Source organism: Convolutriloba macropyga, chromosome 7 (assembly GCF_964194025.1).
Source record: "Convolutriloba macropyga chromosome 7, txConMacr16.3, whole genome shotgun sequence".
In the NCBI taxonomy this organism is placed as follows: Eukaryota; Metazoa; Xenacoelomorpha; order Acoela; family Convolutidae; genus Convolutriloba; species Convolutriloba macropyga.
In genome coordinates, this window is record NC_134474.1 from 71,875,763 (window position 1) to 71,947,851 (window position 72,089).

General features: G+C 36.3%; 1 protein-coding gene across 5 annotated transcripts; it reads right to left on the minus strand.

The window, feature by feature from the left end:
* Positions 1 to 6,390: 6,390 nt before the first annotated feature.
* On the minus strand, positions 6,391 to 51,957 carry LOC142343301 (glutamine synthetase-like). 5 transcript variants are annotated; one of them, XM_075395124.1, is made up of 4 exons: positions 51,785 to 51,957; positions 51,283 to 51,420; positions 24,555 to 24,918; positions 6,391 to 7,750 (listed from the first exon to the last, which is right to left on the minus strand). In XM_075395124.1, the coding sequence occupies exons 3-4, from the start codon at positions 24,799 to 24,801 to the stop codon at positions 6,888 to 6,890; spliced, it is 1,110 nt and encodes a 369-aa protein (XP_075251239.1). In that variant the 5' UTR covers positions 24,802 to 24,918; positions 51,283 to 51,420; positions 51,785 to 51,957; the 3' UTR covers positions 6,391 to 6,887. The 5 variants fall into 5 exon arrangements, with proteins under 5 accessions (XP_075251239.1, XP_075251238.1, XP_075251240.1 ...); XM_075395123.1 differs by lacking the exon at positions 51,283 to 51,420; XM_075395125.1 differs by lacking the exons at positions 51,283 to 51,420; positions 51,785 to 51,957 and adding an exon at positions 51,459 to 51,728.
* Between the last annotated feature and the right edge of the window lie 20,132 nt (positions 51,958 to 72,089).

A 72,089-nucleotide genomic window follows, 5' to 3' on the forward strand; every position in this document is an offset into this window, starting at 1 on the left:
TAATCCCCACGGAAATAAACCCCCATGGAAATAAACCCCCATTTTAAAATTGAATTTTAGTTCTGATAGTTTGTTCGGTTGTGATAGTTTCACATCAAGTCCCATGGGCCGCTGAGTCATGGCCATGGCCCGCAAGGCATGGCCAAAGGCGCTAAATGTTCAGTTCTTTAATAGTAAAGTGGGGGTTTATTTCCGTGGGGGTTTATTTCCGTGGGGGTTTTTTTCCGTGGGGGTTTCTCTCCGCAACCGCTTTTTAATTACATTTTTACCTTGCAAATGAATTCAAAATTGAAAAAACACCGAGCTATGTATTAGTACAATATACGCAAAACGAAAAAAAAACCAAAAGCAAAATGAGTTTGGTCCACAGTAGGAGCGCCTCTTTGCTGCCAGAACAAACTTCAATTTGCGATTAATTATCGAGTCAAATTTAAAGAGCCTTAATTTTATCTCCAAAAAGTTATGAATTATCAATAAGACACGGTTGTTATCACCATCGAGATATTATCGAACAGCGAAGAAAAGCCGAGTTGTTGAACAACTTCGAGATTTCAAAAATAACCACATTGTGGCAATGTTTTTAATCAACCCTCGTTGCGATTGAACTGTTTCATAAATTTATTACACGGTTATCGTGATTAGACTACGAGTTTATCACAAAATTTTATCGAACAGCGGTTTATTTAGAACAGCGGTGAAAGAAGAGTGTGATTAGCTGGTGTATTGACGAAGCAAATTTCCTAGTGTCCATCGGGAGTAAACATGTCATTTCGACATTTCTCAATTTTTTTCTGTTATCGCAGAGGTTAGATTTTAAAACTTAGACAAAAACGCTCAAACTATTCCTACACGCCGATGATTGGTTGATGAATGCCTTTTCACAGATGATATTCATCGAGGAATTTTTATCGAAAGTTGATATATCCTCTTCGCGGAACATAGAGAGATTATAAGGTAACGTGGAACATCCCGAAAACATAGACCTACTGAACATAAAAGGTCTCTTTTCAATGTTTCGAACCTTTGTCATCAGCAAAACATTGCGTCCAAAAAGATTAAGTTTAAATCTAGAATCAAGTATTAAGATAATATCTGCAACTATTGTGATCAGTCAAAAGGGTGTATAGTGTCTTTGCAACAAAAGCGTACAGTCGCACTTATCAAATAAAATTCTGACAGGAAAGTTCAAATGAGATTTTTTTTGTTTTTCAGATTTGCAATTTTGATGCGAATTCTACATCAGAGCTATCAACCGTTCAATTCCAACCTCTCAATTACTAAAGAAAACTAGAGTTAAAAACTAAACTGTAGCTAGCAAGGTGAGAACTGTCACTTATCATAAGAACCGTAAGGTATGATTAAAATCACAAACAGCTCGGACAAAAATTAATTGCATGAAAGTTTGAGTGATTAAATGTTGACACTGTCAAATACAAATAAGGTCAACAAGGTCACAAGGTCAAATAAGTTGTCTTTTGTACCTGTCACAGTTCCCTTCAGATAGAAAAAGTGGTTTACAGTACGTAGTCCATTCAGTTACAGAAACGATATGAACTCAGTATGATCGATAGCTGCTCGGGCTGTCATCTAGAATAGTATGTTTACTGATAATCATAATTAGTGATGTTAATTCAAGAATTGAATTATGATGAAATCCTGAGAAATTTTACAATCGGTGCATTGCTACGTGATTGCTACTAACAAACAGGGGTTGGCTACATTTTAAAGTGCAATGCGGTTGGAACTAACCTCAAATTCTTGTTCCCACACAATCCGTTGTCGAGTTTGATCGATTTTGAATTAGCTGTTGTTTTTTTATTTTTTAACCCCTGATCTGACCGTCCTTTATAACTTAGACCTCTAATTTGAGCTTTTCTAGACTTTCACAATTGATCTGGCCATTACTCTGCAGCCACGATTTCACCATATAGATTATGTTCTGATAAATGCTGAAATTTTTTGTTAATCATAACAGCTGAAACGGAAAAACAGTCCTAGAATTAAAATCCAAGAATGAAACTGTTTAAATTCGAATTAGCTGTTTTAACCCTCTGATCTAAGCATTTACTGTACTTTTTCAATTGTTCTGGTAATTAGTCTGCAGCCAAAATTTCTCCAGACATGAATTAGTTTCTCATTATTTAGGTTATGTTCTGATATTTGCTGAAATTGCTATATGTTAATCATAATCGCTGACTTTCGTAATTTTCCCAGGATCTTGGAAGTCCTGGGTGGGGTTGCACTCTGGGAGCGGAAAAACAGTCCTAAAAAACACTATGACAGGTAAAATTCTCGTATCTTGCTCGTGCCATTCCAGTCGTTTGCCACATCGTTACACTTATTGCTTTTGCGCGGACAATTTCATTCCGCAATTTCCTGTGCGCATCCGGTGACACAGTTCTGTCGCACCAACTCGTGGAAGTTTATCGTGAAAGATCTTTTAAATTTCTCCTTAAATTGTCGTATAAGATCAGTAATGAGCCAGATGTACCAGATAAATGAGCCGAACGAAATGTTTTTAAAATTTATCGAAATTTTTGAAAATATACTGAGTTGTCATGCACCCTTGAAGTTGGTAGAAAGTAGTACCAAAAAACAAAAAAAAGCAATGGTTGACAAAAGAATTACGTGGTCTCATAAATGAAAAACACCGTCTCTTTAATGCGTGGAAGAAAAACCCAAAATCAGAGATTTATAACATTTACAAATCTTTACGTAATTCAGTGAATAGAAAACTGAAAAAAGCTGCAGATGATTACACAAAGAATTTTTTCCAGCAGCTACCAACTTCAAGAGAACAATGAAAATTCATCAAAAACAGGATCAATTCCAACAGCCAAATAGAAAAAAATTGACAAAATAAGGGAAGATAGTCATTTTGTTGAGGATGACAGAGAGATTGCCAATGTTCTTAATAATTGTTTTGCGAGACTAGGATTATACAAAGGCAAAGACGTTGCTCCAAATTGTTCTTCCATAACATTTGATGGACCGGAATTTAGCTTCCGACCAGTCACCAGAAAAGAATTGTATAATGTTATTGATAATCTACCTAAGCATAAATCTCCCGGACCGGGCTATATACCAGCATGGGCGCTAAAAGATAGTAAACTGTCTATTGGAACTCATTTACAATTTGTCGTCAATGAATGTATAAACAAAAACACGTTTCCTAATATTTTGAAAACAGCGCATGTTACACCTGTCTATAAGAAGGGAAACCGACTAGAACCAGAAAACTATCGACCCATATCAGTCACACCAACTCTAGCAAAAATTTTTGAGCGATTACTACTTGAACAACTAACTCACCACCTAACTCTTAATGGTCTGATTAACAAGAATCAATTCGGCTTTCAAAAGCAAAAGTCCTGTCTCGATACTATCATTTCATTAACTGAAAAGATAAACCAATGCGTTGACGAAAACGAAATTGTTGTCACACTCTTTTTAGACTTAGCAAAGGTTTTCAACTCAATATCTATAGATGTCTTTATGAACAAAATAAAAAGGTATGGAATTGGAGAAAATGCAAGAATCTTATTAAACTCTTTCCTTTGTGATAGAAAACTGTGTGTAAAAAATGGGATAGCAAAATCAGATTGGGTTGTCATAAATCACGGTGTTCCTCAGGGAACTGTCTTAGGGCCTCTAATTTTTATACTTTATGTCAACGATTTCAGTGAAGCTGTATCAACGAATTGTGACGTATTACAGTTTGCCGATGATACAGCAATTCTATGTCATGCAAAGAATGAAGCAAATTTGCAGCTAATAGCTGAAGATACATTAAACAAGACAGATCAATATATGAAACAAAACAGGTTAACTTTGAATGAGAAAAAAACGGAGTTAATGGTGTTCAGGAATAAAAAATTGCCGATCATTGAAACTGTCGATTTCAAGGGACACCGATTGGAAGCATCTGAAAAATGTAGATATTTAGGTGTAATAATTGATAGGGAACTGAGATACCAAAATCAACTAAATAAGGTTATCGATAAAATGGCTTCAGCAATTACATCATTATATTTGGTTCGTTATCAGGTACCGCTACAAACAAGAATAAATCTTTTTAAATCACTAGTTTTGTCTCATTTAGATTTTAGCGCAATTTTTTTTCAAAATTTACCATCTTACTCTATTGACAGAATTAACAAATAGATAAACTGGGGAATAAAAGTTTGCTTTATGAAAACCAAATACGATACTGCCAGAGATCTACTTCTGGAGACTAAAATTCTTCCAGCAGAGCTCCAAATAACACGGGTGTCTTTAAATAGGTTTTTCAATATTCTCCAACAAACAAGAAATCGCTCTAATAAACATTTCAGATTTTTAGAAAACGTGCCTATTATTGTAAACAAACGAACCCATAACCTTTTCTTAGAACAAAAATGTAAGTCAAAATGGAGTAATGGTTCAATTATTCGTAACTTTATTCGAAAATGGAACACTTCCAATTACCATTAGAAAAGAAACGTCGAAGACCAAATTTAAACAAAAAGTTACAGCGGAAATGCTTAAACGACACGAAAGAGTTCCAATAGACAGAAGGGTTGCAGGATTTAAACATATTTTTTATTAAATTATTTTACGAAAACCGAACCTTAGTTTGTTATAAATTAGAAAAAAATAATGTTTGATTATTAAATTTCTAACATGTAACATTAACCAAGTGGTTAGTTTAATTTACATGTTTGCAGATTTTAAAAAAAATAATAATGTGAAGCATTTTGTAATCAGCTATGATACAATAAAATTTTCCACGATAAAATTTTGTTATTTCGGATTCTGCAGTCAGAATTTTGGTCTCATCAGAGCTAACAGAATAAACATGCATACTTTTTCGATTGTATATAATTAACATTCCGTTTTCTCAGATCATACAAGATAGATTCTTCATACAAGAAACTTCATTAGTTAACGCTTAAAATTCTCAAAATACAATTTGATATTCAAGAGCTCATTCGATTACGAAATCTGTTTTCTGCTAAGGTCTTTGAGAAAAATGGAAATCTTGATTGGGGATGTACGTCGTATAAGTGATTAGGATTCAAAAATCAATTTTTATATCGATGAAAGAATTTTTATACCGGTAACAGAATTTATAGACAAAGTTTTTCCGATTCCGTCAAAAGCACGTTTCTACTAAAATATGCACCTGTCCATTACGTCGCCAATCCTACAAATTCAGCGGAGTCCGCGTTTGCGAACACAAAGGACAATATTTTGTCACCCCAAACCTCGCGTGGGATAAAATTGGTTAAATTGAGAACGACAGTCTTTTTCAAGCACCTGAATAGATGATGCCAGAAAATATAAATTTCTCTAATGAGAATAATGAGAAATTGTCTTATCAGATCCAAGTAAAAAATCTGATGAAAGGAGTTTTTTATTGTGTTTTTTTGAGTAGTCGGCGTGTCATGTTGGTCAAGATGAAAATTCCCCTTGTAATAATTGTGTAATATCTTACAGTGGGAGTTTTTTTGTGTTGGATTATCTGATCTTATGCAATAAATTTCTTCAAGCTTTTTAGGTTTGTGTCCCCAACTTGGTGGGTGGATTTTTTGCAACCCCCAGACACTCGCGTCATATTTTACATAGTGATTTTCTATGTAATGGCACGTTCTCTGTAACTGGAGGACGCATACCTTACTGAGGGGAGGGGCACAAACAGAAAAGCTCCTCTTTTTATTTGAACAATGTGATTAAAGCCCTCACTCACTTTGTCTGCGGTGAAGATCTCAAATGAACCGCAGCCCTTTACGGGTTTGGGGCATTTTGTTTACTTGTTTATTTTACTCTTCTTCTAAATGGGTTCTTGGTTTCACTGTATGCTTTAAAATAATGCAAGTATTGTTCCACTTCCCTAGTCCAAAACTAATGCCAACTAATGCTCCATGACAAGTTTGTAAATAACTGCAAACTAACTCTTCATAAGGCCAAATTTGCAAAATTTTGCAAAATGTTAATTTTACGGTCAAAATATGCAAACGGTTGGAAGTGTTCGTTCCGGTCGAGTTCTTCTTAATTTAGCAATGTGGGTGATTGCGTAATTCGCTGTTTTAAAAAGTGTAAAATTCACCTTGCAAGATGTATATGTGATAAAGATCACCATAGAGTGTCAACTTCTAACGATAATGTATAAAAATTCACGCAGTTGATCGCAATTATTTGTAAAACTAATGCATTATTTAACAATGTTAGCAAATTTATTTTAAATAACCAACTTCGACATTGCTTAAACTAGGGTAAAAATATCCATCTTTGGCGATCATGCATGGAACTCATTTAGGTCTACGTGATTTCTTGCGGTGCGTGAAATCTTAGTGCTAATGGAATACAACAGCAACTTCCCGAATTCCACATACTCAACTGTAAAACAGATTCTACTAAAAATCAACTGTAAAATTAAATTGTACCAATGACCAAATTTGAACTAATCAATTGGTTTCAAACAAAGGAATATACAACGCAAGGAATACAGAAACTATTAGTATACAAAAAGTCGCCAACCTAAAAACTTTTAAAGTAAACAATTTTAAAACAGTTCATAGGTTACATATTGCAAAGATAGGCTCTTTAAGTACTCGTTCCTTTAAATACATCTACAAAAAGGAGTATAGAATAGTTGAGAATTTTTAATCCCACAAAAATGCAATCCTCGACTCATGAAAAGACCATGCTCGACCTATTAGAAGACTTTAATTTGTTACGAGAAGACCTTATCTTGATCTATGAAAAGAATTTACCTTGACTTTAACTAGGAGCTGGACCCTACCTTTATAGTCAATATTGTCTAGAATTTTAAAGTCTTTTCATAAGTCGAGGTCTAAACCTGGGTTCCCACGATGATGAAACCGGGTGCCAGTAGTCTAAATAACCTAAATGGCTTCCGAGTCTCCGGTTTCGTTCAGAATCGTGGTTCTGACAATGATTTCAGCAACTGCGTATGGATCACAATTGGCAGCAGGTCTTCTGTCTTCTAAGTATCCACAACCTTCACTTTGGCAGTGTCTTGGGATCCGAATGCTAGCACCTCGATCGGCAACTCCTGATGAAAACTCTTTATAAGAGGCAGTCTCGTATGCTCCCACTAACCGACGTTTGTTGTCTTCACCCAAGTTCGCATCGTATGCTTTTAAGTGAACATTCGGACGTTTTCCTAATTTCTCAATTGCGGCGTTGATCTCACTTATTCCGTGGTTTGAATCACGCATTGCATGGGTTGAGAAGTTAGTATGACATCCGGCTCCGTTCCAAGCACCCTTGACTGGCTTAGGGTCAAAAGTGATGCTATAATTGTGTTCTTCAGCTACCATTTTGAGAATGTATCTTGCCATCCACAAATGGTCCCCAATTTCTATACCTTCGCAGATGCCAACCTGGAACTCCCACTGGGATGGCATCACTTCTGCATTCGTTCCACACACTTTCACACCAGCATAAAGACACCGATGCAAATGCGTCTCTACTATTTCCCTACCAATCGCTTTTCCAGCCCCCACCCCACAGTAGTAGGGACCCTGGGGTCGAAGGAATCCCCCCTTTGGCCACCCAAGTGGCTGATCCGCAGATTCTAAGATCGAGTATTCCTGTTCGATACCGAACCATGGCTTAGCCTCTTGCACTGCTGTTTGCAGCATCACTTTGGCACATGAGTCCCTGTTGTTGCCAATGGCAGGAGTCCAGTCATAGTTGTACACATCGCACATGAGCAACACGTGTGGCTCAAGTCGGAATGGATCTGAAGCGAAAGAATCCTATGGTTACGCCATGGGACAACTCGCCGTATGGATACAAAAAACACCAGTGGGGGCTCAATTTTGAAAATTTAAGTAGTTCAGCACCCTAGTTTTAATATTAGTAAAGTGTTGCACAGAGATATAGCAGAGGTTTCTTTTCAGAAAAATCTGCTGGAAAATCGACAGTAGAAATTTGGCTCTCAACAAGACTATAAAACTTATCTTTACCAAAACTATATATTACAGATTATCACCTCTACAAAATTGGACGGAATATTCGGGCTATTTTACCCATCGTTTTCCACAAAGTGTATCTAAAATAGGATAAATTGGATTAAAATGTAAAATATGGCCACAAAAAATTCTTTAGAAACTGCATCAGTTTTTTTACCAAAATTTACAAAATTACAATTTTGGCCATTTTGGGGGTTTTTGTGACAAAATTTTTCCCTCGGATTTCGTACTTCAATGCGGTATTCCACAGTTTGTGGTATTCAATTTCAACAGGCTACGTCCCTTAGAATTAATAATTAAGCAAGTAATCATCAAACAAATAATGTTCGTTCAACGTTCAAGTAGCTACTAAACTGATTTCGAGGACCCTTTGTAACATTGTGAGCCGACAGTGCCGGAAAATTCAAACTATATAGTGCATTGGCCTTTGATCCCATAAATTCAGCGAGTGGGATTTCAACTGCGTCAGAGGGACCCGAGAAATGAACAATGCTGTAGATAAGATGCATTTAGTCCTGACAACTAAGATGACAATAATTACTATGGCCCCACAAAACATCCAGGTGTCTGGATCAAATGAATAATATCCGACCACCTGGACGTCATGCAGTAGTCAAATAGTAAGATTTAATCAAATAGCACCGTAATCCAGTAATCAATGATTAGAAGCATTGTTTTTTACAATTTTGACCTTGAGTTGCCCTTTTCCAAATAAAGCACCTGAAGCTACGCGAAAAAAAAATCATAAAACTGCCTCCCGTATACTAATATCTTACACAATCTATAAACTATCAATCATTATAACTTCATAAAATCAAGCAGTAACTATGCTGAAGCGGTAATTATTGGCAGATAATGAATTGTGTAAGATGTTCGTATACGAGATGCAGTTTTATGCTTTTTTCGCGTAGCCTCAGGTCGTTTATTTAAATAAGGGCAACTCAAGGTCAAAAAAACAATGCGTGTAATCATTGATTACTGGATTACGTTGCTATTTGATTAAATCTCACTATCTGACTACTGCATATCATCCAAGTGTTCGGATATTATCCACTTGATCCAAAAAGCTGGATGTTTTGTAGGGCCGTTATAATTATTGTCATCTTAGTTGTCAGGACTAATCTGCAGCATTGTTCATTTCTCGGGTCCCTCTGACGCAGTTGAAATCACGAAAATCATGGGATTAATGCCCAATACACTATGTAATTTGAATTTTTTGGGACTGTCGGCTCACGTTTTAAAGGGTCCTTTGTTGGGTTATGGACTTTCGCAAGCGGAATAAAAAGCGTTTTTAACTAAGTAAAAGAATTAATTTCTCAAAAATGAGAGAATAACAAAATGATATTTTACAGTAGAATTTAGAGATTTACAGGAGAGATCTGATTATTAGATCAAGATGGTGATTTGAATTTGGGGATGAAAAAGGACTCAAAAATCAGCTGTATATATACCCATTATCAGTGTGAAAAAGTCAAGATACAAAACTAATCTTAGCACCGTGATTTATATTGGGGGTCGCAAAGGTTACCCAATATGGTTTGCTTCTGCAAATCAGTCGCAAAGGGAACCATAAATGGAATGCATTTGCACTTTTCTGAGAATTCATTCACACTTCCGGAGATATCATCATCATTTAATACATGCTGGGAAGATTTTACATCAATTAATCTAACTCTAATAATAGTTATCTAGATTCACCAATTTGAACCGAATATTGATTCTCAGCACCATTTCTTGACGATTCATTTATATAATTTCTTTGATCAAAATCATATTGCTTGTCTTTCTAATCTGGTAAGTCAAACTTTCTTTCTAATTCTCACTAAGTTTAAGACTATAGTTTGATCGAAATTCTAACACCCCCACTCAGACTTGAGCTGATTGCGTAGAGTCTGTTCCCATCAAAACTGCTCTGAATGTTTCCACTTTCGAAACGGGTAAGGACTTTGTGAAGATGTCCGCTGCCATTTTGTCTGTAGGAACGTAATGAAATGAAATAGTCCCATCCTCAGTTTTGTCCCGGATGAAGTGAAACTTTGTTTCGATGTGCTTGCTCCTTTTGTGCATGACTGGGTTTTGGCAGAGTCTGATACAACTTTGGTTGTCTTCTCCAATTGCTATTGGACGTTTCTGTTGGATGCCAAAATCTTCTAGAAGTTGTTTCAGGTAGAGTGCTTCCTGAACTGCTGCTGCCATGCCCTGATATTCTGCTTCTGATGAAGAAAGAGCAACTGTGGCCTGCTTCTTGACACCCCAGCTGAGTGCTGCGCCACGTCCGTTGAGCTTGAAGTAATAGCCCGTTGATTTTCTGTCGTTCACGTCTTCAGACCAGTCTGCATCACTTTCCCCCACTAAATCATAACTAGCCTCTTTTGTGTAAGTAAGTTTTAAATCTTTTGAACCTTGAAGATATCGCAGAAGTCGTTTTCCGCACATCCAGTGTTGATTGGTAGGTGCATTCATGTGTCTGGACAGAATGTTGACTGTGAACATGATGTCTGGCCTCGTCTGTTTGGCCAGATACAGAAGTGATCCAACCAAGCTTCTGTAGATCCTCTGGTCCACTTCTTCGTCTCCGTTCTGTGCTGTCTGAAGTTTCAAATTCAAATCAGCTGGAGTTCTTGAGGGTTTGCATTGATCCATTTGAAACCGCTCAAGCATTGTTTCTATGTAGCGTTCTTGGTCGACTGTGACTTTGCCCTCTTCTCGTCTGATTCTTAGACCCAGAAACCAGTGTAGTCTCCCTCTGTCTTCCATGTGAAAGGTTGCTTCTAGTGCCTTCTTGACTTCAGAGACCACTGTCATAGTTCTTGATGCTACTATGATGTCGTCAACCCAGACCAAGATGAAGGTGTGATCCTCTGCTTCTGATCTTGCGAACAAGCAGTGATCGTTCCTGCTTCTGGTGAACCCCTGTCTCAGTAGGAAGTTTGCCAGCTCTTTTTACCAGTTGTTAGCAGCCTGTTTCAAACCATAAATTGATTTATTTAGTCGACATACTAACTTCTCCCCATCTGATCCGCGTTTTACAAACTCCTGTGGCTGTTCCAGATACACTTCTTCTTCGATTGGTGAGTGCAGGAAAGCAGTCTTGACATCAAATTGGTGCATCACATGGCCTTGCTTCGCTGATAGCTGAAGTAGAATCCTGAATGTCTCTGGCTTACAGGTAGGAGCAAAAGTCTCAAAGTAGTCCAGTCCTTCCACTTGTTTGAAGCCTTTCGCCACATAGCGCGCTTTGTATTTGTCCACTTGACTACTGGGTCCCAATTTCACTTTGTAAACCCATTTGCCCGGTATGACGTCCCTGTCTGTGGGTGGTCTCACTAGGTTCCAAGTCTCGTTGTCTTGGAGTGCCTTGACCTCGTCCTTCATTGCTCGGTGCCACTGGTCCCAATCGTCACCTTGCTTGGCTTCGTAGACTGTTTTGGGTTCCACATAGTCGCCCTCAGTCACAGCAAGATGGGTCCTGACTTCTCCAAAAAATTGCGGAACATTCCTTGCTCGTGTCCCTCGTCTGGGCTCCGCTCTGTCCGCGTGTTCCAGTGCATCTTCATTGAAGCCAACTGTCTCTAACTGTGAGAAGTCTTCTGTGTCACTGTCTTCCAGTGAATCTGAGTCTCTGTGACTCCCTCTTGTTGCAGTAGATTCTTCATCTAGTGCTGTTTCTCCAACATCCGAGGCCTCTTGTCTCAGTGTTGTTTCTTGAGTATTCACGCTCCCTGCGTCATGCCACTCCTCCTTTATTGCAGTAGGTGTGTCCTGTCGTTCTCTGTTGTCATCGTCTTGATGACCATCATCTGGGTGGCAGATTCCCAGTTCCGACCCATCATCTAGTAGGTCCGCCGTTTCTTTGTTGTCAGAGATTGAGCCCACTTCAGACTCCTTGATGATCACATCTCGAACTGCCATCACCTTGCGTGTGTTGGGTATGTACACCAGGTATCCGTTTTCTCCTTCAGTGTAACCCACAAACTTTCCCTCCAGTGCCTTGGGTTCAAGTTTGCTGACTTCTCTGTCCCTCTTCCTCATGAAGACTGTGCAACCAAAAATAGATAATTTACTAATTGGAAGCTTAGGTTTTATACCTCTCATCAGCTCTGCTGGGCATTTTTCTTCTCCTCGTCTCACAACCAAGTTTCTGATCCTTGCTGCGTGAAGAATTGCTGCTCCCCACATCATCTTTGGAAGTCCTGAGTCAATGAGCAAACATCTTGCCATCTCCAGCAGTGTCCTGTTGCACCTCTCAATTAACCCATTCTGTTGTGGCGTCTCCGGTATGGTCTTCTCCTGTAGAATGCCTGCATCTAAGCAGTACGTCTCGAACTGCTCTGAGAGAAACTCCTTCGCATTGTCTTGCCTCAGCTTCTTGGGCGTCGTCCCCACACTGAGAACAAATTTCTTCAGGCTGGCCAGTGCTTCACTTTTTGCCTTAAGCAAGTCCACAAACACAAACTTCGTGTATTGGTCTGCAAACACTATGCAGAACCGGAACCCTGACAGTGACTCTACTCTGAAAGGTCCCATCACGTCTGTGAACACCCTCTCCAGCTTCTCTTCTGCTTGGGTCTCTGCCACTCTTGGTACTGGAGTCTTTGTGATCTTGGCCAATGCACACACATTGCAAACATCATCGAGTTCCCCCACTGTCTCTGGTGCATTCCTGACCACATCCGCTTGATTCAAATGACCCAATCGTCTGTGCCACTTCCTTGCACTGTCAAGTTTCACGCTGTTGGAACTCATCTTGAATTCTAGAACGCTGCAGGGTAAGTAAAACAAATTATTTTCTTGTGTTAGTTTTACCCGAGTTCCCTTCTGGAGTTTCATGCAGCTGTTTCCTCTCTCGAAAGTGAAGCTATGTCCCCACTCCGTGCATCTTGAGACTGATAGGAGGTTTGAAGAATAGTCCGGCACACACAGAACATTTTTGAGTTCGCATTGGAATTCCCCTTTGTTTGAGGGTATGCTGATCCTCATACAGCCTCTGCCCACCACTCTGGAAGCCTCTCCGTTGGGATTTCTGACCACTGATTGAATGGGCACAAAGTCCAGAAACGCATCGATGTTCGTCACTATGTGATCTGTACAACCACTGTCCACTAGCATGCCTGCTGTCTTCCACTGGGTAAGAGCTGCCCAGCATTCCTCGTCTGGTGTAGCCAATGTTGGACCCATTGCCACTGACTCATGTTTGCCTCCATCTCTTTGTCTCTTGCATGCCCTGTCTAGGTGACCCTTCTCACCACACTTGCTGCATTGTGCTGTCTCCCCACACTTGCTGCATTGTGCTGTCTCCTTCTTCCTGCAGTCCTTGGCAAAGTGTCCAGGGATCCCACACACAAAGCAGTTTCCTTTCTTGGGTCCCTTCTTGAAGTCACGCTTCACTGCCAGTGCCACTGAACCACTTTGTCCCTTGTGTCTCTGCACCGTGCTCTCATGAAAGTTCTGCAGCCTTTTTCTCAACTCTGTGAAGTTCGTTGCCGGGTTGAAGCTTTCCTGTATTACAAAACTTTCATACCTCATTGGCAGACCATTGAGGACCAAGGCGTTGAAGAGGGTCTCTGAGACTGCTTCCCCTGCTTCTTGTAGCCTTGTGAGCAACTCCTGTCCTCTGATGAAGAAGCTGTCCAAATCCTCAGAATCCTCGAGCTGCAGTCGAGCAAGCTGTGCCACTAAAGTCACCACTGTCGGCGTCTCCACACTCTGAAATCTCTCTTGCAAAAGCTTCCAAGCCTTTGCTCCATCTCCAATGCCGTCATCTCCCACACAGTCATGTCTCATCAGCATGAGGGTTGTTGCATCTAGAGTCAGTGCCAGATGGCACCACACATTGTTCCGTTTCTCCTTGATGTCTGCAACTTCCTTCTCATATGCATCCTTCAGCACCTTGTGGTTCTTCTTTTCATCATTGGTTGCCCCATTGGCCAGTGGCGCAGGCTCATTGGGTTGCTCCTCTGTCCCCAGTAGTGATTTGTAGAGTCCCTTCGTCTGCATCATCGCCACAAATCTTGTGCTCCAGATTGGAAAGTCCTGTGCCTTTCCTGTGTAGGTCAGCAGCTTCACTGTCTGTTGATCCATTGAAGTTTGAGCAGGCAAAACAGTTGTGAAAAGAAAAGGTACTAAGCAGAAAAGGATTATGACTGTCAACAACAAATTAGTTTTGTTTTGGAAATTAATTTTATGACTTAAAAAATTGCTGGGCCCATAACCTGTTGGGTTATGGACTTTCGCAAGCGGAATAAAAAGCGTTTTTAACTAAGTAAAAGAATTAATTTCTCAAAAATGAGAGAATAACAAAATGATATTTTACAGTAGAATTTAGAGATTTACAGGAGAGATCTGATTATTAGATCAAGATGGTGATTTGAATTTGGGGATGAAAAAGGACTCAAAAATCAGCTGTATATATACCCATTATCAGTGTGAAAAAGTCAAGATACAAAACTAATCTTAGCACCGTGATTTATAGTGGGGGTCGCAAAGGTTACCCAATATGGTTTGCTTCTGCAAATCAGTCGCAAAGGGAACCATAAATGGAATGCATTTGCACTTTTCTGAGAATTCATTCACACTTCCGGAGATATCATCATCATTTAATACATGCTGGGAAGATTTTACATCAATTAATCTAACTCTAATAATAGTTATCTAGATTCACCAATTTGAACCGAATATTGATTCTCAGCACCATTTCTTGACGATTCATTTATATAATTTCTTTGATCAAAATCATATTGCTTGTCTTTCTAATCTGGTAAGTCAAACTTTCTTTCTAATTCTCACTAAGTTTAAGACTATAGTTTGATCGAAATTCTAACATCCTTGAAGTCAGATTATTAGCTACCTCAACAAACATTATTTATTCACAAGAGTCGTAGCTTGTGGAAATTCCAAGTGACGTAGCGTGCAGAAATTGAACACCACAAACTGTGGAATACCTTATTGGAGTACGGAATCCGAGGGACAAATTTTGTCACCAAATTCCACAAAAAGGCTAAAATGGTAATTTTGTGATTTTTGGTGAAAATACTGAGGCAGTTTCTAAAGAATTTTTTGGTGGCCGTATTTTTCAAATTAAGCCAATTTTTCATTTTTTTTAGATAAATTTTGTGGAAAACGATGGGTGAAATGGCCCGAAGATTATTTCCAATTTTGTAGAGGTGATAATCTGTAATATATAGTTTTGGTAAAGATAAGTTTTATAGTCTTCTTGGGAGCCAAATTTTTACTGCCGTTTTTCCAGCAGATTTTTCTGAAAAAAACCTCTGCTATATCTCTGTGCAACCCTTGACTAATATTAACACTAGGGTGCTGAACTACTTAAATTTTTAATATTAAGCCCCCACTGATGTTTTTTGTATCAAAACATTGCTACAGATATGATTTTCTCTATTAGTTCCTACCGAAGATGAGTTGCGCGACCAAAGCCAGGTCTGATTTGAGACCGACTAGGATAACGCAGGGTGTGAACTGCAAGACTCCATGATTATCTACCACCTGAAAGGTCTGATCGGAGCCCAGTGCATGGGTGGTCTGATCATAGCGCTTTTCCGGATGTGAAATGTTTCGTGGTATGATATGGACAGTCTGAACAGCTTTTTCTAGGGTCTTTACGGTCAGATCGGACACTCTTTGAACTGATTATTAAAGAACACTTCCCAATTCTTCTTGACGAACATCAATGATCACGCTAAAGATTAACTTTTGTTAATTGCTGTTGGGCTGAAAATTTGCCAGGAGATGTTATTTTGTTTAAGAATTCAAATGTAGCAGTAGAAATACTGAATGTACACCTTCAACCAATCAGAGACTGAGAAGAAACTATTCTCTTTTATATAGAGAGAACTGAACTAACTGTAGTCAGTCTTTTAGTTAGATACACCATGTGTATACCATTGACTCCGGTGCTATACTTCTTAACCACCGTAATAATAGAAGTTTACTCTCAGTGTTTTACAGAGTCGGTTAGTCTTAGAGATATGGGTAAGTCTACTTCGCGCGCAGAAATAAGGCAGACCCGCGCAGTCGGGTCTGCCTTACAAACACCATAAGAAAAAATGACAGTACTAAACCAATGATAACTCCTGTTTCATTGGTTAAAAGTGTCAGTTGGTGTATCCCAAGTGGTGTGCGCGTCCCAAGCAACGCTGGCACCTCGAGCGCGACCCAAGTACGTCTGGTGACCCAGTGCAAGACCCGAGTCGAGTGTGCGACTCAAGTTGGTCTCATCAGAGTCAGTTTTAGTCTGGAGGGTCTGGACTACACTACAGAATAATCATATCATGCAACTTATCAGATATTAGCTTAAATATAGACCCTAGAGACTTCAATAAAAATCTCTATTTAACAAGCCAACAAGAAAATAGCTAAATAGACAAATTGAAAATTAGTACAGACCGCTAATCAGTAAAAAAACACACTCGACGTGGAGAATAGCTATTAAATTCACTGATTACTGATTTTATCGCAAATTATGCCAAATTGAAACTCGAAGAATTCCCATTGATGTTGCTGCACTACATACTTGTGCTTCATTTATAAAGATCTCAGGAAAACCATAAAAATTGATATCAGGAGAATAAAGCTTTTTCATTGTTATGTATAGGACGTATAAACTCCAAGATGAGAGCAATGTGAATCGTAAAAGTTAAAGGCGAGAGCAAACGGATATTAAACGGCAAATCCAGCAACATTTTTTGACAGGTCTTAGTCTAAGATCGGTCACCAATACGTTTTTGAAACAAAAAATGATAAACCTATAACGAGCGCAAATTTTTCAGTGTATTAGTAAGCTCAACGAATATTATATTTGCACTTTTTCTAAACTTTCTATGTAAAATACATCGGATTTAAGGCGTATTAATTTAAACCTTTAAAAAATGACGCAGAAAAATTCCTGCTGTGCACAATGATAGTTCACATGGATTTATTTAACGCACTGCTCATTTAATTGCTAATGTCCTCCGCTCGAAAGGTATTCGAGGATCGTTACAAGCTCAACGAGTGGACGGACGACGTGCGCCATAAGGCGCAGCCTGCGATCCTTTCGAAACCGTATAGCAGTACTTCTATCCGAACGGTGGATTAGCAAACACTAGGGAAGGTTGCTTACCTTAACCATTCGAAATAGGCCGACGAGAATGGGGGGCTGCTCGGCAGACCGCTGCTACTTAGCTCTATGGTTCAGACCAAGTATTTGATCTTTGAGTCAACGCAACCAAATTAATTTGCGAACGACTGTGTCCGAGGTTACTACTTGGAATGATCAAAATCGGTCTACACAAACTATTGACTGCAATCCGGTTACTTGATTCAGCAGAAAACAATGGGGTGTTCTTGCACCTTAGTCGGACGAGTTGGTGCTTACGTTTGTGTATGGACCGGCGTTCAGTGCGTATTCTACCACACAAAAAGTAGTACTCAAAACTTCATCTCTTAGTCGACATGTAAAAATGATGGCATACAGTACTCTAAGACTGACTAACAACTCACATATGCCAGCTTTTTTCCGATCAGATCATGGCAGGAGTACCTCGACGGAGACAAACATCTCTATTCCCATTTCATTTGAATTGGTGTCCATAGAGGGGACGATTTCCACATGGACAGCACGAGTAGTCAAAGTTAAGAGGAATCCTCTGCTCTTCTCGGTAGTTCCACTAACGATGACGTAACGTGGGTCAAAGTAGTCGAGCCCGGTGTTAGTAAAGTGAAGAGATTGGTATGCTAGTTTTTCTACTTGAAGGTCAGACATGGTGGGTTGCGCGGAACAGCCTGCACAAAAACGGTTCGATTTAATAAAACGTAGTGAGGAACGTAGTTTAAGAATGGCATGGCGTTACTTCAATTTTGCACAAAGTAATTGACGCCCTGATGTTTTTAAGTGAGTTCACCGCAATAACAGTTAAACAAAATTGTGATGCGCATCCAGCAAATTTTGCTAAGAGTCGAAATTCACTTCAACTAGCCGTAAGACTCCACCAGATGGGCGGATGAGCCCAATAAACTGCAAAAACTAAGCAATGCCGCTGCCCTTCTCGACGGTTTCAAGGGAATAATAGAGCTCAGCTAAGTCGAGCTCCGTAGAATCCGTGACCATTTTCAATTTGGTTCAAACAAGAGCTTCGAGAGATCCCTAATTAAGATAAATTTTTCTGTCTCTTTTGGAGCTCACACGTTTAATGTATAGGATTAACTCTCGGTTTTTCTTTCACGGTTTTTATTATCTCACGGTTTTTCTTTCATTAGACAATCCATAGCAGTTTCTATCTAGCACTTTTTATTTGAATAAATTCATCCACTGGGAATAGGGGTCTCTCTGTCTTATTAATATTCTGGTTCTGATAATCACAAGTGTTGTTTGGCAAACTATTGGTAAAATCAAATTCTCATATTTCCAACGACATAGTTTTTGTTCAACTTGAATTTGCGCAGAAGTTTTCAACGTTTTAGGGCAATTTTTAGTTTTAATTGCGTTTTTCAAATTTAAATTTATTGATTTGAATCCTATTTTGATTCCGTTGAATGAAGTTCTCGATCAACAAGAGGCCTAATTGTTAAACTAAATTTGAAAGCGTTTTGAAATAACGGGGAACATTCAACAGAAGATAAGAGCTGAATACTTCCTTTTCTTAAATTATACTTTTTATTTTTTAGTCGCAAGTATCCAAAAAGCGGTTAGTTGTTGTTTTTTAGTCAGTTTCTGGGTTAACTGTGGATTTGGGGTTTAAGGTTAGTGTTATTGATCAGAGAATTCAAACATGGGAACAAAAAATCATCTTGATCCTTCTTATTTCAAAAGATCTAAAAATATCTACTGTTTCTCTTGAAGTAAAAACCTATTTTCAGTCTTTTTGTCAAACAATTGTCCTTCGGAATCTAGCGCCTACATTGAAATGCAAATACGTTTTTCTCTTTTTCCTTTTCTAAAAATAATTTTTCCTATCAATGACTCCCTTTGAGTTTATGGTTGATTCAAATGGGTGAAATTGCTGAGAAGCTGAGAAATCAACGTAAAAAAATCAAAACCTTTCTAGAATTTGTGACATGGGGTAGAAATCTTTGGTGTTAGAACGACCTCGAGAAAAAATGTTTGCATTTTTCTTTTCGTCTTTCCGTAATTTTAAAATTTTCTAATTTTTTATTACTCAACATAGTTACCGATAATTTAATAAAACAGCTAAAAATCCGCACCCTCATCCGACCATGCCACTCACCAACCCACCAAACGATTCTCCTTTTCCCGTGTTGTCAATGTTCATATTTCAGATTTCAAAATTCTCTCCTTTCTAGGCCTGCAATTAAATTTGTAATTTTAAAAATAATAATAATAATAATTTCGGTTCCTGCTTAATCGCAGCGGAACAACATTAGGCCCACAGTAGCCTGTTCTCAGCTGCCCTTTTTCTTATTATTCCCCACATTTCAGACTATTCTTTCTATGAGTAGCATTGCTCTTTTTTGGTGACTATGGCCACTTTTTTTTGCGTCTGAAACTTTCACGTGGTACCATCATTGCAGCCAACATTGTTCAGGCCATGGTCAACCTGAAGCTATGGTTAAGTAAGAGCTCATCCTTACACAGACAGCTTCACGGAGTCAGGGGATTGAACTCTCAATCATTGACGTGTGAATCACACACCTTACCTCTCGGCTATCACGCCATTTTACTCTCGGCTATTACGCAATAAATGAATTTCAAAAGGTTAAGTGCTGCAAAAGGATATTTCGTAATTCTTCTTGTGGCAAAATATCTTCATTTTTGGAATAATAGGGTTCTAATTACTTTGTTTTTCGAGCCAAAAGTCTCCTCTTTAAATGAGTTGTTTCTCTCCAACCAGACTTTTCAGCTAATCTCAGAGACTTGCACAAATGCAATAGTTTGCTTATTTGCAAGAATCGTATCCATAGTTGAGCAGCCAATAATAAGTGGAAATTTTTAGTATTGAGAAGTTTACGGAAAAATGACGACACAATTTTTTGTCAATACTGCTCTGTGTCGTTATCCTTCCGTAAACTTGGAAGTAAAAAACAATTTAACAATGAGAGCATACTTCCGCTAAATTATCAGAAATGCAAATAGCTCATGCAAATATTTAACACTTCAGCTCCCCTCACCGATTAATTCGTCGTCTATACTATGTTCCTTAATTTTTATAGTAAAATAATAATAATAAACTGATTTCATCAGTCAATAAGTAGCTTCACAATTACCTTTACAAATACAATCACATATTTGACTGTGGGAGAGCACTATTGTGCCGATGGCCCGTTCTCAAGTGTCTCATTCAGTTTATCTGGATGAAAATGATTCAAACTGAAAATAAAGAGGAAGCACTGTTTGTCAAGGTACCATTAAACCTAGCACTAAAATCATTATTGTGGTTTTGGAGCGTCTTCGAGTTGTGATACTAAATCTCATACAACAGTCTGACTATGGCTTTATTACCCAAAATATAATTATCTAGAAATTGATGAGAAATTTTTGTTTCGGCATTGGACATGTTTTCAATCGTTTCGATTACTTCATCATCGTAACTTAGAAGCGTTTTTAAGACCCGCCTTATCCTAACTATTTTTGAAATGAAATTGATTTTTACCTAGAGTTATTTTGTTTTTAATCAACCGCTTGCTTTTTTTAAGACAGTTTTGCATTGAGAAACTCTTTGAAATTGGTGAAATAGTACTTTGTCACTTCTGTTTTTTTGGCGTTTGCTTCATTACCTCATAGGCATGTAACTCTGATGTAAATAGATCCTCTTTCAAACTTTTTCGAAAAATTAGCCGCACGATACGTTTGACAACTTTGCCTATTTCCCTAATTGTTGTGATTGTTGTTGGCCCGTATATCAGGACTCCGTATTGTACTATTGGTTGTATGTATAATCCAAATGCTTTTATCATCTGTGATTCTCTCAAAACTATTCTCAGTTTATAAAAGATAGAACAATTCGACAAAAGTTTTGTTACCAAAAGCTTTGAGTGCTTTGAGAAACTTAGTTCATTATCTATCGTGATGCCCAGGTATTTGATACTTTGTTTTTCCTCAATTTCAGTGTTTTTAATGTTCAGCGTTAGTTTGTTTTTTATGAGCCAATAATTGACGTTGTCTAGTGCTTTGTGATCGTCGTCAATTTTCGATGCAGAACTTCTGCTCTTCACAACAGTGTCATCGGCGTATAACAATACATTTGATTTTTTCTGGGACGAGCTCAAGTCATTCATGTAGATAATAAACAAAAATGGGCCAAGAATAGAACCCTGTGTCACGCCTAAATCTATAGGCTTCAGTTTGGACTTTTTATATACAATTAAGGTATATTGCACTCCTTTGAACAAATATGATTTTTAAATGTTAGTATATTGGACCAGATAGACCATATCTATAATATTTTTTTGTAGAATGTTTTGATCGACAGTATCAAAAGCTTTCTTTAAGTATAGAAAGGTGCATTTGGTTTTTTCGCTGTTGTTGTGAAGATTTGATCTTATTTCCTCTATTAGGGTTGCAATAGCATCAACTGTGCTCTTTCAGTGCCTGAAGCCAAATTCTGAATCAGAGAATTTCAAAAACGTTTAGGTAGTTTTGAATTTGATCAAATATAATCCGCTCAAAGACTTTCCCTATAATTGGTAGCAACGAAATGGGCCTGAAATTTGATGGGTAATCTTTATTTCCATTTTTGAAGAACGGTATAACTTTTGCTATTTTCAAACTCACTGGGCGCTGTCCAAGTTCTATGCATCTGTTGAACAATAGTTGTAAAGCAGCTGTTAAACAGTCAAAAACTTTTTTAATGAAAAAAGAGAGCAAGTTATAGTAGCAATCAAGGCTAAATTTGTTTTTAATGTTGTTGATAGAGTACTTTACGTCATTTTCAGATATCGATTTTAGAAACATACTTTGACTCTGGTTTTCTATCGTGACGGCACTTCATGCTAAAAACTCAAAATTTAATTTTTTCCAACTGTTTAAGAACTCGTTGAATTCTTTTACTTTATTTTGTGGGCAAAAAACTTTAAAGGACTCTGAATTGCCAGATAAAGAACTATAAAGCTGAAGAACTGTTTTTCTGTTTTTTACCGAATCGGTTTCAAGTAGCTTTTGATAAACAGTTTGTTTTTTAGATCTGGTGAGCGATTTAAGATTGAAAATTTTTGATAATTTGCGGACTGCCATTTGCATCTGCCAGTTTCTTAAGACTACGTTTTTGCGTCGCTAAGTTTTTGACCTCATTTTCAATCCAATTTTTCTTTTTTTGTGCACGATAGATTTCAGGGAGGTGACTGTTTAATACTTCAGTGAACGTTTCGCGAAATTTTTTGGAAGGCGTTGTCTATTGGTAGGAGTTCTAACCTACTTCTGTGGACCCCAAAATGATAACTCAGATCCTTTTCGAGTCTTTCTCTTGTATTTGGATTATCTAGATTATGCCAATTGCAACTTTTTTGAGCTTTATGATACTTTTCTGGACTGCCATCGAGGTCAAAAGAGCCATCTACCCTGTGATGATCTGTTATACAGGTTGATTTAATTTTTGTTTCTATAAAAAAGTTAGAAAATATTGCGTCAATGAGCGTACATCTGCCACTTGATACCCTCGTTTGCTCATTATTGTTTGATATACCGAGACTGTTTCCAGCTAAAAGGTTTTTTAAACTTTCGGCTTTTTGCTGTTTAAAAAAATTAACTTTAAAATCACCACAATGTACGTGTTTTGTTTCTGGGTCAACCATTAGGCTGTCGTGATACCTTTCAACCGTTAAGAAATTGGCTTCAGAGCAATTTGGTGGCATGTAAATACACGAAAACCAGATCTTTTATGGTTTTGATGGCAACTGTATTAGTTAAATGGAATTTGTTTCTATTTTTTAACTATTTGACAATTTTTGTTATTTTTCAAGAAGAATGCAACACCTCCACCTATTTTTTTACAATTGGTAGATATATTTGTTTGATAACCATTCAAAGAAAAACAGCTATTGTTCTAGCTAGGCTTTAACCAAGTCTCAGTAAGGCAAACTACATCGGTTTTCTGAGACATGCTATTAATAAAAACTTTGAACTCGTCTAAGTTCTTGGATACGGATCGAATGTTTTGAAGAACAAATTGGAACCCTCTCGGATGACAGATTCTTTTATTTGTCATTGTTGACGTAGAAATACTTTTCGTTATCAATTCCCTGCCGTTACAGTCTGGTTTTTTTATTTTTTTTCTTGTATAAAACTACCAAATATTTTGATAAAACAATGCTAAATTATTTTTATTTGTTGATTGCGGAAATCACCAACAACAAATAAAAATTTTGTTTCTTTAATCTCCTGCGCCCTGTCTACATAGTTGCAGAAAAAAATTAATAAATATCATCAAAACCTTTTGAAAAAGCTGGCGAAAAGTTTCTACCCTAAATCTTGTAGTTGTGCTCATATTATGCATATTAAAGAAACCAAACAAAAATAATTGAGTTATGTTTATCTTATTATTACAGTTACTGAGTTCGTGAGATGTCATTTGTTCTATTCCTTTTGAATATTAACTTGTTTGTATGCAGGTGAATTGATATCGTTGTCAGTAGAAGATATTTCGAAATGATTTTTTTCTTTTAGCATTGACTGAGTCCAAATCTTCTATCTCGTTAATTTTACGAATTTTGCCTTTTCTCTACTATTTTCAACTAAAACCGAGACTGCACAATTGTGTGTTGCAGTGATCATGTTTCGTTTCTTTGCTTCGTTTTTGATCTTAGCTTCACATTCTGGAAGGGGCTCGTTTAGACAGATAGATGAATTTGTTGTTTATCATGTTTTTATTTTTTCGTTTTTTTTTCATAGACACTTTCCTTGTCGGCAAAACAAATAAATTTGCAAATTACTGTTGGCAGTTGAAACTCTTTTCCGGAATTGGGAATAATGTGACACGCTTTGATGCTGTCCTCAGTAATTTCGACCCAAGAATTTCTCGTCAAAAAAGTTTTGTGCGTTACATTACAAACTTGTCGAGCATCGAAGGGCGGATTAACAATTAGCAACGAGTCCTTGCGCGTGTTTCTCTTTTGCGCTCTTAGGCGATCATTAATGTTTTTTTGCTTTGCCTTTAGTTCCCTAATTTATTCGTCCTGTAAGTTATTTTTGCTTTCAAGAGCTCGATTTCTTTTTTCAATACACTTACTTCTGTGTCTTGAATAGTACTCACGACAACCTCTGAAGCTATGGGTGTTGACGTTGATGATGTAGCCTCCATCTTCATTGCCGAGTGATAACAATTGAAAAAAAAATAAAGTAAACAGCAAATTGAATCAAAGATAACACTCAAATTGGAATCTTGTGCGATAAGACTGCAACAGCAAAGAAAGATTGTTCTTTTCCAGCAAACATTTAGAGTTTTAAGTTTTCTCACAGCGTTTCACTCAAGGTGAATCGACTGTTCTTCAGCAAAGAGAAATTAAGTAAATTGACACAATTTACTATAAAACTAAGGCCCCAGTTAAGCCCGTGTCATTTCCTAAATCAAAAATAATAACCTAATCAAATTTTGCTCTAATCATTTACGCGTAATGAAAACATAATACCTTTGAAAAGTGCCGCTGGTTTGATCCAGCAGTCGCTGTTCCGCCCGGTAGCCTGATCTGTGGAAGATCCGTCGAAATTCCAAATGGGAGCATCTTGGGGTGTGAGCACTTTGTGCTGCAGAACCCTCGATTTGCTCCTGACCTCCTGGTGTGCGTCTATCCACACATAAGTTGCGATCACACAGTTGTCCGCTAAACCCACTCCCGATTTGAATGCATGAAAAGTGTCCTTCCTACCATGTGACATAGCTGTTACGTAATCAGTCGTTTAAGTTAGGATTATGTAATGTTGAAATGATTTCACGTGGTTGTTACTACAGTAATTGGGCTGCAATTTTGTTCACGCGTTTGGGTTTGTTGCTTCCTGGGAAAACAGCAATTCAGTTCAAGTCAGACGAGGGGAAAATTGTGCTGAAGCGTGTCAATAATTAAATGGAAAGCAAAATGGCCTAACACAATTCGCAGGAGTACTCTTAATCTAACCGATTCCAAGGTTTTGCACCTACCGGCAGGTGAATAACTGTATTATGTGGGAATAGAGGGGCCCCTTCGTTGGTTATTTGGGTTCTTTTCAAACAGCCCAATTGAAATAAACGCTCAACGTCCGCTGCTGAGTTTAATATATTGAGACGTTGAAAGAAATTTCGGGTATAGTCTGTCCCTCAAAGTTGGAATAAGCGAACGTTTCAAAAGCAAGTAGACAGATTGCAAAGGTCAAAGTTCAAAATTAAAACATGTAAAAAAAATTAATGAATAGAAGCTAATTGGAAAAAAACGCAGACATTCAAATGACCACTTTGATGCTCAATTGCCCGTTTTTGGCGTTTTTCGAACGTTTGCTTATTTCAACTTTATGGAACACGCTTTATAGTCAGTCCCATAAAGTTGCAACGCTATCGAACGTTGAAAGGTCAAAGTTCAAATTTAAAACATGCAGATATCTAGCAAGACACTGCCCATTTGCATGCCCCGAGCATTTCGAACGTTCGCTTGCGTTGCAACTTTATGGGACTTACTATATAGACCATCAATTTTTGAAACCTTCAGAAACAAGCAATGACCTTTCTGTAAACTGTTAATTACCATGGAGACAATAAAAAATACAACGAAATCGCAATGTTTCATAGCTACGAAACCGAGTTCAAAGGTCAAAGTTCTTCGAACGCTCGCTTGAAATTCAACTTTTCGCTTGAAACTGTCGACCTTTTCAATGCTCAAATAAAAAACGTGCAGAGTCTCTTTTCATTGCGCATTTGCACGTCGGGCGTTCTTCGAACATTCGCTTGCGTTGCAACTCAAAAAGTTGAAAATAGCAGACGTTCCGAAAACTTTGAACTTTCGAACTATTTTAATGCCGACACATTTTACCCTTTATATAGCGTGTCCCTTAACGTTGAAGTGAGAAATTGTTTCAATATTTTTCATTATTTAGACAAGGGTCACCAGTCGTTCAGACGGTAAAATCCTCTTTTAAGGGAATGGCAATGAATTGACTACATTGATGCTCAATTGCATGTTTTCGAAACTTTGATCTTTTGAGTATTTCAGCCTTATGGGACCGGCTATAGTCTGTCCTAAAAAGTTGCATAGTCTGTCCTATAGTCAGTCCCATAAAGTTGCAACGCTATCGAACGTTTCAAAGGTCAAAGTTCACATTTAAAACATGCGGAGATTAGGATTTCGTTGTTCATTTGCATGTCGAGAGTTTTTCGAACGTTCGATTGCGTTGCAACTTTATGGGACTTACTATATAAAGTTGCAAACACACACGAAATTTCAAGTGCCAAATTTCAAAACTAAAACGAGAACTCAATATTTTTGAACATGATCAAGCCTGAATATTTTCGAACGTTCGCGTGATCAGAAAATGTATGAGATTGTCTAGTCTGTCTTATTCAGCTGAAATAATCGAACGCTCGAAAGACGACAAAACAGCAATTATTTGTAGTCATTTGAACGCCACCGCATTTTTTACTAGCTTCCGTTTCTGCTTTTTATTTGAATCCATAGCGTGTCCCATAAAGTTAAAATAAGCGAACGTTTCAAAAGCCACAGATTAGAATTCAAAGGTCAAAGTTCAAATTAAAAACATGTAGAAAAAAATGATGAATTAAAACGTCATGGAGAAAACGTTAGCATTCAAATGGGCACATTGATGCTCAATTGCACGTTTTTGGCGTTTTTCGAACGTTCGCTTATTTCAACTTTATGGGACAGACTATATGTATAAAAATTCAAACTCAAGCGAACGTTCGTGAAACTTTAGGCATGCATATGAACATCAATAAGCCACGCATGTTTTAAATATGAACTTTGACCTTTGAAACCTTGTTCAAAATTTAGTCATTCAAGTTGCATGGTTCGGCGTTTTTTGAGCGTTTGCAACAACCACGTATATACCCAAGTTGAGGTCCCAGACGGAAAGTCGATATGTCCAGACCCAGATGAACGACGACTGGGTTGTTGTGGGGTGTCATTTGAATTTTGACCTTTGAAACGTTCGATAGCGTTTATAATTTATGAAACTCGTTGCGTTTCGTAGTTCGAAATTAAAATTTTGACCATTCAGATAGCCGACATTTAAATGTTTATTTGCGCATCAGATTTCTTTGAACGCCTGAAAATTGTGGCTCTACTTTAGATAAATGGACGTATGGACGCAAACTGTGAACCATATTTTAAAGTTGCACTGCACGCGAACGTTCTAAAAGGACTTGGCGTAAAAAAAGAAAAACAGCATGTACGTGTCAGTAGTAATAGGGTGAGCAAGTCTCCCGGGGGGGGGGGGGTAGACCCCATGTATTAAGATAGGGTATAGGAGTAATTTTTGAGAGAGGGTCTACACTAATGTATTAAGATAGGGTATAGGCGTACATGTATTAAGATAGCGGCTGCCACGTATTAAGATTAGCGGCCGCCACGTATTAAGATTAGTTATAGCGGCCGCCACGTATTAAGATTAGGAATAGCCGCCGCAACGTATTAAGATTAGTTATAGCGGCCGCCACGTATTAAGATTAGGAATAGCCGCCGCAACGTATTAAGATTAGGAATAGCCGCCGCAACGTATTAAGATTAGGAATAGCCGCCGCAACGTATTAAGATTAGGAATAGCCGCCGCAACGTATTAAGATTAGGAATAGCCGCCGCAACGTATTAAGATTAAGTATAGGGACCAGGGTATTATTAGTATAGTGTGAGTAGATCAGCCGCATTTTTGGGAGCCAGTCATTGGCCTTTCCGCGCAGGGAATTGTACAGGCGGGGAATTGTACAGGCAGCGCGCACGGGAATTGTACAGGCGGGAAATTGTACAGGTGCCGGGAATTAACGGATAATTCCCCTCGGAGTAAATTTCAACATGTTTATTGGTATAACCAGCGCAATGTATTAAGATTAGGTATAGCCGCCGCAATGTATTAAGATTAGGTATAGCCGCCGCAATGTATTAAGATTAGGTATAGCCGCCGCAATGTATTAAGATTAGGTATAGCCGCCGCAATGTATTAAGATTAGGTATAGCCGCCGCAATGTATTAAGATTAGGTATAGCCGCCGCAATGTATTAAGATTAGGTATAGCCGACCCTAAATAGCAAGATGGCGCAGCGGAAGCGTGCTGGGCTCATAACCCAGAGGTCGGTAGATCGAAACTACCTCTTGCTGATCTGGCATTGTCACAGTACTAGTGGACTTTTACGCGCTCATAACATGGAAAAAAGTTAAATAAAAAAAAATTGAATTAATAAGTACAAAATAACAGACACAGTACAAATTAAGCACATGCAAATACAAATTTAATCAAACGTTTACATGATGATAGTACAAAAGAAAAGAGTATTAAAGTACATTTAGCCGAGTAGTTAATAAAGTCGACAGCAAAAATTTGAGTAACTAACGAAGAATTAAGGAATTTAGAAAAAAATTACTGTCGACTTTATTACACTTCGACTTATTTTACATTAAATTTATCTAATTCACATATAATTACTTATAAAGTTTAAAACATGAACGTCATGAACCTTGTTCAGTTTTGTTTGAAAAAATTTAAATAGTTGAAATGCTGCAAATATTGTGTAAAATCCACACAAATTATCAGTTTTCTTAACTGGTTGTTGTATCATTTTCTGATACTTTTTATTCAAAAATTTGTATTTTGTGATTGGACGAGCCAAAGAATCAGCATAGTAATAAGTTCGATTGAGTCGAGCAATCATTATCCAATGCTCTCCAGCTTCACTGCTCGGAGAAGTGTTGATGATAGCAAAACTGAATGTGGGTAGCCTTGGAACACAATCTGCTGGAAACGATCCAATATAGCGGTATTTGAGTTCTGGGATTCGTTCAATTATCTGTCTCAGGGAAGTGTTATCCATGACAAACAATTTTTCTCTGCTTTATTTCGCAAGTACCATTAACACACGGATTTCTAACTGTACAGTCAAGCTGAAAAGACTCATTCTCTTCATAAAAGCAACAATCATTGGACTTTTTACCTTGCTCTAATAAAAGGTTGGTTGACTTTTTAATTTTGTCAACAGAATTGTTATGGGATTTGGGGTAGAATAAAATAATTATAAAAAGAAGTACCAGGAAAATTAGGAGAGGAACGTAAACAAAAAAGTTTGAATTAGTTCGCCCCCAGTTAACGTCCATTTTAAGAAATTATTTGGTGAAGAGAATGGCAACTGGGTGACGATAATAAATAACCCAAAAATGTTCCAATGCAGAAAGCAATGATGTAAAACCCATAAAAAACTGACAAAAATATGAAAAAATTTTCATTAACGCAAAAATCTTCAGACATTTTTAGCAACCGTTCCGAACTGATCAATTTTAACAGTGGACATCCTTTCTCCTAGAACAATTAATTCTGTCACGCTTCTTAGCGGGCAATCGAAAAACATTTCTAATCGGATACTTTCACCGCTGAGCTCAGGATAATGAATACTTTCTCCAGCATCTTGAAGTGAAGTGAGATCAAATACAAGCACGTAATGGTTCTGAAATAGATTATGTGGTAACGCGGGAATCTCTTCGTTAAAATTCATTGCTTTCATTGTTGTTACATATGCCCTACAGTCATTGGTTGTATCAACTGATACTATAGCTCTACCTCCTCGAACAATTCTTAGTTCTCGTAAACCAAATTTCTGATAATGGAAAGGATTTTCTTGAAAATGTCCTGTGAATGCTGAATTTGTGTTCATCGCAATAGCTACTCTTCTGATTGGAGCATTGTTAAAAACATTTTCCTGAATAAACTGGTTCTGTCCTGAAGGAATAATAAATGTGCGTGCAATTGTTTCCATAAAGTTGTAACAAGCAGGTTGATGAGTTAATTGATATTTGATAGTCTGGTGATACACTTCGTTAACAACAACACGTCTTGTAAACAGGGAACAGTCAAGAGCTTTAAGGGAGACGTGAGGATTGTAGGAGATCATGTAAAAATTGGGTCTTGCACGAATCAATTTCAGTCTAACTTTTGTATTTGGAAGCAGTAACTTTTCACATTGGAACAAATCAATTGCTAATTTACCGTAATAAGTAGTTCCATTTTTCAGCAAAAGTTCTTCCTGTTGATCTATAAAAGGGCTTTTTCTCAAAATCGCTGGGTTCCTTTTCAAATTCATATCCATGACAAGCCAGAATACCTTCATTATTTCTTGTGGAAGCGTTAAATTCATTGGAAATTACAGCTTTGTGTCCATAGAGACCATTTGAGTTGTAAACCTGTTGATTGTTCAGATACACCTCACAGTTGGAGAAGAGCGAGTGCAATAAATTGTTGACGTGAGTTAGATAATGTAAATCATCATCTTTGAAAGACATTCCCATATCTGCTTTTCCATGCTCGTCTTTTTTCATAAAGTCATCAAACAATCTTCCCTTTTGTAATCCAACTTTGATTTGAAGGTGGATATCTCTCATATCAAGATATATGCTTCTATCTGTTTCAAACTCGAACTCAATGCTGCTTTCATCCAATGAAGTACTGGGATAAACTTCTTGAACGTGAGAAGATTCAATTGGTTCCAAAACAGGAATTTTGTAAAAAATCTCCAAGCAAGAGTTCGTAAAGTGACCATAACGAAAGTTGCTATCGTTTGTTGATCTAGTATTCATTTTAGCTTAGAAAAAATATCTCTTCTAGTTCGACGACGTCGACTGGTTTTTGGGGTAATTCTTCGAATTATGCGCCGTTTCCTAATTTTTCCACCACCTAGCTGTTTACGTAATGTTTTCTTTCCAACATCTGCAGCCACAGATTTGAATTTTTTCTCTCCAGTTAGAACATTTCCAATTTCTGGTGCAGCTATATCAAGCAAATCAGCACCAACTCTTTTTGCTGCTGGGACAACATATCTCCTCAAGAATGGAATAGCTGTCCTCCCAATTGTTTGTGCTAACGCTCCGAATCCTCTTCCCCTCTGTCTTGAATAACCACGAAAATACGATAAATCACTATCAGCAACCATTTTCTACAACCTTAAATCTAAAAATGATTGTCAGAAGTTTTTCTAAACATTAGTACCGCTCTTGTCACACCAACAGAGTTGAAAGGAACTTTTTCACCATAAGAGTCCCGGAGCTCGAGTTTTATGCTGTGGAATGAGTTTTTTAGAATTTTTTTAAATTGTAAGTTTGGAAAATTTTGATAATTCATGTATTGTCCCGTTGAGATGATATCTCCATTCTTAACTTTTGATATAAACGGAATGCATCGTAAAAGAGCAGCTTTTGTATCACCCACAATATTGTATTCAACAATATCACTATATATCATTAAGGTGTGTATTCGTACAATGTCATAAGGAAACTTGGGAAAATGTGGACCACCACCACTCATGAAAACACCCATACCATAAACAGCTTCTTCGCATCCAAAGACATGACAAAGATCGGCACTAAAAATGACAAGTAAAGAGTTCTGATTTGGAAGACTCAAAGAAATTCGCTGTGTAATTTTGTTAACGTGTAACTTGATGGGCGTTTTTTCATATTTTTCACGTTCCTGAATTTTTCTATTCATTTCATTGACAAAATCAGAGATCGAGGGGTATAGACCTGGATCAAGTGTGTAATAATCCGATGGTTTTGTATCTGGTGTTGCTTCATCTAGATAGAAGAATTTACCCTCTGTTATGTTTTGGTACAAGGAAGGATACGACAGTTCTGTTATCGCTACCTCCCATTCTCTATCAAGATTAATTTGTTCAGGTAGAAAATTCGTGAAAGAACTTAGTGTATTGTTTGGGTAACAATCAAACGACGCATTGGAAACCAACTCAACAGTGAAAGAACTCATCTTTAAATGATACACTTTGAAAGCTCTTGTTCATAAAATTTAACTAGAATTTCATCACCTTGTTCTCCACAAAGGTTATAGGTTGGCGGTTTAAAAGTAGCAACTTTAACAATTTTGAATATTTCATTTGTGAACTGTGATTTATAACCTTTTCTGAATGGAATATCTTTTTTTGATATAAGAACATTTTCACCAACTTTAAAACGTGGTCGTTTATATTGGTTAATTGGGTTCCTGTAAAAAATTGACAAAACGTCTTTGTTTGTTACATTTTTTGAAGCTTTACCTGTTGAGCGATTAACTCTTGTGTTCATAGTTTTGACAAAGGAATCCATTTTTCTCATGTATTTGTCACCATTTTCTTCCATATAGCGATAAATAACGTTTTTCAGGGATTTAATGGCTCGTTCTGCTACAGCAGCTTTCGTTTCACTTCTAGTAGAGTAAATTTTAATTTTCTTGTCCATACAAAACTTTCGAAACTCACCACTAAACTCTGTTCCCTGGTCAACCCATACTTTCGCGGGCATACTTTTTTTACGCAACATTTTTTTGAAAGCTACAACTGCATCGGTAGAGTACTTTGACTTCATTGGTTGCACACGAACAAAGCGAGAAAAGACGTCAACACATACTAATAAATACTTCACTCCATTATTAGTATCCGATAATTTATCCATAAAAGCTAGATCGAGACACCAGATCTCATTGATTTGCTTAGCAAATGCTGGTAATCTTTTGAAATGTCGTGTTGCATGACGATACTTTGTGTAGGAATCTTTACTGTGTAGAAAGTAGGCAACTTTCTTTTTGGATAACCCGCTTGCCTTTTGTAGATTTTTAATTGATCAATATGCGGCTTTTCCATCTCTATACAGCCTTTGTAGCTTGGCTTTTTCAGATTTTGAAAGGAATCCAGCTCCCTCTGTCTTTGCTTTTGGCATCTTTGTTTATTACTTTTTGCGGATTTATTCCGGTAGCATCAAGTATTGTGTAATATATGTCGGGAAAATCAACGTTCTTTCTTTTTAATGGAAAAATAAAATCTGCAAAAGCTACTTCTGTATCTCTTCCATCTAATAAAATTGTGTCGTTGAGAGATAGCTTGACTCGCGGTGAATTCAAAATTTGATCTACAATTGATTCGTTCTTTAAAGATCTGGTTTTGTTGCTGATTTCTTTGTAATTAGGGTTCAAATGTATTGGGACAGAAACTGGTTTCTGCTCAAAAGTGTCCAACTTTTTAACTTCTAATTTGAATTTTTGTTCGTAAAGGTGTTGAGGAATCAAAAAAAACTGTTCCATTTCAAGACAATCGATTAATGATAGATGGTGTCAAAATTGATATGAGCTCGATTCCTTTTCGTGAACTTAAAATTTCTCTTCTTTTATTTATTCCGTTTCTTTTTAGCACGAGTTGATGAATTTCGTCTCTGTACTTTATTACGTCTTGTTTTTGTATTTCCTGTAGTTGTCCCCCGAGAAGGTTTACTATGCATTCGTTTAGAAACTGAATGAAATCTTTTGGACAATTTCTTAGGAACGATTTCTTGAAGTTCTGGGAATACGTTTAGAACGTTATCAGCGTAGAGAGATGTTGTGTGTTCATCGTTCAAAAAAGTAATCTCTTCTTTCGTTTTAGGGAGAAAAAAAATAGTGGGAATAGAACCACTGTTTCTGCAAAATCTAAGAGAGTCGACTGTTTTCGGAGTTAGATCAATGAGTAAGTGACCATACGGGATTGAAGTAGCTTTTGTATACCAATCTTTTAATTGTGATCCTAACCCGAGCTGTTGACTAAGAGTGTTAATCTGGAGAAAATCTCTAGGAGACTTGAATAAAACTATATGAGTATTTTGTAACTCAATATCTCTTCCCAACCTACTCTGATGAAAAAGATTATGCTTTATATATATTGTACTAAGACCTTTGTGTCTTCCAGCTGTCGCGATTTTAACGAATTCTTTCGAGATTGAGATTTCTTCACAAGAATCATCAAAAATCAGCAAATACTTTGTTCCATTATTGGGTAGACTCTGAATGAACTCAAAGTCAACTCCTTGAATAAATTGAATGTTTTTAATGTTTTTGGACATTAGACCGTAAAGTGATTGATAATGTTGATAAAAATAGTAAATTTTATCAAAATCGGGTTGAAAATTTCCAATAATTAGCCAATCATGGATAAGATGAGATTTTCCAGACCCGCTTGGTCCCACCAATGAAATAAAAATGCGTTCCTTAGTAGAGATTATTTTGTTCATAGTTTAGGAGAAGGTAAAATATAACCGACTGTACTAGATAAGATAGCAATCCAAACTGTTGTTTCTTCACAGGTTTCAGCAAGAGTTATTTTTACTATACAGCACGCTAATATTAACAAAATAACAAAAAATTGGGACAAAAAAACCACCAGAGATCTATTACAAGTCTGTCCAAAACATTTCCACGATTGTCGTTCCTGGTTATTATCATCAAAGACAAAATTACCTAAATTTAAACCGTTATCTGTATGCTCGGTCATTTATACCTTATTTTTAAGGGAAAATCAATTTTTTGAACTGGGAATGCAACTTCTCTCTGATTTCAAAAGTAGTAAAATAAAAATAATAAATTACAAAACGATCACAAATACAAATAGAAATTACAAATAGAAATTACAAAAATTATACGTTATCAAAAAAATCCAGAGTCCAAGTTCCGTAAGCATAAGCTTTATTCTCTGCACAGTGAAATGTCTTTTTGTGTCGATACGGATAATTGCTGCAATCCCAGTGAGGATCCGAGTTATTGAGAAGTTTGGAAACTTTTGGACAAGCAAGATCATCTAGATTCTCCACATTTTACACAAGTAATTTGAGAGAATTACACTTCTCTAACCCTTTTGCAAAGTATTCTGTTTTAGGTGAACAATGTTGGTGAATGATTGATGACAACTCAGTGTATTCCAGTTTTCCATTGTTCCAATTAATCCCATGTAAATTTTTAGTGTTCCATTTTGCTTGATAAGTAAGTTTGTAGTCTTTGGGTGGGAGGAAACTGCATCCCAATACAATTCCATCCTTGAAAACACCCAACTCCTTGACAATTTTCCCTTCCAAGCACTCAATATCAAATACAACGAGAGACATTCTTTTTTCTAGGTTGAATTATTACAAAAATGATTAGCAGTCTAGCATTTTGAAAATTTGAGGATGATAAAATTTAATAAAGACACAAAAGATTAACCCAGTTAAATGTCCCAAGAAACATGAGCTTGGAAAATTTGGTAACATGTAACAGTATCCTGGTCCCTTGTTTGTAGTTGCTTTAACCGCTCCAGCAGAATCGTGTAGTATTGCATGTAATCGAAAAACTTTCAATCTAGCAAAGAAAAAATCTAAAAAGGAATTTCCATAACCAATAAGTCCTCCATGAGGAAATTTTTGGTTAATTTGCTCCAAATTTATATTCTCGTCCCAAATTTTACAGGCCGCTAAAAAACAGTTTTTGCGTTTTTCATTTTCGGGAAACATTGAAAGGATGCTTCCGTAGCAATTGAATATGTTGACAAGAATGACAATATCCATCAACTTTGCGTTCCTTCATCCATGTCAATGCAAGTTTTCTTAAACTTTTCAATATAAGATAAAAGTGTAGGGAGATACTCTAGTAAGTTCTCGTACTCTTCTTTTTTTAATTCAATATTTGTCAGAAAACTCCACTGATATCCGTTCCAACGATGTTGTGAAATGGTAACTTGTTGTTTATCTGAACGATATATAAGACCTGTTCTGCGTAATCCGTTGTGAATAACCCACTTAAATTCTGAAATTTGGGACTCTATGTCCAAATTTTCTAATTTGGGAAAATTTTGAGCTTCAAGAACAGTATAGGAATATCTTTTAAGTTCGTAATGAAGTCTAACGTGAAAAACCTTTGACTTGTCTCTGAGACTCAAAAAAATGTTTCTTGAGCAGCCAATATCCCAACTCATTCTCAGGTCAAAGATTTTTAAAATGAAAAATTTATTGTAGAGAAGACAAAGACATATTACAAAATCACTCAACAATTATTATTGAGTTGTACATTGTTCAATGTTAGAAAAGTCATTCAAATTTTGAATCAGTTCCTTGAACTCTTCCAAAGTGTAGCTGACATAAGTCACCTGCTTGAACTCATTATTTTCCTTGCGACAAAAGAGCCGAATCTGCACATAAATGGAGGCTGGATTCTCCTGAACGTATTGAATGAAAGTCACATATATTCGTCGATTTCGTCCTATGCTGACCTCTCTGACTTTGTGACATCGTTGCAGCACATCCTCCATACATGGGTTCTTATCAAATTGAATCGGGTGCTCACTCAGTTCCAACTCCCCATCCAGGATATTGTTCTTGAGGAAACAGAATTTCTTGAATTCGTAATCTCCTATTCGAAGTTGTTGGTACTTCTCAAATGTTCCAGAATTATCTTTTTTGGAGACTTGGAAAGTTGTTTCGGAATAATTTTGTCCGTTTTTAAAAATCTGGGACACAGTAAATCTCCCAAATCTTTTTGGGTTAGAACCAAAGTCTATATAAAATGGAACCGAATCAGTTCCAGTTTTAGGTTGAGAATCGGTAAACATAGACGGAGCACTCGAGTAAAACGGAGAGACTTGAGAGAGAGACATTTTATCAACTTAATGTGACAGAGAGAAATTAATTGAATGATTTGACTTGCAATTTTACTTCCTCTATTGTTTCCGATCACCTTTATTTGGTAATGATGTCATTATCTTTCGTTCATTTCCAAATATGGAAAGTTCAATTGCGTCATTTTGCAAAAATTCCTTATAAGGAAACTTAGTCAGAAATTTTAAGTTGAGCAAACATTTGAACTAGAGCAGCATATTTATCTTGATGTTTAGCACGTCTGTGTTGCATTAGCGAGTAATAGTGTTTGAAATATTTAGAACAAGTAAAACAACGGATTTTTCTGAGTTGCTGTCTCTTGAACTGTGTCATTTTTCAAATGAAATTTTCGCTGCGTTTGAACTGAATTGCGTTATTTCATTATACGGTAGTTTAAAAGAATCACTCCAAAATCACTTTGGTTACAGAATGGCAGCAGTTATGTGTCAAGTTTTACCTGACTTTTATAAAAAATTTTGTGAGAAATCCTTGTTCATTTGCGTATCAGTTAAGGATTATATACCTTACTTGCTTACTAGTGAATACTCTGTTGCGTCTCACAATTACACTTTTTGTCCTCTGAAAAATTGTTCTTATCACATAATTCTCATTTCATCTTCCATTAATGAATTACTCCAAAAATTGGATGATTTATCTTTTCAATATCAGACAGTGGACTGCTTATACACCTTATATAAACATCAGTTTTTTGGTCACACAAACGAAGAAGCAGGACTTGTTTTCACCCAATTGAAGAGAGCGGTACAACATAATTCGGAAAACAAATTTGTTGAAAAACTACCCAGCGTGTCTAAGAAGAGATTGAGTAGAAAAAAGTTCAAGAGACATCTACTGAGAGCTGAGCAAAGAAATGCAAGCACACAAACATTGAGATCATCCTTCTTCGACCGAATTCAGTCTCTTGAGAACTCAAAGTATGAGAGTGAATTAATAAAAATTGTTGATTGTTTACTAGATGGTCATGGAATAATTGATAACCCCATGTTGTACTTTGAAGTTAGAAAGTAATAAAGTGTTTGTACTAAAATGTTTTATTATTAGTGTATATTCTAGAAGTCGAAATTTGAAGTCGATTTGTTTGTTAAATGTCGAATTTTCACACAACATTTTTTGTTAAAAGTCAAAAATAGAACCTCAGATTTTTCATTAAAAATCAAAAATGTTACCAAACTGTGCGTGCAAAATGTGCAATTTTTTCTCATTTTTCTTAGTTTTACGGTATGATTTTAAGCAAAAAACATAAATTTTAATAATTTTTAAAATGACAAGTTTTGAATCTGTTCTTGCAGCTTAAAAATCGGATTTGTAACAGTAATTTTTTCTTAAAAATCGAATTTTTTCTCGACATTTTTTGTTAAATATCGAAAATAAATTCGACAATTTTCATAAATATCAAAATTAAATTCGGTATTTTTCTTAATTGTCGAAAAACAAATTTTCAATAATAACCAAGTACCTAAATTATCAAGTAACCTTTCGTGTTAATCTTTTATTCTGGAAAACTATAAAAAAAATTATAAAATTGAAAATGTAAATTTAATACGAAACACCCAAAAGGTATTCAGAATCTTTATTATTTTTACGAACAAATACAAAGTAGTTTACAAAATTGAACATAGAAATCATTCAAAAAGAGTTTCAATAACATATTCTGGTAAGTTCTGAATTTCATTACCGAAACCTCTTTGTCGCTCCATTCTACCAGGTAGTTGAGTTGGTTGAACAGTGACTGGGGTATTAGGTACGTCACTCAAAAAGATAGGGTTGTGAGCTGTTCCTTCCTCAATCGATGGGGTTGTCATCGAGGGTGTAGTTGACATGTCAGTAGATCCATAGTACTGCGCTGGATCAAAGTTTTCCAGATCGTTAAATGACGTGGTGGTACTAGTATCAATACTCAACTCGCTATGTTCTCTTCTATGAGCTCTTGAAGCTATTTGGAGAAGATTATTTTCCACCTCCGGGCCTGATACCTCACCTACATCCGGTGTAGTGAACCAACTGTTTGGAATTTGCCCTTCCTCCCAAGGAAATGTGTACTGAATATTTCCAGCTACGTAGTTGGCAGGAAAATCAGATCCATTAACGTGAAGATAGTGGTGTCCACTGACAACAGCAACTTCGTGTCCCATCGCGTGAGTTCCGAGTTGATTCCCTGTGATTGGGACCTGTCCTTGATGATATGTATCAAACTGTTGTCGCTGGTGCTCAATAATGTGCCACACAGTAATGGGTAAAGTGATCAGAGACTCATACAGTCCGTTTGATAAATCTCGAACTCCTATCCGAGCAATATCCTCAGTAAAAGAAAATGAGTACAGAAGGTTATTATTTTGAACGGTGAACTCCATTTTGGAATAAATGATAGAAGAGGTTTTTGTTAGAAAGTGATGAGAATGGATGAAAAGATTCTTGTCGAGAACGTGATAAATGCAATCAGTGGAGAGAAAGTTATAAAGCAGCAAATTTCCTATTTAGGAAGGGAACAGGATATATAAATTAGATTTAAACAAAAGTTAGAACTAAAGTAAGTATTTTTAAACAAAAAGAAAGTGAATGTTGGAGCTCGATAGCAGGATAAAATGTTGAGGAGTAGTTAGTATAATGTCAGAAAGTAGTGATGATGTTTTCAGAGAAGTTGGATCAAATGATAATGTCAAAATCAACAACCTCTATATATAGTGTGCTCTGTCCAATCAGACAACAGTAACCAAAGATGGAAGATTTTATGAGAAAAAGTGACGTTTAGCTTGAAATTTCTGGACGAACTGAAATTCAAATCCAAATTTAGGTAAAATTTTCTAACAAGGTAGGAAGTGAAGGATACATACAGGTTTCCGACTATGCTTTTACCTAAAATGGTCTATTTAAGTTGAAATGAAGTGACATAATTTACCAAAAAAGTCAAGCTTTGATAAATTTTTTCCAATTCGTCAAATTTCAGATCAATCTCGGAAAATGTTCCATTTTTGGAATCAAATTTCTGTATATATACGTTAGGTAAACGAATTCCGAACCTGATCAGTACTCCCACTGCATTGTAGTCGTTGTAATAATGGAAGTACAAAGCACTCTGTAGTGAAGAAGTTTTTGTTATTGGTTCTGGGAGAGGAACAAAGTTTGTTTGTGAAATATTTCTGTACTGTTCCAATATATCGGGGACGGAGTTCAAAATGAACAACAATTCGTATTTGCTTACATGCAATTCTGAGGATAAATCGAAAGACTGTTTCGCAATAAACTCCTCATATTCAAATTTTTTAATAGAGAATGTTGCATACTCAAGTCCTTTAATAAATCGGATTATTCTGTTGGATTTTGTGAAAATGTCCAAAAAATTGTAAAAAAAGTATGAATCTACATCAATTTCGTCAATTTTGTATGAATCAGGTATACCTTCTTTTCTCTTGTAAATCTTCTCCAATATTTGTAAGTGGTTTTTGATCAACATGTTTCACAAATGAGTAAAATTTCACGTATTAATCTATTAAAATAAAAAAATGTTAAAAGAGAGAATGAGATAGGCAAAACGATATCATTAACTTTTACAACAAGTTTCTTAATACTAAATTTTGATTGGTTTGTAGTTTGTAATATAATCACGTTAACGTCATTTGTATATAAGTTATCTTCAATTAAAGTAGGAGTTTTCTTCTCTAATGTTTTAATATTATTGTAAAAACACATTTAGTGTTTTATCGATGAAATTACAAAATTAGTTTGTTTACAATAATATTTGTATTCTCTAAGTGAGCAAGCATCTGACAGATAGATTTTGTTAAGAAGTCTGTTTTGGGATGAATAGTATTGTTTTGTAAAAAAGTAACACAAATCAGCAATATGACAAATAAATATAACTTAAGATTTCCGATTTCCTCCAAGGAATAAGGTTACACATTTTTGATGTTTTCTGGATTCAAATACAATGTATAATGTAACACTGTGACTGCTTCGTAGGAAGTTCTTGAACTTTCGTATTGCGTAATGTTACTAAAAATAGAAATTACGTCATTTCCTTATATGGAAATAATTAGTCATAAAAGTTATTCTAACTAAAAAACCAAAAATTGTATTCATTCTCACTTTGTTATCAGATACAGTTGCTCGGCAATTTACTTAAAATTTATTCAATTTATTTTGGATCACAACAATACAATGCCTTCTCTTGATAGAAATCTAACCGTCAAATGCTCAAAGTGCGAGAAAATGGTTGTCAAGCAGCAAATGGCTCGACACAAAAAATCGTGTGATAGTGGGACTTTAAAATGTCCCAAGTGTCCACATTTCTACACAAAGAGGAAAGAGGACTTGAACTACCACCTTTCTAAGCATCACGCTCCTCAAGAAAAGAAGCTTAGTACAGTTTGCACTATATGCTTGGAGGAATTTCCAAGTTTTTATTCTCTTCAACAACATAGGAGACGGAAACACGGAACATCGACCAAAGTTGGAACCAAATCCAGCGAAAACTTGAAAGAAGTACTAGAATCGGAAGAATTGGATAGGAACAACGAACAGTTACAGCAGGAACTTAGTGCCTGTCAACAATTCTTTGACAATACTGAGATGGAGAATGGGAGACATAGAGTATTCAATTTTAAATTGTCGAGACTTGATCCCAACAAAATTAATGAAAAACTGAAGGAAGTGTTTGAAAAGTTTAACTGTGCTGCAAAAATAAATTTATCCCTGGGATTTATTTTACGAAATGTTGACACAGACGAATACCGATACTTTTATGCTCATGAGAACAACACCTTCTTTGAGAAGTCTCATTTACTTTGTTCTAAGGGAGACTTAGTGTCACTTCAGGATAGAGTAGAGAAATTGGATTTGATTGAGACTTGTGCTCAAGAAAGGGCAAACACAAAATGGCGGTATGCACTAACTACGAATGTAACAGTTTTCTGTGCTCTTCTCAACAATATCCCAATGGGATGTTTAGATGCTGTTATACCTGAACAGTTGTTGAGGAGAAACGATGTAAATTGTCTTGTTACGAATGGATACGGAGAAACCTACAAGGACTACCTTTGCTTGTTTAGAGCTGTGGCTGTTCACTTGTATGGATCAGCTGAGCTGGAAACAAACGCAGCTAAGTTGTTCAGTGACTTTCTCCACGAGTCTGGTCATGACGCAATTAACTTTAGAGGAGTGTCAATGGATCACCTTGTGTTTGTTGAAAATGCTATAAAACACAACATTTTCATTTATGACATTGACATTGAGGACGGGGATTTTGTAGGTGAACTTGCCAGAAGAAGTATTGAGATGTACGAGAACAACATTAATCTACTGCGCTACAACAACCACATTTGCTATGTTTATGATATCAACACGTTTTTCAAACGATTCCGCTGTCCTAATTGTGATACCTTTATTAAGCGTGCTGGTAATTTCCACCGTCACGTGAAATCTTGTAAAGATAGGATACAGCACATTTATCCGAAGAGTGTTTACACATTGAGAGAAACTTTGTTCGATAAACTTGACGGTTTTGGAATTGGATATGAGGAAGAACAAAAACTGTTCAAAAACTTGGCTGTATTTGACTTCGAATCAATCTGCGTTCCATCTAATGAACTAAAAGATACCAATACAACTACTTGGATAGGAAAACATGAACCAATATCTGTGTCAATTTCCTCTAATTTATTACAAGAACCTATTTTCCTTTGCAACAGAGACCCCAAGATTCTGATTGTATCTTTTGTTGAAGCATTAGAAGAACTAGCTAGCAGAAGTAAAGCAGAAATGTTGCAAAAATTTTCCTCAATTGAAAATGCAATTAAAAACAGAGTAAGTTCTATTTTCGAGAAGCTAAATGGAAGGAAAGATGAGAGTACTCCAATGTTTGAATCTCAATATATCGAAGAAGAAGAAATTGATATGTTGACTCAATTCCTCCAAATTCAGAAAAATCAACTTCTCGAACTACGACAACATTTTGAACGTTATGTCAGCATTTTACCTGTATTTGGATTCAAAAGCGGGAAATATGATCTGAATCTTATCAAGTCTTATTTACTACCCTACCTCATTCACGAGCGCGATATTCAACCAACGGTTATTAAAAAAGCTAATCATTTTGTATCCTTTAAATTTGGCGATGTTCAGTTTCTCGATATTCTAAACTTTCTTGGTGGAGCAACATCACTAGATTCGTTCCTCAAAGCTTACAAGACAAATGAGACCAAAGGGTTTTTCCCTTATGAATGGTTGGACTCACCAAACAAATTGGATGTAACTTTCCTACCCCCTTACGAATGTTTCTTTAGTAAGTTGAGAGATCACAATCCCTTGGAAAAAGAATTTACGGATTTCACAAAATTGTTGAATAGTGGACTTTCCCAACAGGAGGCTCTGAAAAAACTTAGGTTGAAGGTAGTGCCCCCCTCGGGATTCGGCAACTACAATTAACTGGAAAGTGTGTGGGAGCACGAACAAATGACAACTTTTCAAGACTTTGTCAGGTGGTATAATAACGAAGATGTTGTCCCGACACTAGAAGCGATGCAGAAAATGATGGAATTCTTTCATAACAAAGGGATTGATATGTTAAAACTGGGTTGCACACTACCTAATTTAGCAAATATTTGTCTACACAAATCAACTAATAGTAAATTCTATCCTTTCGTTGAAGCAGACAAAGATTTACATGATAAAATACGCGAAGATATGACCGGTGGTCCCTCTATTGTGTTTACTAGAAAAGCAATTGTGGATCAAACCTACAATCGAAACACAGAAAACATTTGCAAATCAATTGTGGGTATAGACGCCAGTCAACTTTACCCCTTCTCAATGTGTCAAGAAATGCCCACTGGGCTTTACACTAGATGGGAGTTTGATTCATACTCTCAGAAGTTTAAAGCTAGACAAAATAAATCGAGGAAATTTGAGAACATGGTTATGTCGTACCTACAATCTCAACGTCCTAACTGCACTATTGAAAGCTACTACACAACTGGAACTCAGAAAAAGATTGATTGTTTTAATGTAGACGGATTTTGTGCTCACTGTAAAACTTTTTTTGAAGCAATGGACTGTTACTTTCACTTTTGTGCATGTCAGGAAGCAAGAGCAAGCATGTCAGAGGAAGAGACTCAGAAAGGATTAAAGAAACGGGAATACGATGAACTAAGACGAGACTTTTTGCGAAACAAAGGATATAAAGTTGTTGAGATATGGGAATGTAACTGGTGGGAAACTGTCAAAGGTGATGAATCTGTAAAAATTCACGTGAGAAACAATTTCCCATTCAAGCTACCTCTGACTCAAGAATCTCTACTTACAAAGATAAGAGAAGATAAACTATTTGGTTACGTTCAGTGTGATCTCGAAATTCCAGATGGGTTGAAATACAAGTTCTCGAACTTTCCACCAATCTTTAAAAACTTTAATGTTAGTCGAGCAGATATTGGTGATTATATGAGGGATTATGCAATTGATAACGATTTACTCAAGCAACCGCAACGCATGTTAATTTCAAGCTTCAAGTTGGAGAATGGAACAGTCATAACACCATTACTCAATTTTTACCTTAGTCTTGGGCTAAAATGCACCAAAATTTATCGCTTCGTTCAGTACACACCCAAAAAATGCTTCAACAATTTTGTCCAATCGGTTGTTGATGCTAGAAGAGTTGGAGATGAAAATCCTGAGTCAAGCGTTGTGGCAGAAACAATGAAATTGTTAGGGAATAGTTCCTATGGTTACCAAATCATGGACAGAAGCAGACATACAGAGACAAAATACTTGAACGATGAAAAGACACACAAAGCTATCAACGGGAAATTGTTTAAGAGACTTAACAGTGTGTCAAAAAAACTATACGAAGTTGAACTTGTAAAATCAAAAATTGAGCACCGTGAACCGATAATAGTCGGCTTTTTTATACTTCAGTACGCAAAATTACGTATGTTGGAGCTTTATTACAATTTTTTTGATAAATTTTGCGATGTCGACACGTTCGAAGAGTTAGAAATGGACACCGACTCCTTATACTTAGCTCTAGCGCACGATAATTTGTACGATTGCATTCGTCCATCTAAAAAAGCAGATTGGGAAACTCTGAGGGAACACGATTGTGATGATTCTTTCAAAGCTGATGCTGTACAAAATTTCTTCCCTAGAACTTGTTGTGATAAACATAAAAAGCACGATAAGCGTGAACCAGGTCTGTTCAAGGAAAAATTTAGATGTACTGAAATGATTTGTCTCTGTAGCAAAACATATTGTTGCTACGATGCCAGATCGGATAAGTACAAATTCAGCAGCAAAGGACTGAACAAACGAACATTGGAAGAGACCGGAGATGGACCATTGGAAAAATATCGGCGAGTGATGGAAGAAATCATCAATTTAACATCTACAAATAGAGGATTTCGGACAATCAACCACTGCGTCGCTACCTATGAACAAACAAAGAAAGGACTCTCATATTTTTATCCTAAACGAAAAGTGTTATCTGATGGAATTCATACTGTACCCCTGAACCTGTAATTTATTGAATCAATTTTTGTATTGTGAGCGCTCTCTGTTGTGTTTAAAATCACTTATAATGTACTTGATTAATACTGTGTCTGTCTTTTTGTAACTTCATAATTCATTCTTATAAAAATTTTCAATTTTCTCAATTTTAGTGGATATAACTGACCTTAATACATTGCGGCGGCTATACCTAATCTTAATACATTGCGGCGCCTATACCTAATCTTAATACATTGCGGCGGCTATACCTAATCTTAATACATTGCGGCGGCTACACCTAATCTTAATACATTGCGGCGGCTATACCTAATCTTAATACATTGCGGCGGCTATACCTAATCTTAATACATTGCGGCGGCTATACCTAATCTTAATACATTGCGACGGCTATACCTAATCTTAATACATTGCGGCGGCTATACCTAATCTTAATACATTCCGCTGGTTATACCAATAAACATGTTGAAATTTACTGCGAGGGGAATTATCCGTTAATTCCCGCCACCTGTACAATTTCCCGCCTGTACAATTCCCGTGCGCGCTGCCTGTACAATTCCCCGCCTGTACAATTCCCGTGCGCGCTGCCTGTACAATTCCCCGCCTGTACAATTCCCTGCGCGGAAAGGCCAATGACTGGCTCCCAAAAATGCGGCTGATCTACTCACACTATACTACTAATACCCTGGTCCCTATACTTAACCTTAATACGTTGCGGCGGCTATTCCTAATCTTAATACGTTGCGGCGGCTATTCCTAATCTTAATACGTTGCGGCGGCTATTCCTAATCTTAATACGTTGCGGCGGCTATTCCTAATCTTAATACGTTGCGGCGGCTATTCCTAATCTTAATACGTGGCGACCGCTATAACTAATCTTAATACGTTGCGGCGGCTATTCCTAATCTTAATACGTGGCGGCCGCTATAACTAATCTTAATACGTGGCGGCCGCTAATCTTAATACGTGGCAGCCGCTATCTTAATACATGTACGCCTATACCCTATCTTAATACATTAGTGTCGACCCTCTCTCAAAAATTACTCCTATACCCTATCTTAATACATGGGGTCTACACCCCCCCGGGGAGACTTGCTCATCCTATTACTACTCGTGTCATAACGTTTATCCTGCGCCGTATGAAATAATTATGAACTCAGATTAAAATTTTAAAACGTTCAATTTCGTTAACGATCAATTTCGTTCAAAATTTATGAAAAATTTTCCAAATGAAAAAACGGAAAAAACTGTACATGCAACCGATCTCATTGATGTGCAATTAAATGAGAAATTTGGAACAAATCGTTGTTTGAAAATTGTCAGACAGAAAAAGTCAGATATAAGATTGCAACACAACGAAACGTTGATATACTCCCAGGAACCAGAGAAAAACAAAATACTATTATCTGCAACTGTAAAAAGTTTTTTTTTCTGAATGGTGATACATCCAATCGCGTTTTAACTTTTAGTATACTGATCATTAAATGGTTCAAAAATAGTTTATATCGAGACTCAATCAATTTCAAAAGGAACGGAACGCATTAAAACGCATCAACACTTTTCAAAAAATCATCTGAATGTCGGAGGATTTTGGAACGATAGCGTGCATTTCAATATACTGCACTGAGATGAAAATTATTCTATAGACGATGAACTTAATTTCAAAAAAGTTGAAACACAACTCATAATGCCGCAGAGATATACCCAAATTGTCACGGGAACAATTTGCCGAATTTGTGTATCGCTATTTTTATGTTAATACATTGAAACTGTAACAACATTGCAAAAAAAATAAACTTTGGGAAAATTGACGGAAATAAAACGTTCAAGAGAAACCAGACATTTAATTGCACAAAAAACTAATGTAACTAATGTTCTGGATTTAAGCCCTCTGTTTTTTGTGTCCCATCATTGTGAGCGTCTATCAGTACCGAAAAAAAACTACATACAAAAAAAATGGCTGGCGCTTTCCGCCGCCAATTTAAGTTCAATGCTGAACGCGCTTAAATTTAGTGTGTTGTTTCCACAAAGCAATTCAAAGCCTCAAAATAGGATCAAATAAATCAGATAAAAATTACGTTTTGCTGTAAGGGCTTTTCACAAAATTTACGATTTAATGTTTTAGGAATACTGAAATGAGGGATTATGCTGCAATTATTATGCCGTACAGTTCTCTGTGGATTACGCTTCCGCAAAATGTATTTTGCCGGGGAAAGTTGATTCCATATTTTAACTTCGAGCTTAAACGAAAAAACAATGACTGAATTCTCCATATAGGGCACCGCCTTTTAGATAATATCCGCTAAGTTAGATAATATATGTCACACGCGCAATGTATTAATATAGACAAAATGAAATCTTGTAATAAAAACGAGTAAAATTACTCAAAAATTTGGTACCGGTAGACGCCCGTAACGATAAAATTGTGCAGCTCAGAGAACAGATTTCACCAGGCAAGATATTTAGGTTGAGTATAATTGTTCAGCAAAAAGGCACGTTGATGTTCATTTGCACTCCAGCAATTTTAAAGCTTTCTCTATGTTCTAGCATTTTTGAGGTAATATGTAGTCAGACACAAAATTTATTAAACCTTGAGAAAACTTAACAAATCGCCACTTACCTTGTTTGCACGGCCAAGCTCAATTTATTGAACTTCGTTTTTTCCGAAGTTAACCTAATGGAAAAGGTAAATTGGGGGTTGACGAGTAGACCTGGAACTTGCTGATTGATGATTGAATAGGGGACTGTGAGCACAGAAAACAGACAACTCGTAGGACAAAATTGAAAGAATTCATGAAGTCAAACTGGTATCAAAATCAAGCTGTTGATTTTGGGATAAAAATAAGAAAATTAGCTCAAAATATAAAATAAAGTAGAGATATTACTCTGCAAACTCAAATAAACATCAGAATTAAAAACAAGTTATTCTATCAGTACTACAATTTTAACCATAATTAAAATTGAAATTGAAATAAGAAGTTTCAATAGGTCTCTTAGGTCGCATTTGTCCAACATGTTTTATAGTTAGCGGTGTATTTAGGTAACGGTGCTCAATGAGACAGGCCTTTTTTAATTGAATCTGAAAAAAATCTTAATCACTTTATTATATGTCTTCCTTGTAATGTTACTATATTATTATGTTTACACCTTGTTATAAGTACATTAATGTATCTTTCCCTGTTTTATATGGGTTTTTAAAAATTTCTTAGTTCCAAGGTAATTATTATATGATATGTTGCCTTTTTCAATTTAGAGTGATTACTTCGTATGGTAGAAATTTAGATTCAATCATTTTATCTTGCCAATCAACGTAACCAAAAGTGTAAATATCTTTACTTTGTTTGTTACTTAATATCTTAGCTACTGCATCTAAAATACGTGGTTAAAAGAATCTGAAAGCATTTAGTATTCTAATACATCCAAAATCTATTGAAAAAAACCCTTTTTTTGCTTTAGCTGATACCTTTGACTTTAACTCGATACAGCTATTTCTTATTTGAATTGATGTAACTCATATTTAGGTCTATCACAGAACTATTGTGGTACGAAATTCGATTTTTTTAAAAAATTCACGTTTGGTGTGTTATCAGCATAACCTCAAAACTTAACATTGAAGTTAAGCTTGTTCCTGGACCATTGAGTAGGGCTTTTCCACAATTATAAGCAAATCGTTCCCTTCTTTTTCTTTGTTTTTTGTTTTTCCGTTGAAAATATAATGTTCAAGTAAATAAGACAATATTGTCAATAAATGAACGTTTTGGCAATCAAGTATTCTTTCTCACTTTCTTTTCAACTTTTTAAACTAATATGACCCATCGGGTTTTACACGTTTTTCGCTTTCGCTTTGTTGTCCTCTCTTTGTCTCTTTAGTTACTAATCCAATTGATTATTGGATTATCCATAGTTAAATAAAAAATATATATTTGATTTCAATCTATTTTTTTGAACAATTTTGACACTGTTTGTCAAAAACAATCGGTTTTTTAGTTTTGCCGTTCTTGTGGTGGCTTTTATTGTCTTGCCGCCTAAATTCAGTTATGCCAGTGGTCTGAGAATTTTGGTTAGAGAAAATTTTATTTTTATCTTAGTATCTTTTGTAGCTTTGGTTTCTCTGGTTTTAGATCAATTCTTGGTGTTAAAGATAGGGCTCTTTTATGTTTTCCGTTGCGGATTTATCTATTTGCTTTCTGCTCCTTTGATCTTTGTTTCCCTCAACACTTTATATTGTTTTTTAATAGGAGAATATGGCAACTAATGATGATCGAGTTAGTTTTTAAATGATAATTTAGTCTGCAAGGTTTGGTACAACTACTCTTTTATAAATCCAAGTGTTACTTTAAATGTTTCTTCAATTTTGTTTTTTTTTCATGTTGATACTTCATGACTCTCCACCTATCGCTGCTACTTCTGGCAGTTTATCAGCTGTGTTTTCTGATTATCCTGTTATATCACTAAAGTGGTAGCTAGGGCCTCCCTCTCCAAAAAAGGTACGTTCAGCGAACTTTTCTCAACAGAATTAAACAAAAAAAAATTTAAGTACACGAAAGTAAAACAAATTGTTGTAAAGAAAGGAATCATTTTCACGCTTTACAAAAAAAGTTGTACGTTTGTGCTCCTAGTTTTATTTTTTTGTTGTAACTGATCATAGTGGTTACGTTCCACCATTTTTTTCATCTGATTGCATAAGTCTGCCGTTGTGGAAATGGTGACTCTTTTGAAGTACGTGAATGTTTTGATGACGAACACATCAAAAAACCAACAAACACGTTTTTCCTAGAGTGCGATGATAGTGAATAAACTCAATAGTTGCGCTAAAATTAGCTTACAGTTTGGCAACAATTACACTGATTAGGAATGATGGAGCCAATAATTTCAACCGATTTTTTCTTATTGTTCCAAACTTTAAATTTATTTGACAAAGACAACTTCTAATTGGTGATGTCAAAGTTTACTGCAACAGTTAAGAAAATTCTGAGTGTACTGCAGAAGCAACGTGGCATAATGTCTCCGGGGAAAGCTCGCGCTTTATTGCCCCAATTCTTTTTATTTAAATAATTGTTGTTGTTTTGTCACCCACTTAGATATTTTATCGCTATTTTATTTTTTTCAATTAGTGAAGAGAGGAGGTCATGTAAAATAACTGTCAGCAAAGGGCAGTTGGGGTTGGATAAGAACTCATCCCCGATAATTGTTTGCTTGAAAGATGTTAGAGAATATGACGCGAATAATTTTAATAAAGCTCCTCAAAATCTCAGTTTCTCTTGTTTTGGGGTTGATGAAAATATTTTACATTCGTTTATGCTTCATATCAACTTAATCAACAGCAGAGAGTAAAAATTGTAGACTGTTACTCAGTTTAGTTGCAAATTTCAAGTGGGGGCCTAATTGATCGATACTTGTCTTTTTTTGTTCTCCATATACATAATTGATCTACCTCAGCAATTTCATATAAATTTTTCTGATATGCCGATGATACAAGAACAATAGGAGAAATTTCAGAATTTGAAGTTGTGAGTTCAATTTAAACAGAGCTACTGAAAGATCTGGTACAAACATTTTAAATTTGAGATTGAGTAGATTCAAGTTTCTCGGTTTCTTATTCATAAATACAAATGATACTTAGAAAAAGTTGTTTCCAAAAAATTTTGCTCTGAAAAACAAAAAACAAAAAGGTACGTGAATACATTTCTGGGTCCAACCCGACTTGGAATTGTCACCTCCAAATTGTCAAAAAAGAAGAATTTCACATATTGAATCTCATATAAAAATTATCTCATCTCCGGCGTTTGATGCGTCACAGGTCTGGAATCCAGGACTTCACTGTCTTTAATGCCTGCACAGATTGTAAAGACAATGTTTAAAATGGATAACTTGGCAATCAAACTTGGTTGACAACTAATACGTTAAGAATCTTTTCCGTATCGCCTTTTTCCTGTCATTTATTTTTAACAAACTTATTCTATCGAACCATATTTCATCGATTTTGACTTCAATGAATGCCTTAAACGATTCGCCAAAAAATTATGGATGTACAAAGACCAGATTACGCAAAAAGTTGTTTTTTAAAGCAAAAAAGAATTTTAGGAAACAATCTAAAGATAGATATTTCAATCTAGTAGCTTGATTTAATTTTATTCTTAGTTAATAAGTCTCCGAACTATCGCCATACAAAAATTCATGTCGATTTCAAAGAAGAGAGATGAATTATTTTGTGGGAGTGGAAGTAATAAAAAGAATCAAGTACAAGAGTTACCCCTTAGGATGGAAAGTTTTTGTCCGTTGTGCTGGAAAGTTGGATGGAAAGTTTTTGTCCGTTGTGCAGGATGGAAAGTTTTGCTGTTCGTTATGCCCACGACAAGTGTTCAAACGTGACGTGCGGACGTCTTGACGCCTTAGAAATGAAACGTTTTTGGTTTAGTTCGCACTTACCTGATGAAGTTTGCGATCAAATTATAGGGTAAATAAATATCGGCTACAGCTATGCTCACTGTAACTTCAACCGCCTTTAATCCAAAAATAAAGCAGTTGTATCTAATATTTGTAATTCTTTATTATTGTTAAGAGCTGATCCGAGAATGGTGAATGATCAAGCAAAACGAAGACAATGTCTGTCCTCCGAGTTTTTTAGTTCAAAGGTGTCGCTTTAACTTGAACAGAAGAAGCGACAGTGTACAAAAATTGTTTTGCTAATCAAGCGTTTAATTAAGCTGCCATTTGAGAGATCTTGAAAACCAACTTGTACTCACACGACTTACTTGAGATTTAGTCTGTCATGAATGTTAATTTGTGTACTGTATAACATATGCCTCAGATCTATATAACACTACAAATGATGCTTGTACACGAATTTATTAAAAAATCTATTGTACAATAAAGTATGATCTCAAATTCATACTGCAGTCCGCATATAACGTCTCTCAGTAATCCGTTTTTAACTTTAGTTCACGCTTTTTCATTCGCTTCCCAGTTTTGTTCACGCTGTATCTGTTTAAAAGGATGACGCAATGAAGAAACGACTTTGTGTGATGCAGAAATCGAAAGAAATGAATACGTGCTACGCGTTTTTTGATTGTTTGAATAGAGCTCCCACAAAGTTTGAACATCTGATGCTTATCAACAACTTTTATTCGTTCTATCGCAATGGTGATTTTAACTAAGAAAGAAATCCTTACATAGGAAGGATTCTTAGCGCAAAAATGTCCGATGCTTGTCCATATGAAGAAAAAAGCCTGAATGGAAGACTGTTACTTTCAAGGGATCTATTCTGTTTCTGCCCCCCCCCCTCCTCCTCTCCCCCCCCCCCCTCCTCCTCTCCCCCCCCCCCCCAGCTTAGTGAGCAGAAATCTTTTATGGCCCCCAGACGCACGTGCTATTTTCTTACATAGTTACGTGCTATATAACAGCATAGAATTTGTAAAGGGGGGTCATAAAAAACACTGGCGGGGGAAACAGAATAGATCCCTTTCAAGATATTGTTATTGAGCCGCATCTCAAAATCAATCCAGACACAATACTCTTAAAAATTTCTATTGTAGTCTACAGGATATCTGTATGATATTGTTACTTTGATCGCCTTAGCATCTTTGCAAGATTAGTTTGACCGATTGGATTGGTAATTGAGTAAAATGGCTTCGAAAAAAAAAGGCCCACTAATGTGCGTTTGGTCACCCACATTTTCTACCTAATTGTCAACCAAATGAAGAGATTAGAAGAGAGATATACACAATAGATATTTGAGTGAAGGAAATGAGTGCAAACCCAAACTATAAAAGCCCAAACTATAAAAACCCAAACGAGTATGTAAAAAAATATAAAATGTAGAAAAAGCAAGAAGAAACTTCCGAAACAATTTAAAACGATAACAACATTTTTTATGATCTGTTAAGAGTTTTTAGATGCGGACGTTCAATATTGTGATAATATGACACAAACTTCAGAAAAAACCAAAACTTTGAACAAACGACCAGTCACAAAACTAATAGTTATAAAAAACGCAAACTAGATTACTTTTTGTTTCAATAGTAAGCATATGGGACCATTCATTAGTGGTACAGTGATATAAATTCACAGAAACAAGTTTAAAAATTTGATAACGTTCAGTTTTTCTTCTAGAAATTATTCTGGCAGTCTTAACTGCTCTACACCGTACCTAAATCATACCAGCAAAGTTTTGAGTTGTTACATGTCGGGTTATGGGTATTCGCAAGCGGAATAAAAGCGTTTTTAACTAAATAGAAAAAATTAATTTCTCAAAATGAGAGAATAACAAGGATGATATTTTACAGTAGAATTTAGAGATTTACAGGAGAGATCTGATTATTAGATCAAGATGGTGATTTGATTTTGAGGACGAAAAAAGGCTCAAAAATCAGCTCTATATATACCCCTTATCAGTGCCAGAAAGTCAAGATACAAAACTAATCTTATCACCATGATTTACAGTGGGGGTCGCAAGGGTTACCCAAAATGGTTTGCTTTTGCAAATTTCCCAGAAATCAGTCGCAGGGGGTACCATAGATAGTATGCATTTACACTTTTCTAAGATTTCGTTCACATTTCCGGTGGTATCATAATTATTCAATACATGCTTGCAAGAATTTACATCAAATAATCTCACTCTAATATCTAGATTCACCAATTCGAACCGAATATTGATTCTAAGCACCATTTCTTGACAATTCAATTATATAAATTCTCTGATCAAAATCAATTTGCTTTTGTCTTTCCAATAGGGTAAGTTAAACTTTCTTTCTATTTCTCACTAAGTTTAAGACTATAATTAATTCAATATTCTAACACCTCCACTCAGACTTGAGCTGATTGCGTAGAGTCTGTTCCCATCAAAACAGTTCTGAATGTTTCCACCTTCGATACGGGTAAAAGTTTCGTGAAGATATCGACTGCCATTTTTGTCAGTAGGAACGTAATGAATTGAAATAGTCCCATTTTCCGTCTTGTCTCAAATGAAGTGAAATTCTGTCTCTATGTGTTTCATCCTCTTGTGCATGACTGTGTTTTGGCACAAGTTAATACAACTCTCGTTGTCCTCTCCAATTGCTATTGGATGTTTCTCTTTGATGCCGAAATCCTCTAGAAGTTTTTTTAGATACAATGCTTCTTGAACTGCTGCTGCCAAGCCCTGATATTCTGCTTCTGATGAAGAAAAAGCAACTGTGGCCTGCTTCTTGAAACTCCAGCTGAGTGCTGCGCCACGTCCGTTGTGCTTGAAGTAGTAGCCCGTCGTTGATTTTCTGTCGTTCACGTCACCAGACCAGTCTGCATCACTTTCCCCCACTAAATCATAATTAGCTTCTTTTGTGTAAGTAGGTTATAAACCTTATGAACCTTGAAGATACCGCAGAAGTCTTTTTCCGCACATCTAGTGTTGATCGGTAGGTGCATTCATGTGTCTGGACAGAATGTTGACTGTGAACCTGATGTCTGGCCTCGTCTGTTTGGCCATATACAGAAGTGATTCAACCAAGCTTCTGTAGATACTCTGATCCACTTCTTCGGCTCCGTTCTGTGCCGTCTGAAGATTCAAATTCAAATCAGCTGGAGTTCTTGTTTTGATTTGAAACTGATATAAAATTGATCCATTTGAAACCGCTCAAGCATTGTTTCTATGTAGCGTTCTGGGTCGACTGTGACTTTGCCCTGTTCTCGTCCAATTATTAGACCCAGAAACCAGTGTAATCTCCCTCTGTCTTCCATGTGAAATGTTGTTTCGAGTGCCTTTCTGACATCGGAGATCACTGACATGCTTCTTGACGCCACTGTGATGTCGTCGACCCAAACCAAGATGAAAGTGTGACCCTCTATCTCTGCTCTTGCGAACAAGCAATGATCATTCCTGCTTCTGGTGAACCCGTGTCTCAGTAGGAAGTTTGCCAGTTCCCTATACCAGTTGTTACCTGCCTGTTTCAAACCATAAATTGATTTAGTCGTTCGGCATGCTAACTTCTCCCCATCTGATCCTTGTTTTACAAACTCCTGTGGCTGCTCCAGATACACTTCCTCTCCTATTGGTGAGTGCAGGAAAGCCGTCTTGACATCAAATTGGTGCACACTTGGCCCTGCTTTGCTGATAGTTGAAGTAGAATCCTGAATGCCTCTGGCTTACAGGTAGGTGTTTAGTTTCAGGATCCTGCAAAGATTGTGGCCTGGTTTCAGGATCCTGCGAATATTGCGTCTAAATTCCAAGATCCTGTAAGAATTGTGGGCACGTTTCAGTGTGACGCACTACGTTTTGGTCTTGTTTCAGGATACTGCAAAGACTCTGGCTTGGTTTCAGTATCCTGCAAAAATTTTGGTTTGGTTTCCGGATCTTGCAAAAATTGTTTCATAGTTTTAGAATCCTGCAAATATTGTGGCCTGGCTTCAGGATCCTGCAAATATTGTGGCCCAGTTTTGGCATTCTTCAAACGCTGTGGTTTGGTCTCGTGATCCTGCAAAGACTGTGGTTCGGTTTCAGAATCCGGAAAGTTTATGGCTTGCTACTGGATCCTATCAAGATTGATGCTTTGTTTCGGATACTCTAAAGATTGTTGTCTGAATACACGATCCTGTAAATGTTGTGGCCCAGTTTTGGTATTCTGCAAAGGCTGTGGCTTGGTCTCGGTATCCTGCGAGTATTGTGGTTTGATTTCAGAATCCGGTAAGTTTGTGGCTTGGTTTTGGCTCCTATCAAGATTGTCACTTGGCTTCAGGATCCTGCAAAGACTGTCATTGTTTCTGGATCCTGCAAAAATTGTTGCTTAGGATCAGAATCCTGCAAAAATTGCGGCCTGGTTTCAAGATCTTGTAAAGAATTTGGCCTGGTTTCGAGAATCCGCATTAAATGTGGCTTGATTTCGTGTTCCTGCAAGGAATGTGGCATGGCTATAGGATCTTACACAGAGATGAACCCTGTAGCAGGATCAATCACATAGAGAGTATGCTAAGGATCTTGTACAGAGTGTCTCTTCTCAAGTTGAAAAGCCAGACACAAAGAAAATACTTTTGATTGGACCATTTGCGTCACACAAGAATGGAAATAGTGAAAACCTAAAAACAACGTCTAGAAAAGAGATAGGGAAGTTTGACAGACTCGTCAACAGGCTCACATTGTTCTAACAAAAACGAGTCGAAGTGTTACTGATTTCATACAAGGATCATACATGATTTCACAATGCCATAGTTGACCTCTTTGTACAATTCTAGTATGAAAACAAAGAACTCATATATGATCCTTGAATGATTACCAAGAAAGAAATTGTACCAAGAGACACATATGACCTAGTACAAATAATAGGAAACATAGGCGACCTTGTAAAGTTTTTTTCGCCGCTGAACCGGGAAACAAATGTTTGGACGTCGCCTGATTGTAAATAGTAGTAGTAGTAGTATTAGTAGTAGTAGTAGTAGTAGTAGTAGTAGTGGTGGTAGTAGTAGTAGTAGTAGTAGTAGTAGTAGTAGTAGTAGTAGTAGTAGTAGTAGTAATAGTAGTAGTACTAGTAGTAGTAGCAGTGGTAGTAGTAGTAGTAGTAGTAGTAGTAGTAGTAGTAGTAGTAGTAGTAGTAGGAGTAGTAGACGTAGTAGTAGTAGTAGTAGTAGTAGTAGTAGTAGTAGTAGCTGTAGCAGGAGTGTAATATGGACCATTTTTCACCCATATTACACTTTGGCCACAGAATGTACCCTTACCCATATTAAGATGACCAAATTAAGCTTTGAAATAGGTACCCATGTTAAGATCCGAGGGTGCCCATATTACACTTTTATTTTTTCGACCATTTTAAGTTTTCGCCCGATACCCATTTTCACTCACAGTCATATGAATTATTTGACTAGAGTAAAATTTGGGTAGTATTTTGTAATTTTGTGGCCAATCACAAAAAATGGCCGATAATAGGTCTAGATAAAGCAATTTTTTGAGGAAAAAGCTGAAAATGTGTCGTTACTACTGAATTGTGTTTTTTTGCTTCGAAAAAAAAGTTTTTTTGGTGAGTTGTCTTTTCGTTTCATTCGCGTAAGAACAGTGCTCAGCTTCTTATTTTTTGCTGAAAATTAGAGAAAATTTACAAAAGCTAACTTCAGAAGACAAAATTTAATTGATTCCGAACTCACAGATAATTGAGTGCTTTTTACAGAAGAAGCGTAGACAATTTCAGTCAAATTCCATCTGTCTGTTTGAAATGTGATGTCACATTTTTACAACAAAAGGCAGGTTTTACATTTTATAATAAGGCTCATTTATAGCGTAATTAACCCTGTGGGTTGCTCTTTCATCGCAAAACTTGCTGGCATTTCGGACAACGAATCAATTTTATGGAATTCAAAAAAGGAAATTGGAGAAAAACGTTAAAAATCATCTTGATTATTGCAGTTTGTTGTGTTTCTTACCACACGTTTTTCCGTTCTCTCAGTAACACTGTAATCTATGCTGCAGAAATTGTTGCCCGCTTTACCATAGTTTTATCAGTATGTCAGTAAGGTGTTAGTAAATTCAACTTCTCTTTTCGATATATAGAATTGTTCATCAACAGCTAAACGGCCACCTCTTCTGAATTTCCTGCATTTTGTCTTCTTTACGTTAATTTTCAACTAGTTCCTGCTACAATACCTGTTCAGATTATTCAAAATTTGTTGTAGTTGGCCTTGGCTATATCTCCCAAGTAATAAGTCATCAGCGTAAAATATAACATCTAGACCCTTGCATTACAGCTCAAAATACAAATGAGCAATGAATAAACTAAACAAGAGTGGTGAGAATTTGTCTCCTTGTGCTACTCCTGTTTTCTGTTCAAGAAATCTTGTTTTCTCCTGTTTTCTCGGTTGACAAGAAATCTTCATCAAGGATCTGCTGGAAGTTGCACTTTAGCACTGATTGTGTTCTGTGTATAATGGTCCCATGCATCCCCACTTTTATCAGTTTTGTAAGCAGCATGTTCCTGTTCGCGTTTTCGTAGTCAATGAAGCAGGCATAGTATTTGCCACTGCAGCTGATGTTATGCTTGATTGCTCTTGTCAAGTGCGAAACTGCGTCGATTGTTGACAGTTTGTGTCTGAAATCATATTGGCTTGGTGGTAAAATTTGATTTTTCTCGACCTATGTTCGCAAAGGCTGGTAAATGATACCCGTGAACAATTTGTTCATGCAACATAACAGGCTAATGCCTCTGTAGGAACTTGGTAAACTTTCAAAAACTCCTATTTGTGTTCATCATTTTGAGCCTTTTTCAGAATCCTGAGACTCCTCCAGCATAAAGTGTTACTTGTTTTAGCTTTTGTCCTGATAAAACTTTGCTCAACTGTAAACGTTAAGGTTGGTGAAGGCAAAGCTTATGTTGCAAGCTTTAATCTTTTGTAAGCGTCAATGGCTCCGTATTCATAGTGAAGTTATTACTGTGTGTGTTTTTGATCCATTTTAAAATTGTTGGCCTAGGTCTCTTGCGATAAGGTCCATCTTTTGTATCCAAAAAAAACTTTTCTTGTTCTCTTTTGCCCATTTTTATTTCAGTTTTGCAGCAAAGTGTAAAAATCATTTCTTGGGTTACTAATAATAATTTCAAATTTGTGTGCAGGCTACATTGTGCTTGCTATTGGGAAAAAAAGTTGGGTTTTACATGAAAAACTTGAAAGAAAAAGAAAAAAATTTCAAAAAAAAATTGGGGACCGCCCGAATTGGAGGCTTGGCCTCCAATTTGGATGGTCCCCCATTTTTTCTGGCCGCCATAACATCTGCTATTTTTGTTTGTCCTTTTAAGCCTATTTCCAGAATCCAGAGACTCCTCCAGTATAAATTTTGACTTGTTTTTGCTTTTGTCCTGATAAAGCTTTGCTCAACTGTAAACTTTAAGGTTGATTTAGGCAAAGCTTATGTTGCATGCTTTAATCTTTTGTAAGCGTCAATGCTCCATATTTATAGTGAAGTTATCGATTTATTTTATTGAGACAACAAGAAAGGCTGTTTTTTGCTGTCAAATTTTACAAATAATTTCTTCTCATTTTCGTCCAATTGACCTCAAATTTCGGTAATAGCTGTATTTTTTGCTTCAGAAACGTTGTTTTGATCCATTCCACAACTTCACTACCTCTCAAATAACAATTGGAGAACCTCAGCGTTTTAAACTTGGCATTTTGTGGGTCATTAACTTGTCTTTGTCGTAGACATATCTGTAACCCTGGCGCATTTGAGTTCAAAAACCTCACCATTAACCATATTCCACTTTCCGACCAAAATTGAAAAATGTACTTTTTTGTCTCAAAAGTAATAAGAGGAAGTATTTGATCCATAATTATTTTTTTAAAATCCTGAGAAACAGAATAGTGCGTTGAGTTTTAAAAAAAAACAAAGTTAAACAGCTTCAAGTGTGGTTCAATTTTGTATATAATGTTTTAACAACTGTGCAGATTTTGGCAATTTTCTTGCCGATTTTGGTTTTTTTTATTCGAAAAATGGTTTCTCGATGCCCCGAAAGATTTTGAGTAAAACTTAAAAGATTTCGTTGATCAGAAAAATGAAAACACTATGACTTTTTTCCTTTTTTTTTGCTGTTGTAGAATTGTTTTCTGACGCATTAGGTTTTTTCTGTTTTTTTTTTATTTTTTATCGAGTTTAGTTTTGGCCAATATGGAGAGGATTCTTCAAAAATAAAGTAGTTCCAAGGAATATTATGATTGCAGTTCATTCTTCTTTAGGGAAAAACTTTTTTGAAATGGCCAAATGAACATCTCGAACAAGGTACCCATTTTTAAAAAAAAATTGATTATCAGAGAAACGTGCTTTAAAAGGTTTTTTCAATAGATTTTTCCAGCTGCACACAGAGACACTAAAATATGATTTTGTTTATTTCATTTAGACAATTGGAAAAACTTCTTTCTGCTATCAAGTTTTTCGAATAGTTTTTTCTCATTTTCGTCCGACTGACCTCAAATTTTGGTAATAGCCGTTTTTTTGCTTCAGAAGCGTTGTTTTGATGCATTCCATAACTTAACTTCCTCTCAGATATCAATTGAAAGACCACCTCAGTGTTTTAGAAATGGCGTTTATGGATCATTAATTGGTCTTTTTTTAGACATTTTTGTAAACCTGGCGCATTTGAGTTCAAAAACCTCACCATTACCCATATTCCACTCTTTGACCAAAATTGAAAAAAGTACTTTTTTTGTCTCAAAAGTAATTAGAGGAAGGAATTGATCCATAATTGTTTTTTCAAAAATCCTGAGAAACAGAATAGTGCGTTGAGTTTTAACAAAAACAAAGTTAAACAGCCTCAAGTGTGGTTCAATTTTGTATATGTTGTTTTAACAACTGTGCAGATTTTGGCAATTTTCTTGCGGATTTTGGTTTGTTTTTATTCGAAAAATGGTTTCTCGATGCCCCGAAAGAGTTTGAGTAAAAACTTAAAAAATTTCGTTGATCAGAAAAATGAAAACACTATAACTTTTTTCGTTTTTTACTTTTGCTGTCGTAGAATTGTTTTCTGACGCATTAGGTTTTCTCTGTTTTTTTTAAATTTTTTATCGAGTTTAGTTTTGGCCAATATAGAGAGGTTTTTTCAAAAATATACTAGTTCCAAAGAATAGTACGATTGTAATTCATTCTTCTTTAGGGAAAAACTTTTTTGGAATGGCCAAATGAACATCTCGAACAAGGTACCCATTTTAAAAAAAAATTGATTATCAGAGAAACGTGCTTTAAAAGGTTTTTTCAATAGATTTTGCCAGCTGCACACAGAGACACTAAAATATTATTTTGTTTATTTCATTTAGACAATTGGAAAAACATCTTTCTGCTATCAAATTTTCAAATAGTTTTTTCTCATTTTTGTCCAACTGACCTCAAATTTTGGTAATAGCTGTTTTTTTTTTGCTTCAGAAGCGTTGTTTTGATGCATTCCATAACTTAACTTCCTCTCAGATAACAATTGAAAGACCTCAGCGTTTTAAAGTTGGCGTTTTTGGATCATTAATTGGTCTGTTTTGTAGAGATTTTTGTAACCCTGGCGCAATTGAGTTCAAAAACCTCACCATTACCCATATTCCACTTTTTGACCAAAATTGAAAAAAGTACTTTTTTTGTCTCAACAATAATTAGAGGAAGGAATTGATCCGTAATTGTTTCTTAAAACTCCTGAGAAACAGAGTAGTGCGTTGAGTTTTAACAAAAACAAAGTTAAACAGCCTCAAGTGTGGTTCAATTTTGTATATGTTGTTTTAACAACTGTGCAGATTTTGGCAAATTTCTTGCCGATTTTGGTTTGTTTTTATTCGAAAAATTTTTTCTCGATGGCCCGAAAGAGTTTGAGTAAAACTTAAAAGATTTCGTTGATCAGAAAAATGAAAACACTATAACTTTTTTCGTTTTTTACTATTGCTGTCGTAGAATTGTTTTCTGACGCATTAGGTTTTTTCTGTTTTTTTTTAAATTTTTTATCGAGTTTAGTATTGGCCAATATGGAGAGATGTTTTCAAAAAAATACTAATTCCAAAGAATAGTACGATTGTAGTTCATTCTTCTTTAGGGAAAAACTTTTTTGAAATGGCCAAATGAACATCTCGAACAAGGTACCCATTTTATAAAAAAATTGATTATCAGAGAAACGTGCTTTAAAAGGTTTTTTCAATAGGTTTTGCAACCTGCACAGAGACACACTAAAATATTATTTTGTTTATTTCATTTAGACAATTGGAAAAACTTCTTTCTGCTATCAAATTTTTCAAATATTTTTTTCTCATTTTCGTCCAACTGACCTCAAATTTTGGTGATAGCTGTTTTTTATGCTTCAGAAGCGTTGTTTTGATGCATGCCAAAAATTAAATTTCTCTCAGATAACAATTGAAAGACCTCAGCGTTTTAGAATTGGCGTTTTTGGATCATTATATCGTTTTTTTTGTAGACATTTCTGTAACCCTTGCTCATTTGACTTCAAAATTCTCACCGTTACCCATTTTGCACTTTCGTGCAAAAAAAAATTGAGTAGAAAAATTATTGATATATTGATTTCTGAACCAATTTTCATACTGATCATTTAGAGATCACTAGATTTCCTTTTCAAAAAATCATTTCTTGGATAAGGAAACGGTCGAAATCAAGGATTTCCCGACAACACATAAAAAAATATCTTGTGTTTTATTAGAATTTGGGGTTGTTTTTGAACAACTTTTTTTGCCTGAATTTGTCTTTTTTAATATGGGATTTGAAACGCAGCATTTTTAATTTATGGAAAAGTTAGTTTTCCAACACTAGCACAATCCAGATCGAAATGGCCACAGTTTTTTTATGAAAAACCTTTTTTTAAAATTTTCATTTAATATTTTTTACACCAGTAAAACATATTTTTCAACTTTTTTTACACATGGCCAGCATGTCACCTCCTACTTTTCATCTTTGCGCTTCCAAAAAATTAAATTTGAGGCAAAAATCTGCAATCAATTAAAAAATATCAGAATTGGGCCAAAAATTATCCAAAAACTGTTACCCATATTTGAAGGCCGTTTTTTTCAAAGTGTTTTTTCTACTTTTTCACTACATAAAAAGCTCCAGTTTTTTGGGAGGTGGGTTGTCGCACTATTCCGAACTTGCATGCCAAATTTCAGAACTCTGTGGGCATTTATCAAAAATCACCTCATTTCGGATCTGAGGATGTCCAAACGCACTCGACTTAGTCAAACCGATTTCATAGGCCGAAATTTTCACCGTATCTGAAAAAGCTACGTCAAACATTTATAAGAACAAAAATGACAGAAAGTAGTCAGACAAGACAGAAACAAAAAAAACTTTTTAAAAAAGTAGTTTTTCGTAGAGAAACTGCCTGTTCAATTTTCCTTACTGTTCGGCCAAAAAAGGCACCCTACTCCTATAGCTCAATATCTCAAAGAATACTTAACAGAAATTTTAAAAAATACATGTTTCAGAAAGTAGAGATGAAAATCTATTGAATAAAGTTCAATTTTAAGTGTCTTTTACTGTTAAAAAAGGAGAAAAACGCTAGAAAAGAACAAACAATTAAATTTTTTGGAAGGCTATAGCACGAGCACTACTGGTTTGTTTTTAAGGCCGTTTCGGTAATCGTCAACTATAGCTCATATTAATCAATCTCAGGGGTTGATTTGAGTTTAAACATCAAAATTGAGGCGGCTCGGACGTTTTCCAGAAACCGCGGCCGCCCTTACCCAAATTGCTCTCTGCTACAGTAGTATTAGTAGTAGTAGTAGTAGTAGTAGTAGTAGTAGTAGTAGTAGTAGTAGTAGTAGTAGTAGTAGTAGTAGTAATAGTAGTAGTAGTACTAGTAGTAGTAGCAGTGGTAGTAATAGTAGTAGTAGTAGTAGTAGTAGTAGTAGTAGTAGTAGTAGTAGTAGTAGTAGTAGTAGTAGTAGTAGTAGTAGTAGTAGTAGTAGTAGTAGTAGTAGTAGTAGTAGTAGTAGTAGTAGTAGTAGTAGTAGTAGTAGTAGTAGTAGTAGTAGTAGTAGTAGTAGTAGTAGTAGTAGTAGTAGTAGTAGTAGTAGTAGTAGTAGTAGTAGTAGTAGTAGTAGGAGTAGTAGTAGTAGTAGTAGTAGTAGCCTTTTCTGAATTTGGGCAATTTCTTCGACCATTTTCAGAATAGCCGTGAAAAACACTTTACCCAAATTAAGAAGACCATTTTACGAAAAACTTCCGCCTCCCAAATTCAGAAGAGGGTTGCCCAAATTCAGAAATGGATTTTTTGACCAATTTCGGAATTGGCCCGGTGCCCATTTTCCTACTCCACTCCTACTACTCCTTGGAATTTGGGTAAGTGTTATGGGGATGATGGCCGAATCAGAAATTGGGCTAAAAAGGGTTGTGAAACTAAGACAATAGAAAGACACTTCTAATTTTCAAGACTTTCAAAAGTTTAATGATTAAAATGCAAAAATTCGACCAGAAATTTAACAAACACCAAACACGAAAAAAAATTCACCCAAATTTATGTGGCAGTGCAGGTCAATTGTTAAACATAACAGGCATAACTTTGACAAACAGCTATAACAAACATGTCTTTCCTCTAATTAAATCGAAGCAGTCGGCAGCAGTTGTGAAGCTAGGAAATGACTTCCTCGTGATGTATCTGTCCACGTAGGGCGAATTCTAAGATTATGTTGGGCATTCTCTCGAGCAAGCTTCTCATCGTGTTTTGGTCTTTCAGATTGTGCTAATGATGTTTTCATGGGTTATTTGGCGTGTTTTGCGTTTATTTTCAAATCAGTGAAGTCGTTTCCTAAAGATGAACGCATTCAGATCTTGCTAGAATATTTTGAGATGATTCAAAACTTGCAAGATACTTGCTGCAATCTTGCAAGATATCAACGCAGGAAAACAAGTAAAATAAATTTAAAAACACTCTAGAAAACTTTTTTGAGACACAATATCGCTAATAAAAACAAGTTACCAAATTGATAATCAAGAGAAATTTTTTTAATCCAGATTCAAAATCTTGCGAGAATCTGGCAACAATCTTGAGAATTTTTAATTTCTGGCAAAGTTTTTTTGATTATTATTAACTGTTTGCACTATATCACTGTTTTATCTCAAACATTTTGGCTTTCCAGGAAAACGAATGGCCTTGAGAGAAGATCGGCTAACCGCCAGTTTCCTCCAAGTGTCAATTTTTTGCACCGAAACTCAGTTTCACTTGATAAATTGCCTACTTTTAGAAAAAAATGATTTGCAAAAAACATTAAAAAAATCCCCAGTGGGCCATTTGGCCCACTGGGGTTTTTTTTTGACCCCTCATCCCAAACCTCTTTTGCGTGCGTCATTTTGCGCTAATAAAAAATTCCAGGCGTATTACGGAAAGACAGCCGTATTTCGTTTTGACGTGGAGAGCCGTGAAAAAAAATATTGTTCCTAATAAAAAAACAACTAAAAAAACAACGTTTTTTGCGCTTTTTTGGAAGTTCTGGCCGCAATTGGATTAGTCTTTTATTTGTGAGTTTCAAGTGTTTTGTTACATTACCGTTTCATGCATTTGGCGATTTGTAAAGTTACTCTTTTCACAAAAGTTTTCGAAAAATTTTTCGATGAGATCCTTTTTTGAAGAACTGTTTGCACTATATCACTGTTTTATCTCAAACATTTTGGCTTTCCAGGAAAAGAAATGGCCTTGAGAGAAGATGTGCTAACCGCCAGTTTCCTCCAAATGTCAAATTTTTGCACCGAAACTCAGTTTCACTTGATAAATTGCCTACTTTTAGAAAAAAAATTATTTGCAAAAAACATAATAAAAAACCCCAGTGGGCCATTTGGCCCACTGGGGATTTTTTTTGACCCCTCATCCCAAACCTCTTTTGCGTGCGTCATTTTGCGCTAATAAAAAATTCCAGGCGTATTACGGAAAGACAGCCGTATTTCGTTCTGACGTGGAGAGCCGTGAAAAAAAATATTGTTCCTATTAAAAAAAAACAATGTTTTTTGCGTTGTTTTGGAAGTTCTGGCTGCAATTGGACTAGTCTGTTATATGTGAGTTTCAAGCGTTTTGTTACATTAGCGTTTCATGCATTTGGCGATTTGTAAAAACACTCTTATCACAAAAGTTTTCGAAAAATTTTTCAATGAGATCCTTTTTTGAAGAACTATTTGCACGATATCACTGTTTTATCTCAAACATTTTGGCTTTCCAGGAAAAGAAATGGCCTTGAGAGAAGATCGGCTAACCGCCAGTTTCCTCCAAATGTCAAATTTTTGCACCGAAACTCAGTTTCACTTGATAAATTGCCTACTTTTAGAAAAAAATGATTTGCAAAAAACATTAAAAAAATCCCCAGTGGGCCAAATGGCCCACTGGGGATTTTTTTTTGACCCCTCATCCCAAACCTCTTTTGCGTGCGTCATTTTGCGCTAATAAAAAATTCCAGGCGTATTACGGAAAGACAGCCGTATTTCGTTTTGACGTGGAGAGCCGTGAAAAAAAATATTGTTCCTAATAAAAAAACAACTAAAACAACAACGTTTTCTGCGGTTTTTTGGAAGTTCAGGCCGCAATTGGATTAGGCTTTTATTTGTGAGTTTCAAGTGTTTTGTTACATTAGCGTTTCATGCATTTGGCGATTTGTAAAGTTACTCTTTTCACAAAAGTTTTCGAAAATTTTTTCGATGAGATCCTTTTTTGAAGAACTGTTTGCACTATATCACTGTTTTATCTCAAACACTTTGGCTTTCCAGGAAAAGAAATGGCCTTGAGAGAAGATCGGCTAACTGCCAGTTTCCTCCAAATGTCAATTTTTTGCACCGAAACTCAGTTTCACTTGATAAATTGCCTACTTTTAGAAAAAAATGATTTGCAAAAAACATTAAAAAAATCCCCAGTGGCCATTTGGCCCACTGGGGATTTTTTTTTGACCCCTCATCCCAAACCTGTTTTGCGTGCGTCATTTTGCGCTAATAAAAAATTCCAGGCGTATTACGGAAAGACAGCCGTATTTCGTTTTGACGTGGAGAGCCGTGAAAAAAAATATTGTTCCTATTAAAAAAACAACTAAAAAACAACGTTTTTTGCGTTTTTTTGGAAGTTCCGGCTGCAATTGGATTAGTCTGTTATTTGTGAGTTTCAATTGTTTTGTTACATTAGCGTTTCATGCATTTGGCGATTTGTAAAAACAGTCTTTTCACAAAAGTTTTCGAAAAATTTTTCAATGAGATCCTTTTTTGAAGAACTGTTTGCACGATATCACTGTTTTATCTCAAACATTTTGGCTTTCCAGGAAAAGAAATGGCCTTGAGAGAAGATGTCCTAACCGCCAGTTTCCTCCAAATGTCAAATTTTTGCGCCGAAACTCAGTTTCACTTGATAAATTGCCTACTTTTAGAAAAAAAATTATTTGCAAAAAACATAATAAAAAACCCCAGTGGGCCATTTGGCCCACTAGGGATTTTTTGACCCCTCATCCCAAACCTCTTTTGCGTGCGTCATTTTGCGCTAATAAAAAATTCCAGGCGTATTACGGAAAGACAGCCGTATTTCGTTCTGACGTGGAGAGCCGTGAAAAAAAATATTGTTCCTATTAAAAAAAACAATGTTTTTTGCGTTGTTTTGGAAGTTCTGGCTGCAATTGGACTAGTCTGTTATTTGTGAGCTTCAAGTGTTTTGTTACATTAGCGTTTCATGCATTTGGCGATTTGTAAAGTTACTCTTTTCACAAAAGTTTTCGAAAAATTTTTGAATGAGATCCTTTTTTGAAGAACTGTTTGCACGATATCACTGTTTTATCTCAAACATTTTGGCTTTCCAGGAAGAGAAATGGCCTTGAGAGAAGATGTGCTAACCGCCAGTTTCCTCCAAAAGTCAAATTTTTGCACCGAAACTCAGTTTCACTTGATAAATTGCCTACTTTTAGAAAAAAAATTATTTGCAAAAAACATAAAAAAAAATCCCCAGTGGGCCATTTGGCCCACTGGGGATTTTTTTTTGACCCCTCATCACAAACCTTTTTTGCGTGCGTCATTTTGCGCTAATAAAAAATTCCAGGCTTTTTGCGGAAAAACATTGCTTTAGGGAGAAAAATACCTGGAGAAACGAAATTCAAGGATTCTATGTATTCTGTCATCCTGTGGTGTATAAATAGGCGTCCAATGAGTTAAAAATTGTATTTTTGAACTTCTTCAATGTGAGAGATTATATTAAAACAATAAATTTGCACTTTCTTTCTCTAAACTATTGCTCTAGGAAGCAAAAATACATGGAGAAACGAAATATTTTCAAGTTTTCTATCTATTCTGTCATCCTGAGGGTATTTTTGACCAATTTTAAGATCGACATTATTGCAGTATATAAATTTTTGAAATTTTTTCGTATTGAAAATTGGGCCAAGATAATAAAACAGGCATTTTTTGGCCGCTTTGAACATGAAACGCCTCTTTGAACGCTTAGGTCCAAAAAAGGCAAGATAGAACTAGTGATTGTTTTTTTTTGGAAAGGTAACAAATATTGTTTTACATTGCTTCATATATAGCTCATTTTAAAGCTCATAAAATAGGACTTGCAGCCATTTTTTTATTTTTATGAATAAAAGCCTCAAGGGTACCTAAATTGGCATCAAACATAAAAGAAAAATCGAGTCGTTTATGACTTGGTAAATATTGGCTAAGTCTATCCATTTTTTTTAATAGTACAATAGCTCTATATAAAGTTTCGAAAAGATCTTGTTTACAAAATTGCGCGATGATAATATAACATGCGTTTTTTGACCGCTTTGACCATGAAACGACCCTTTGAACGCTTAGGCCCAAAATAGACAAGATTCGATGTTTGTTTGTTTTACTCAGAACGTAACAAATATTAGCTCAATTTGCGTTCTTTATAGCTCATTTTAATGCATTTTAGATAGGCTTTGCAGTCGTATGTTTTATTTTTTGTAAACGATTGCTTCAAGGGTACCTAAAGTGGCTTCAAAGATAAAAGAAAAATCGAAGCTATTATGACTTGGTAAATAGTGGCTGAGTCCGACCACTTTTGAGACTAGTACAATGACCCTATATAAAGTTTTGAAAAGCTCTTGTGTAGACAATTGCGCAAGGAAAAAGAAACGGGCACTTTTTGACCGTTTAGGTGCGTTTATGTCTCCTAGAAGCACTGGTCAGCGAGTTGAAATTTCGATTTGTATATGATGTAAAATTTCTCAACGAATAATCACTCAAGTGAATTGATATATAGTCCACTTTGAAGACAAGAATCCCTTTGTTGCAGCCATTAGCTAATTGGGATCGTAAGAGGGCTGTAAGTATCACTTTTTTCAAAACTGTCATTTTTCGTGCTGATTTCTAAAAATTTTTGTAAAAAGTAAAGATATTGGATGTTAATTGAATAACTAACCAAATGAAACACATATCGTTGCAAAGCTCCTACATTGTAGTTGACGTGGACATATTTGTTTGTGTCCAATTTTTTCGTAGAAGATCTCAAGTACAGGATTGATTAGAGAAAAGCAAATTGAAATATTTTTGATTTATAGATTTGCAGTAAATGCGAACACTTATATAAAAGCAGAACCATTGGTTCATGTTTTTTTTCAATGCCATTTGCAGACAAATCTGCTAAGAATATAAAAATTGCGCTTTTGGACCATTTAGGTACGTTTAGAGTACCTAGAGTATTTTTATATAAGCGGATTGGAATTGGAATAATTTTCCATACCCAAATTCAGAAAAATTTCGCTGATGCAATCAAAAGCTCTAAATATCACCAAAAACGTTTTTTACAGATTTTTTTTACTTTAGCCTCATCCCGGTAAAAATAAATACCTGATCGCTGCAAAAAAAACGAGGCGTAGAACGAATTAAGTCAGTGTCAGTGATCATTCAAAAATGAAAAATTCTAGGACTTCCTTGCAGAAAAATTGTTTCAATTTGCCCCCTTCTAGAACCTGTAGGTCTGTTTTTTTAAGGAGACCATCACTGCATTACAGCAGCAATCAAAGGCAGCTTTTTTTAAAAGTTAAATAACTATTGCTTTGAAATGGCCTCAAGTTTTCTGATGAACGGTCTGATTTCGAAATTGACATCAACACAACTTCTTAAAAAAAAACTGTCACTGGCATTTTTTTTATGGCCGCATTTGTCTCCAGCATGTGCCTAAAATCTCGCCTTTCAAATGAGTTGTTTTAGTGGCAAATTCTCATGGGTTCAGGAGAAATGCTGAAATGGCCAGACTAAGGGAAACTTCCGCCTCCCAAATTCAGAACGCTTTTTTTTCAACCCTTTTTTCTCAAAATCAATAAGATCATTTGTTTCAAAACTTTGCATATGAGTTTGTTGTACTAAAGGGAAGGCACATGCAAAATTTCAGGTTTCTATGATGATTTTTGCCAAATCACTTATTTTTGGATCCTTGGGTTTTGCAGGTGAGGTCTACTAGTACAAACCTGAATCAAAAGCTGAAAAAACGGTCGTTTCTAAAAAGACTACGCACTATCTTGCAAATACCAAATATGCTTTAAAGTACTCCGACAGGACACATATCAAAAAATTTTTGCAAAAGAACGTGTATTTGCGGAGAAAATGCATTTTCTGGATTTCGCAGTTTTTGTGGTGTTTGGCCGCTTTTGGTACCCTACTCCGCTCGGTTCATAAATCCTCGAATATTCAATTTAAAACCATCAATCAATTTGCTACGGATTGTGCGTGAGCCGTACTTTATTCAGAATGCAATTTTTTTTGAAAAATTGTGAGAAAAAGTCTAAAAAAATACCAAAATTTGCAAAAAAAAAAGAAATTTGAAAAATTTTCGATCAACTTAAAAATGGTCCTATGAACTGTTTTTTCGGGGCTTTTTTCGATTTTTGAGCTACAAATACGTTGACCTATCACGTTATGGCATGTGTTTTGGACCCGGAACGCGTTTTCATTGTTCGCGGGGGTATGCTAAATCCGTGGATTTGGTGGTCCAAATTCAGAAATGCCGTAGTAGTAGTAGTAGTAGTAGTAGTAGTAGTAGTAGTAGTAGTAGTAGTAGTAGTAGTAACAGTAGTAGTAGTAGTATTAGTAGTAGTAGTAGTAGTAGTAGTAGTAGTAGTAGTAGTAGTAGTAGTAGTAGTAGTAGTAGTAGTAACAGTAGTAGTAGTAGTATTAGTAGTAGTAGTAGTAGTAGTAGTAGTAGTAGTAGTAGTAGTAGTAGTAGTAGTAGTAGTAGTAGTAGTAGTAGTAGTAGTAGTAGTAGTAGTAGTAGTAGTAGTAGTAGTGGGGGACAAAATCCAACCTCACCTCCACGTGGTGTCCCCTGGGGGTAGGTCATGTGCTGCGGCTCTACGCTCACATGGTCGAGCTAACGAGGCACTGGTCTTCTAGTTTGTGGCGCAACTAGTCGTATCTCAGCCTTCAAACACCAAAGCAATGAGTACAATCAACCATGGCCCCGAGTCCCGGGTAAGGGGTGCTAAGAATCTCCCGAGGAACCAACTCAGAATTGCAACTTTAAACGTCAGAACACTGACCCAAGCCGGATCTCTAGAGGCTTTGAAAATGGATCTGGCGCGATACAAGTTGGATATTCTGGGAGTGCAGGAGACGAGATTGCAGGAGCAAGAAATTGATCTCGAAGACCACAAGCTCTACATGTCTGACTCGTGGTTGTCTGGTGTAAAGTCGAGACAAGGAGGAGTGGGCGTTGCTGTAAAGAAGTCATTGATAAGCAGCATCGTAGAACAAGTGGCTCTAAGTGAACGTATTTGCTACGTCAAGTTCGCGGCTCAGAGGAGAGCCAATCTAGCTGTTGTTGTCTGCCACGCACCTACGAATGAAGCTAGTCTCCAAGAGAAGGATTTGTTTTGGAGTCAACTTTCAGACCTAGTTTCCAGTTTCAAACATAGGGAGCGTATTTGTGTCATCGGTGACCTCAATGCAGAGCCTGGACATCAGTTGAATGACACCATGAGCTGCAGAGGCCCGTTTGGAATGGGTGAAGAAAATGAAAACTCTGAAAAGTTGTTATCATTTTGCACTTCACACAAATTGCTCGTAGGTGGTACATGGTTCCAGCATCGACAAGTGCATCGGTACACCTTCAACCCTCCCGATCCGAGTTGTCGAAAAAAGATGCTGGATCACATTCTGTTTGCAGAGAGATACAGAGGATGTCTGACGAATGTGAGGTCCAGAAGAGGGAAAACCACAATTACCGATCACGAACTGGTCATTGCGGAAGTATCTATGAAACTTTTGTCTAAAAAGTCATGCTTCACGCCCAAAATCAGTTCTGCAAAGCTGCAAGATGAAACAACGCGTGACTTATTCACGCAGGAGGTCAAGTTACATCTTGATAAGAGCGGCGATCTCGAGAATACAGAGCAGTCTTGGGACAATTTTCGAAAAGCCCTGAACCAAGCAGCAGTGAAATGCCTCCTTCCGGACAAGCGAGTGAACAAACCTTGGATTTCTCCAGATTCTCTGGAACTTATCCGGAAAAGAGCCGATCTACAGTTAAAGAAACACAGCAGCGCGGAGGCGCTGTTAGAGTTCACAAACTGCTGTAAGGAAGTCAGAAAAGCTCTACGTGCAGACAAACGGGCATGGCTTGAACGCAAAGGCCAAGAAGTGCAGAGCTTCGCGGACAGAGGCAACTTAAAGGA

Coding starts and splice junctions, on each gene's coding strand:
- LOC142343301 (XM_075395123.1), bottom strand. CDS start 24,801: ATGTCACATGGTAGGAAGGACACTTTTCATGCATTCAAATCGGGAGTG. Junction 7,751..24,554: donor ACCAGCGGCACTTTTCAAAG/GTATTATGTTTT, acceptor CTTTCGCTTCAG/ATCCATTCCGACTTGAGCCA.